The 72,089-nt window shown below is 41.8% G+C and overlaps 2 protein-coding genes across 3 annotated transcripts; one reads left to right on the top strand and one right to left on the bottom strand.

The window, feature by feature from the left end:
• Positions 1-28,391: 28,391 nt before the first annotated feature.
• On the top strand, positions 28,392-54,883 carry gad3 (glutamate decarboxylase 3). Of its 2 annotated transcripts, none has more exons than XM_071906553.2 (16): positions 28,392-28,634; positions 33,772-33,891; positions 38,729-38,835; positions 39,093-39,228; positions 39,989-40,079; positions 40,548-40,660; positions 42,893-43,008; positions 43,489-43,568; positions 44,119-44,173; positions 45,408-45,524; positions 46,684-46,748; positions 51,145-51,223; positions 51,652-51,801; positions 52,856-52,963; positions 53,828-53,917; positions 54,529-54,883. In XM_071906553.2, the coding sequence occupies exons 1-16, from the start codon at positions 28,613-28,615 to the stop codon at positions 54,700-54,702; spliced, it is 1,623 nt and encodes a 540-aa protein (XP_071762654.1). In that variant the 5' UTR covers positions 28,392-28,612; the 3' UTR covers positions 54,703-54,883. The 2 variants fall into 2 exon arrangements, with proteins under 2 accessions (XP_071762654.1, XP_071762656.1); XM_071906555.2 differs by lacking the exon at positions 54,529-54,883 and adding an exon at positions 54,221-54,346.
• A 4,599-nt stretch (positions 54,884-59,482) lies between these two features.
• Positions 59,483-64,361, bottom strand: LOC139917438 (uncharacterized). Its single transcript, XM_071906563.2, has 2 exons — positions 64,279-64,361; positions 59,483-62,382 (listed from the first exon to the last, which is right to left on the bottom strand). Exon 2 carries the CDS (start codon positions 61,550-61,552, stop codon positions 60,413-60,415), a length of 1,140 nt encoding a protein of 379 aa, XP_071762664.1. The 5' UTR covers positions 61,553-62,382; positions 64,279-64,361; the 3' UTR covers positions 59,483-60,412.
• Positions 64,362-72,089: the final 7,728 nt, after the last annotated feature.

The following is a 72,089-nucleotide window of genomic DNA, read 5'->3' as shown; positions in this document are numbered from 1 at the left end:
ACAGGCAGTGACACAGATAGGTTGAAGTTGTTGAACAACAGATTAATCTAACATTCTGACTGATTTCTTCATAACTAAAATTTAAGTTAATAAAGACTAATTATGGATGTTTCACTCACCAATTGTTGTCCCTGCTCAGCCTGCTGTAGTTTAGTGTAGTCCATTTGTGTAACATCCTCCATAGAACAAAATAATCCGAACAGGTTAACAAACTCATCCACAACTTCTTCTGGCTTGGAGATGTCTTCTGAGTAGAAACGTGCGAGCTCCAGCATTTTTTCTTCAGCATCAGGGCACTCAAAGCACTTTGGGTTGAGTACCGTGAACAGTTTGGCCATTACTTTGAAGTCGGAAAATCGATTACAAGTAGTAGTAGCAGTACAAGTAGTAATTACAAAAACACTGTCGACACGTGCTTTATGACGTATGCCGATCGGCTGGTCTCACACAGCCAGCGGCTGGCTCACAGCTCCAAAAACAACATGACACATTCACGGACACACGTAAATTAGGCTATAATAAAAAAAGTAGCTCAGTAGGGGGGCCCCTACTGAGCGTGGGCCCTGGGGCAGTCGCCCCCTCTGCCCCTGTGATCACTCCGCTACTGGTGAGGGTCTCTTGACGGGGGTGCCTATGACTATAGAGCTCCACAGTGCGGGGTTGGATATAGTCGGCAATGCTGGGCTGCTGCATGTCACTGTACCTGCCACTCTTCAGGTACTCCTCGTATCTGTAAGTCAAATGAAATGTCAAACTTGTTGAGTTGCCTCTCTAAAATGGGAAAAAAGGAACACCTTTTAACAATTAAGCACAGTGTCACAGTGTCACTCACTGCAATTACTGACTGACAGTGACAATGCTAAAAACTGTCACTGTGTGTATAAAATTAAATTAATAGGTATACAATTAATATATAATATTATATATTTTATATATACATATATATATATATATATATATATATAAATTAGATTATGTTAATTAATCTAACTTTAATGCCAATCATGACAGTCTACTGTTCAAAGTGGGAGAGATCTTTAGAAGTCAAATATTTTGTTAGGGGTACTATACCAACCCCAACTCCAAATGACAATGAGTTGGACTATTCTAGCACCTTTGAAACTGTATTGTGCCAGGGAAATTAAATTGACAGCCTTGATGTGGTACCATGGAGCGAGCTCTTTGAATGGAGCACTAAGTGCCTATTTTACCTACCGCTCCGGGTGGCTTTTTTTCAGGTGTCGAACGAAATTCGACGTGGTAGAAACCACGTCCGACACCCTGGTGTTATAGTATTTGCAAGCTGTAAACCGCTTGTCACTCTCTATCTTAAAGTCTTTATATGCAAACACTACAACACGGGGCATTGCTGCTGCCATTTTGGTGAACGCTGTTGCAAGCGTACTACTAATATATTAAACTACAATCATTCAAACACGCAAGACCCCTGGTCCCAGTACAAAGCTGCTATATGTCTTTATTTTTATGCGTTGTATCTTGTTTTATTTTAATGTGTGTAAAATCCAGTTTATACTAGGGCTGGGGCGACTATTCGACGTAATCGATGTAATCGATTACGAAAATACGTCGATTTCCATAACGTGCGTCGGCGCGTCGCAATGAAGTAAGATGGCTGCGCCCGGTCAAAGCATGGATTCCCCCGCAGAACAAGTTGCAGCTAAAAACCTCGCCCACGATCATCTAAAGTGTGGGAGTATTTTAGACAGAGACCCAACAATGTGGTGCTCTGTAAACTCTGCAAATTGGAAATGGCTTATCACAGCAGTACAACTGCTATGCACGAACACTTGAAGCGAAAGCATCCTGGAGCGCTTTGTCAAGACGGCAGCAAGACAGCACCGTAAGTCCTGTTTACTTTTTGTCCCCACCCAAGCATGATATATTAGGATTATCAACACGCGGAACGTGTTTCTGTTAGTAGTAGTCACTTAAAATTGATTTTCTAAATGTTTCTTCATCGCCCCCATGTTAAAAGTAATTTCTGCACCGCTGCTAACGTAACGTTACACCATGCGTCATCTAACGTTGTTATTCGGCCGTTTTATATTTTCAGTTTACTTTAACGGCCATGTATGAGTGAGAAAATGGCTTAAACTAACGTTACAGACCGTTGTTACAGTCTGTGGCTGTTGTTACAGTCTGTAAATCGTTTCAATTATTTTCCTTCCCCCACACTGATGCAAAAATACATTTGCCAGTGATTATCTTAACTGCATATTACTCCAGCGATGAAATAAATCCATGTCATAACCATTTTCAGTTTTAAGTCAAGTACTTAAGTAAAAATGCTGATTTCTCCAGTTCAGGGAAAGGGTTGACATACAGTCATTAAATTAATCTTTGTGTCAGAGCAATCCTTTTGAATTTGAGGTCCAGTATTTTTATGATCAGGCATCTGACAAATAGGGTCTATTATTATTATTATTATCATTATTATTATTAATATCATAACACAGCAGTGATGTGGAAATTAGACTCATTTTAAAATATGCCACTATTATCATTATTCTAATGTGCTTTATGTGTCTCTTTTTCAGGATGAGGCAAAGCAGTGTGGAGGACTTTTTCCACAAAAGGAACCCAAATCCATGCACACCCCAGATGGCTGCTGAGCTTTCTGACAGCATCTTACAGATGATCATCAAGGACATGAGACCCCTTGCTGTTGTGGAGGGTCAAGGCTTCCGTGAGATGATCAACGCATTTCACACAGGGTATACACTTCCCTCCAGGCGCCACTTTACGGATTTGATGGAGAAAAAATATGAGGCTACTCTTGAGACAGTGAAAGCCGAACTCAAAAATGTTACATCAAAAATCACACTCACCACAGATGCTTGGACAAGTATTGCCACCGAGGCATACTTAGGAGTCACCTGCCACTTTATTAATCAGGATTGGGAGCTGACTTCATACAGTCTGACCACGATGCCGCTTGAGGAGCGCCACACAGCGGAAAATATTGCTGGCTGGGTGGAAAAGGCAGCAGAGAAGTTTGGTTTCTCTCTTAGTGATGTACTGGCTGTTGTACATGATAATGCTGCCAATGTTGTGGCAGCTCTCAGGATCTTGGAAGAGAAGCATGGAGTTGCTTCACATCGATGTGCTGGCCATACACTTCAGTTGGTGGTCAACCACGCCCTGAAGAAGGATCCCCAGATAAGCAAGACACTTGGGGCTGCAAGGTGCCTTGTAGAACATTTCAGGAGGAGTGAGCTGGCCAGCAGCAAGCTCAAAAACAAACAAAAGCAATGGGGCACAACTGAGCATAAATTGATCCAGGATGTATCCGTAAGATGGAACAGTTCTTACTACATGGTGAGTCGCCTCTTGGAGCAGCGGTGGCCGGTGACTGCAACCCTTTCAGACCCAGAGGTCACACAGCGAGGAAAGCACTACCTGGATCTGAAAAGTGGCCAGTGGACCCTACTGGAGGAACTGGAGCAAGTTCTCAAGCCCTTTGAGCAAGCCACTGTCTTCCTGAGTGGAGAGGCTTATGTTACTGTCTCTGCTCTACCTCCACTGGTAAAGGGCCTCCAGAAGTCCACACAGAAAACATCCTTTGAGTCTGCTCCTGTCAACTCTTTCCAAACAGCTGCAGCACAGGAGATAGCTTCAAGGTGGGAGGGCGAGACCACATTCAGAGAAGATGGTCAAAATGTGTGTGTCATTGCTGCTGCCCTTGGCCCCAGGTTCCGCAAGCTAAAGTTCCTGTCATCAGATGATATCCTAAAAGTGCAAGTCAAACTTCAGACTCTTGCATTTCAAGCCAAAAGAAGTGAGAAGGAACAGCTTCAACAGGCAAGTGTGGACCAGGATGACTCAGCCAGTGCCCAGCCACAAGTTTCAAAGACGAGGCCAATGTCTGTGCTGGACGCATTGCTGGGCTCAGACTCAGAGGGGTACAGCAATGAGGAAGACAATGGCCAGGATGAAGATAGTGTTGACAATGAAATGGTGAGGAATGAGGTACTCATGTATTTTGGTGAACAAGGCATTGCAAGGGATAAGAGCCCACTCCAATGGTGGAAGGAAAATGCAGCAAGGTTCCCCACCCTGGCTATTCTGGCCAAATCATACCTGTCTGTCCCCGCAACATCAACTCCATCTGAACGCCTCTTTTCAGCTGCTGGGAACATTGTGACAAAAAAAAGAGCAAGCCTGACCTCAGCGCATGTAGACATGCTCACATTCCTCCACTGTAATGCCTAACTTTATTCTTACAGTCTCCCCAACTCAGGACACATGGAGACCCATGGCCTAAGAGAGAGAGAAGGAGGGGGAGAGGGAGAGAGAGAAGGAGAGGTGGAGGGGGGAGGAGGAGAGAGAGAGAAGGAGGGAGGGAGGGGGAGAGAGAAGAGGAGGGAGGAGGAGAGAGAGAAGGAGGGAGGGAGGGAGGGGAGAGAGAGAAGGAGAGGGGGAGAGAGATTGCTTGGGTGTGTGTTAGTGTTACTGAGATTTGATTCAGATTGCACTAGTTTTAGTTATTCCTGTTAGAAAAAAGTTAACTGTTGCTCGAATTGCACTAATTTTACTATAAGATGAGGGGGAGGGAGAGAGAGAGAGAAGGAGAGGTAGAGGGAGGGGAGAGAAAGAAGGAGAGGGGGAGAGAGATTGCTTGGGTGTGTGTTAGTGTTACTGAGAGTTGATTAAGAATGCACAAGTTTTAGTTATTCCTGTTAGAAAAATGTTTAAGTGTTACTCAAATTGCACTAATTTTACTGCAAGATGATTTTATGTTGGACTGCTAAACTCGAGGTTGCACAATGTTTTGGTATTCCTCCTGAAAGTGACTTGAATTTTACATTGTTTCATTTATTTTGTTGTTGGATTGCTAAATATTGCACTATTCCTTTTACTTGAATTGAACAAGCTCTTGCTTTAATTTTATTTTGGAGAGATTTTATGTTGGACTGTTTTTAAGAGAAGATGATTGAATAAAATATTGAAATATTAATGAGTAATACGTTTTTGATGTTTATTTTGGGTAAATTAATTGTTATATTAATCAAGTAATAAAAAAATAATCTTTAGAATAATCGATAAATTAGTCGTTAGATTAATCGACTAATCGAAAAAATAATCGTTAGATTAATCGATAAAAAAATAATCGTTAGGTGCAGCCCTAGTTTATACCAATAAATAAGTTTGCATTTCATGATTTGACCGCCTAGCGCAGGTTGTAGATAAGTTATCACATAACATAATAAAAACATAGCACAGCTCAAGTAAATGTTCCACATTGTCACAACGTAACTGGTATGAGCATTTTAAGGTTGTCACAACCTACCAATAACGTAGCAAGTATACATTTGGTAACTTATTAAATGTTCTCTATTGGTAGTATGTGTGTTGTGTAGATAACGTTGTGTATAACGTTGTGACAACCAGAAAAAGTATTTCATTTAGACTTGTGTGCAATGTTGCAGCAACGTTGTCATAGCCAAATCAAAACGTTGTAACAACCTACCTGAAACGTAACTGTGTTTATTGGGTATTTCTGAATTGCACTTTTACACCAAACTGGACTTATAATTAGGAATTCTGTTCAGACTAAACAAGCCTTTGAAATCTCTCTGTATTCACACAAGACAGAGAGATTCAAATGACCAAATAAATCAGTCAGACCCATAGACTGTTAAAGATGGACATAGTGAGTGTGACGTCACCCACTGACTTCTGAAGGGCCGTTTTGAAGCCTGGAGATTGGGTTTACAGTCGCCGCCATGTTTAAGTTTTTTGGAGCCAGAGCCGCCAAAGCGAGGCAAATGGTGAAATTTGGGTTGTCTGCAGAGCCGCAGCTCCGCCTACTATTGGCGTAATCGGCGACCTATCGATCACTGGACAGGTGACCTGTCAATCACTAGGAAAAAACAACCCAGTTTTATATCCATTATATCCCGTTAATGACACAATTATTTTGAAAATCGCCATAAGGACACACATTAGAAGAAGTGAAATTAGCTACTGAGGCAATAACCTCTTGTGGAAAAAATGTATTGACTTTATAATTTTAGTGAGAATTTGGGTTGTGGTCCCAACCTGCATGGAGTTGAGCGGTTTGGAGCCTTTTTGGAGCCAGCCCCTAGAGGACAATAGAGGAATTGCCACCTGCCGCCATTTCAGTATTGGCTTCAAAATTCACCTATGGTTTTGGCCACTTGGTCAGACCGCATCTTTGTTGACCACAACTTGAAACCACCTTTATATTAAGAGTATAATTAATCACATTGCATTTACAAATGTTTTATTCAGTGTTGATTATTACCCACTATTGGCAAAAGCAGAAGTCTTTGTAAATGCTGTAATGCATTGAAAATAGCAGGCTTCCTCTTTTTCAGCAGGCCTCTTTGCCTTTTCTTTATCATTTGACTCATTCGTGTTTTAATATTACTTTAAAAACCACCATTAATCATTCTTTCTAAAGCTAACAATGTGAGATGGTTCCATAGAAAGAAAGCCACTCTTTATCTTTGAAAAGATCTTTCAAAAAACCTCACCCATCTTTTTGAATGGATCAAAGTCAGAGAACAAAAGGGACGGAAACTAAGTGCATGGTCATCTCCACTCAGTCTGAGAGATTATGTAACCGTGTGCGTGTGTGTCTGTGTGAGAGAGTGTGGGTGGGTGCATACGTCTGTGTGTTTGAAGTTGCCATGACATGTTGGAGGTATTCATTACTGTGAATATGCACAAGAATTTTTCTACTAAAGGTCTGCCAATTATAATTAAACAGACAAATCAATCTTATTTTTTTGATAATTCTAAATCTGATATTTACAAGGAATAACAAAAGTGGGTAATTCGTTTTTTGTGGAAAATGTCGCACCATTGCACTACCTGCCTAAGATAAAATCTCACTTTTCTCAATTTCCCAAAAACTCACTGTATCCCTTTAATACTAATAGAAAGGTAGGGTTATTAGCCATTGGCTGTAGAGTTTTAAAAATTGTGCTCTGGCATTGCGAATGTAATATTCTCTTCCTTGCACCAATTTTCCCAGGCATTTGAGTTTTAAATCCCATTAGCTTTAGACTTTTAAAAAATCCACCTGTCCGACTGTTTCTGCAGTTTTATCCACACAAAACTAATTAGCGGGAGACAATATGGCCCTCAGTGTAAGTGGAAGAATTTTGTTGCTTAAACTTGAAAGCGTTCTTTACACTTGGGTTTTGCTCGGGCGGGGGGCCTACTTTTCATCCAAGTCAGTCATCTGCAGCGGCGGGCGTGGGGTCTACTTCTCATCCAAGTCATCTGCGAGTGGGCGTATTTACACATTTTCTGTCGCGTCGTGAATCAACTTCACTCTGTGTTGATAGTCACATTTATGCGCAAGCAAACATCAGCTTCCTGACTGCTCTCTCGGCTCAACTCCGCTGCTGCATAGACCGTCTCGTGGTGCAACTTTTCCACAACTTTTAAAGACTTTCAGCTAGAGCCTGGAACACACGTTTGAGGTAAGCAACCTGTTTTCAAAGTAATGCTGCACTGATGAAAAATGCTTGTGACGTTAGGCGGGTCATTATTAGGGAATTATGCGGGATGTCAGGCGGGTCATTATTAGGCATTATGCGGGATGTCAACTTAGGTTTCTTGTAGCTTGCTAACGTAGCCAAGATTGCTAGCGAGCTAGTAGCTATAACTCTAGAGCCCCGCAGTGGTCGTCGAGGAAATTAAAAATCTAGGGTATATCGTGGCCACGTTTAATTATTTCGTGGCAACGTTTTATTATTTCGTTCCCACGTTTTATTATTTCATTACCATGATTTGTTCACAAGCTGCATGACAAGCAGCTTGGAGTGGTCATCAATTTCATGGCGTGCTTCGTCAAGGCTGAGCATCTTCACACAAGAATCTCATGAAGATGGACTTTAAGGACAAAATGCTGCCTCTTGTGGAGCTGTATGTTGGACTGGTGGCTGAGAAAGTGAAGGCAGAAAATCCACGTCATCCGGTTAGTAAATGTATTGAAAACAGCAAATCAAACAATCAATTTCTCTAGCTAATTTACAATTTTTTTATTTTGTAAATGTTTTCCAGAGTGTGCTGCAGTTTGTCGACACAGTAAAGACTGCGTACGTGCTTACAGCAGCCTACATGCAGAAAAAGCTGCCACTGAACAGGACACTACAATAATAATAACAATAATAAAGTTTATTTGTATAGCACCTTTCTCAGATACAGAATCACAAAGTGCTTTACAATATTAAAATAGCAATAACAACAGACAAAACAGGTAGAGACCCATATACGAGTACAGATTGAAGGACAAGACTACCAAACAATTAAAAGGAAATAAAATCAATAAGAGCTATCGTGAAAAAGCAAATCAAATAAGAGAGTAATAAAGACCAGCTTTCATCAGAATATTAATGTGACAGGTGTCACATTAATACACAAGTTCAAGTTCGAAGGCACACTCCAGACCCCCACCGCACCCACCCTCTCACCCCCTTCTCCTCCCCCTCCGGCTCACCGCATTTAAGGCCCTCCGTTTCATGAGAGGCAAAGTGGCAAAGAGGCAAAATGGCAAAGAGCACTAACACGGGGGGGTTTCATCTGCGAAGTACCTGTGACTACGTTTCAAGAATCGCCGTTGTGGTACGCTCCTAAGAAACGTGTCATGTATTTGTGTAGGACACAGGTACCTCCTTCAGAACCGCTTCGCGGGGAATGGAGCCTGGGATCGGGCGGAATTCTGGGGTATGTGTTTAATTACACCGTCAGCGAACTCTGCTTTTATCATCTGCCGAACGGGGGGGGTCTTTTGGTCCCGACACGGTAAAAACCACGTTCACATCCAACGACTGGGGAGTGATGAATCTCGTGGTGACGCAATGCCTCAAAATGAAAAACGCGGCTTCAATTTCCAGTCAGTGGGCCAGAGATGCGGAAGAAACAACGTTAGTGGTGAACGAGGAGGAAAATAAGGAAAACATTGACCCAAACTCAGCCGGCAACAACGATGAGCAAGAGGAGGAGCCCTGCAACAACGATGAGCAAGAGGAGGAGCCCGGCAACAACGATGAGCAAGAGGAGGAGCCCGGCATACAAAAAACGTTCAGAGCTGTATGGGAGACTAAGAACATACCTAAATGGTATTACCGGGTGAGCTGTCATTTGAATGCACTAGATGAGCCCGTTGGACAGTTCGTCATCGAGCGCTTTAATTCCGAATGTGGGGTGTTTCAGACCGCGCTATGTGTACCGGTCAATGCCTGGTTGATAATGTTCGAAGAAAGTGCCTCAAGGATTACGTCTCTCTTCCAACACAGCCGTTGCTGGAAAGAACAAGTGCTTGTGAAAAGATTTCTCTCCTTTTCTTAGACACGCCCCTACACCCTACACCCTACAACCCCGCCCCCTCTTAGCATTTATAACAGGGTTTTGTTGGGGCATACGAGCACAGAGAAGAAGAAAAAAACCTACAATGTCACTCCCTCCCACACCACCGCCATCCCCGCAGGCCGGGAGTTCGGATAATTGTGACTGTCTCAACCCAGGGCTGTATCATCCTTCTTCAGCAACTGAAAACTCCTCATCGTCTTCTGATTCTGATTCTGATGCACCATCACCGGTAGCAGCATCACCAGTAGCACTACGGGATCGTGACGATCCGGACGGGTTGCTGGCCTGTCTATTTCTGGACACGGTGAAAGCCGTGGTGGTTAGTTTGCTGGGAGCGGTTTTACGCAGATATAGAATAGAAATCTGCTACAGCTGTCAAATTGACCACGGGAGTCAAAAACATCACGAATGCCTGCAGGGACTACCTGAGGGATTTTACCTATCCCACTACAGCGAGTTGATAAAAAGACTCTGGACGAAGCGTTTTATCCCCTCCATCCAGCGACTACTCAAATCACACAGCATCAACGTAACAGAATCCAGAGTCCGAGGCGTTACAGAGACATTTCTTCACGAACTAAAAACAGAGGTCTGTTTAGAAGACAGACTTAATGAGATTTACAATTCACATATCGGAGAAGACAAAAACAAGCTTGAAAAACTGGAAGAAGCTTTCGAGTTTTGGCAAGGACTCGAATCATCATCTTCTCAGAGAGATGGGTAGCCATATTACAAGAGTGGTAGAGGAGTATTTTTTAATTTCAGAGTTACAGGGTCTTATAGTTCGAGTCGTTGAAAACAAGGTAAATGGTAGGCCTAGCAAAAACGTTAAAGTAACTAGACTAGAAGAGATTACGGAAATTGTTCGGTCACAGTCTCAGTACACACCGTGGGAACTGCTTGTACAAACAACATCACGTTTATGTGAAAAGTCGGTATCTGAGAGGTTTTGTAAAAGTGTTGAAAACATGCTCCTACATTCCTTGAAAATGAATGTGTTCCATCTATTTACTATTTACGCGTTGTTTATCGACGCTGTGTGTTACCGCTTAAAAAACAAGCAGCCTGTGAACACGAATTGCAAATGAATTGCAAATATTGCATAGTCATTCGCTGTAAATTCGGATCCGCAGTTTTGACTCATGCTTTAAAGGTGATCAAACATACATAACCTGATGACCGCATGTTATGTTTGATGTGTATGTATTGCTTGTAATGTTTGATAAACATGTATTGCTTGATGTTTCTGATTGATTTGATTTTTAAAACATGTAGAGTTTGACTTTTATTGTTTGATGTTTCTGATTTGATTTTTTAAAACATGTAGCGTTTGACTTTTATTGTTTGATGTTTCTGATTGATTTAATTTTTAAAACGTAGCATTTGACTTTTATTGTTTGATGTTTCTGATTGATTTAATTTTTAAAACATGTAGCGTTTGTAATGCTTGATGAAGACGTAGTGTGTAATGATTCAATAAAATAAAATAAAACACTGAAAAACTGTAAACTTGTCATTTCCAAGAAAGGCGTCCTGAAGGAGAGATGGATTTGGGGAGAGAAATGAAAAATATGTATTATGACCCTGCCCATCCAGGTAGTTTCGGGGGAGTGGATCGGCTCCACAGAGTCGTACGAGATGAAACGGGGGTCAAAGTAAACGTTGAGAGGGTGAAAGATTTTCTATCTGAACAGGACGCTTATACTCTGCATAAGCCCGCCAGGATACATTTTCCCAGAAACAGAGTTTTTGTGCCGCGACCTCTAAATCAGTTTCAGGCAGATCTCTGTGATATGCAGGCCATGGTCGAGCATAATGACGGGTTTAATTATTTATTAACGGTCATCGATGTATTTTCAAAAAAGGCTTACGCGAGACCCTTAAAGAAAAAAACAGGATCCGAGGTCTCCAAGGCCTTTGCCTCTATTTTAAAAGAGAGCGGGACGCCTGAAAAGTTACAAACTGATGCGGGAAAAGAATTCTTTAACAAAAGTTTTGAGGCCTTGCTGAAGAAACACAGCATTAATCATTTTGCTACAGCCAGCGACCTGAAAGCATCCGTGGTCGAAAGATTTAATCGTACTTTGAAAACTCGAATGTGGAGGTATTTTACGGCTAAAAACACCAGACGGTACCTAGACGTGTTACAGGATTTGCTTGAAAGCTACAATAGCAGTCATCATAAAAGCATAAAAATGCCTCCTAATCAGGTGACATCGGAGAACACCCCTCAAGTTTTTCAAAACCTGTACGGTAGTGTAGGGAATTTGGCGCTTAGGGGTAGTACTACAAAGTTCAAGGAGGGAGATCTGGTGAGAATATCCAAACTGAGAGGAGTGTTTGATAAAAAATATGAACAGAGTTTTACGGATGAGTTGTTTACAGTGGTCGAACGCATACCTCGTCTCCCCCGTGTACAAACTGAGAGATTACGACGGTGAACCTATCGAAGGGTCGTTTTATGAAGCAGAGTTACAGAAAGTGAAGGTTGCTAAAGACAAAACATATCAAGTAGAAGAAATTCTGGGAGAACGTAAACAAAAAGGTGAAAAGTATGTCTTGGTGCGCTGGAAAAATTGGCCGGAGAAATTCAACAGCTGGGTCAGGGCTCGTGACCTTGAAAATGTATAAAACAGTAAATAACCCTCTCCGGGTTTCATACTCTTTTAGGAAGGATAGCAAATAGGATATAAAGTCATAGTCATGGATCAATTGTCTGGCGATGGGTTTTATGTGACCCTACCATCCAACGCCAGCCACGAGGTTTTTAAAAATAATACAAGTTCTAGTTTCCGGGTGGATTTAGCGCAGCATATCGACTTAGAGGGTCCGTGGCAGGTTGCCTTGACTGAGATTTCATACCCGCACACCTGGTTTAACATCCCCGCAGATTTGGCCTACTTTGAATGGAGGCCAAAGCCTGTCAAGCCCGACTCAGAGAGCGTGGGCCAACGTCAAAGGTTTAGAGGAGGTTATTACAACAGCCCGAGTCAACTCAAGGTGGAGCTGGAGGCCCATCTTAGAAAAGCTGGAACCGATATTTATTTAAACTTTAGCGGCATTCAAAAGAGATTTGAATTTCAGGCAGGAGATCAATATCATCTACGCTTTTTTCCGCCCGTGGCTTACATGCTGGGCATGAAACCGGGAGAATGGTTCAAGTTTGACGAAAGGATGGCTCCCTACCCCACAGATATAAAGTCCGGGTTCTATCAACTGTACTGTTATAGCGACGTGGTTCGTCATCAGATGGTAGGAGACGCTTACGCGCCGCTCTTGAAAACGGTCGAAATACGAGGGACGTACGGCGACATAGTCACACAGTGTTTTAACCCCGCCGACTATCTGCCCGTGGCGAGGAAACACATTGAAAACATTCACATTGAGATCAAAACGGATCAAAACATTCCTGTAAACTTTACCTACGGGAAGTGTATTGTGAAACTGCATTTTAGACCCTCGTCTAAGATATAGAGATATAAAAAAAAAAAAATGATTCTGAATGATCCTCAACGTTTTGTGAGCTATTATGAAAATCAAGTCGGGGGAGGTCTCGAGGGTTTTTATGGAGCCCCTGTAATGTACGGGAGAGGAATAGGATCTATATTTTCAAAATTATTTCGTTTTGTATCACCCCTGATGAAAAAAGGTTTTGCCCTCGCAAAACCTCATCTTAAATCTGCCGCCCGAAACATTGCTTCGGACGTATTTGGCCGAGTCGTTAGTAAATTCGGTCGAAAGACAGAAGGTCAAGAAGGTCAAGAAGGAGCGGGTGTTATGATTCTGGCTAGAAGAGCGAGGAAGAGACCGCCGGGGCGCCGTGTAAAAAGAGGGAAATCAAAAAAAAGAAAATCAGTCGAAAGACGCGTGCCTAAAGGAAGGAACTCGGTAGGGAGGTCCGGAGATATATTTTAAAAAATGGCTCTTTTACACGAAAAATCACCCGAATGCTCCATGACGGAGTTGGATTTATTCTCAGCGCCCATGACGCAGCTGTCTATCGAAGAAAAACACTACACAGAAGTTATGCCTATAGCGGCCATTACTGATAGAGGTCCTATTGAATTCTTTATTCCCGGAGACGGTGAAAAATACCTAGATCTCAACGATACTTTGCTACATCTCCGCCTGAAAATTACCAACGCCGACAGGACAGACCTGGCTCAGGACACCGCCGTGAGCGTCATTAATTATCCTCTGAATACCATTTTTTTACAATGCGACGTAATTCTCGGGGACAGACTGATATCTCAGGCCAGCGCCACTCACCCGTACAGAGCTATGATCGAGACCCTGCTAAACTTTTCAGAAGATACGCTAAAAAGTCAATTCAGCGCAGGGTTATTTTACAAAGACACGGCAGGCGCTATGGACTCTGTAGTGATTAATAACGGGCCTAATAAAGGGGCGGTTCAGAGAGGTCGATTCAGCGCGGACTCTAGAGAGTTTCACTTGCTGGGTCACTCCGACATATTTTTCTGCGAGAGGTTACTTTTGAACTCTGTGGATTTGAGAATTAAGCTGACCCGGGGAAACGACGCCTTCTGTCTCATGGCAGCCGCCAACGCCGATTACCGTTTAAAAGTACTCGGGGCTTCCCTGTTTGTCAAGAAAGCCACAGTCTCCCCCGCCGTGCGGTTAGGTCATTCGGCGGCCTTGCTGAAAGGTAACGCACTCTACCCGTTATCACGTATTAATGTGAAAACATACTCCATCCCCCAGAATTCGAGAATATGTAATCAAGAGAATCTATTTCTCGGGACCATGCCCAAGTACCTAGTACTCGGAATGGTTAACCACGAAGCCTTTACGGGGAGAAGTGACTTGTCACCTTTCAATTTTGTCCACAACGATGTGGAATACTTGGCCCTCTGTAAGGACGGCAGACAGGTCCCCGCCAAAGCTTTCCAGCCACAATTTAACAACAACCAGTCGGTCAGAGAGTTTTACAACATGTTTACAGCCACGGGGAGACATCTTAAAGATTTACCTCTCTCTATCGACCGAGAGGATTTTCAACGGGGATACGCCTTATTTGTTTTTAATCTAAACCCGGAAGAAGACAGCAACGCCTTATCACCCGTTTCCAACGGAAATTTAAGACTGGAAATGAGATTCAGAGTTCCCTTGCCGCATACGACCACTCTTATTGTTTACGCCTGTTACGATTCTATTTTGGAGATAGACTCCAAACGACAAGTGTTGGTGGATTATTATTAAATTTTATTTTTACTAAAATAATAAGACAAATTCAAAATAACCCTACCCCCAATATGAATAATCATCAATTGGAAGGTCTCTTGCGTCATTTACTGGGAGATATATTCTGCGGCGTATGGGCCTCCGACGAATTACCGTTACTGCAGAAGCCTCCGGCCTATTTTATTGTAAACACGGACCCCCGTCATCGGCCCGGACAGCACTGGCTCACCCTAACTCTGGAGGAAGACGGAAAGGCTGCCTTTTTTGACTCTTTTGGATTTCCCCCTGATTATTCCTATTACCCTAAAAGCATCTTACAATTTTTGGAATCCGGTTCAAAAAATTCAATTTTCTACCACAAGAGAGAGCTTCAACACCCGCTATCCGTGGTATGTGGGGAACACTGCGTTTATTATTTATGCCACAGGGCCAGCGGCCTATCCTACGAACGTGTGCTATCTTTGTATCAAGATGATTCGATGAAAAATGATGTCGTGGTATCAGATTTTGTGAAAAGATATAGACGTTGTGTAAGGAATCAGCGTGCAGGGTCCTTTAACCACGTCTCCTGTTCTTTAAAAATGTTTAACAAGTGTCAGAATTTTTGAAAAAGTTTTGAGCGTCACAATTACATAATAATGGTGTTTTACTAAAAATGTAGTCTTGTGTTTTACTAAAAATGTAATTGAAACAATGTTGGAAAAATGAAAATGCAGACATTTGTCTTTTAAATAAAAACATGTTCTTTATTGAACAAAAAAACCCCCCAAAACATTTGTTGAAACTTATTTATGAAACGTGTAGCCAATGCAGGTAAAGTACAATTTTCCTCTTTTTCTTCTTCTTTTTCGGTCCGACGTCAGAGGCAGATTCAGACCGATCTAGGTCCGAATCTTCCGAGAGGTCTTTGAGCTTTAGAATATGTTGACGCGCTTGAGTATTAGTCATGGTTGAAAGAGGTATTTTCAGATCAGACAGCGCCCTCAAAAACACATCCCAACCTATCGGATGAGTTTTACGGGCGGATGTTTTAAGGGTGGATGTTAAATGTTTCATTAAATCCATCATGTGCGATCCTCTGACGGGGATATCTCTGTAGATAAACTCACCGTCCTTGTTCCATCCGGTCGCTCCTTTTGACTCTAATATTTTACGCATAATATAGTCCGTATTCTTCTGAAAACGAGGATTAACATTCCCGAATACTTCGTTAAAGATATCTTTGTGGGAACTTTCTGAAGGCGTTTCAGTCTCCTTGGGAAGACTAAGAGTAATTTCTCTAGTTTCACCTTCCTTTTGTTTCTGGAGAATAAGATATCTTTGTAGGAGCATGTTGTATTTTTTAATTTTCTCGTCGGGTAATAATCCTTTTTGATTCAGAATCTCTCTCATTTTATTATCCAGCTCATTTTCGGCCTTTTGTCTGATATTTTCAGGGCTCTTTTGCGTTTCTTGTAGACGGTTTAGATGCTCGGGAGAGATCATATACATTTTCTGCATTTTCCTTTTAGGATCTAGGAATGAGCCCGCTGACGAGTTGACCCACAAATGGTAAAACAGAAGTGAGTAGAGGCATCAAAAATCCTCCTTTTTGAGTCATTATTTTTCGTTTCTTGCTTAGGCCGGTATTTTTATTAGCCAACAGTCTGATGTGTTTCTTGTGTCGTTTTAGTTTTTTGTATTTACAACCGGTGAGGGGGATGTTTCCTTTCAAAAGATTATGGCTGATTTCACTTAAAGCCTGTATGAGATCAGCGTGGCATCCTTCTATCGTGGCTTTGCGTCGACTCGGAGAACTGTTTGCCAGCTTTCTCAGCAGCGGGAGGTTTCTCTTCAAACGTACAGACATCTTATTATTTCTTCTTCTTAGGCAGATACACGCAGGATGGTTCTCCGGGTAGTAGCCCCGATCTTAGTCTAAACTGTTCTGGACAGGTAGGAGTCAAGTCTAGCATTAAATAACCGTGAGGGTTTTTGGTTGCATCGTCATAACTTTCCATAAAAAAGGCTTTTTGTTGGGGGTATATCTGATGAGCCAAGATATTCATCTGTAACTTGTCACGAGGATTTTTAAACAAGATGAGATAATTACTGTTTAAGCTGATGGTACAGCTGTATTTACCTTGGTGAAAAATATTCTGCGTCAAAAACATGACGCTCATATTTTTGTGATGTCTATACTGTGTAAAGATTTTTACAATTTCAGGATGATCAGCCGCTTGAAAAATAACATCGTCCAAAATAACCAGGTGTGTTTTCGCAGAAGGAAAAAGTTGTTCATCTTCAAAAGAATCGGGTAGTCCGTGAACAAAGGTTATCTTTTTATTCAGCTTTTGTAATTCAGCGTACATGGGTTGAAAAGATGTATAAATCCAAACAATGTTTTCAGGTACAGAATCCATCACATATTCACAGTTTTCCACTACATTTTTTACAAAATAAGTTTTCCCACTACCGCTGGGGCCCACAATCAGACATGAAAAAGGCAACCGCAGCCTATGATCAAAATCAATTTCCTGTATTACACCAAGGTGCGACATTTTTTTTACATTTACAGGGTTAGTAACCAAAAATTAGTAACCAAAGGGTACAGTTCGACCGTGGGATAAGAGGCGCCTTTTGTCATACACCACTCTGAACTTTTTGTGAACTGTCGAATTTTTTAGATGAAACCCTTTTTTATTGCGCACAATGTTGTGCTGTGGGGCTGATAGCACGTTTTCTTCTTTAGAGTTTTCAATGTAACCTTCTACCAACTCTTTGATACTGTCAAAGTTGATCCGTTCGCTACATTCGCGCGTCTGAGTGATGCCCTTAGCTCGCAACACTACTCTTTTGTTTACAGTTTGATAAGCATAACTTTTGGGTCCCGCCGCCACAAATTCCTGTATGCTGTCACCTTCTAACTCATCCGTCAGATCCCCCATATAATTACCCAGTTCAAGCGGCGTCTGCCCCTCTTTTGTGACATAGACCAGGCTATCTGTATCGTAGTACAGAACCCTGTCTTGCAAAGGCTCCATAAAACTACAGCTTGAGACGCCCGTAGGCGGTGGTGAAAGCCGCTATAAACACGTTGTTCGCCTTGCTCGGGGGCGCGATACACCGATCACCGTGACACCACTGAAGCAGGGCCGTTCTGTCGTTGAGGAAGGAGAAGTACTTGACTTCGTATTGTTCTGAAAACATAAACTTGAAAAATTCTTCAGGCTCGGTGATCAGTACAGTTTGGGTCAGATTACTTCTCTGCGCAAACTTTCCCCAGAAGCTGTTGAGACAGAGTTTAGCCACTTGTCTTTTGGCAGGGTTTAATATGATTTTAGAAGCGTCTAACAAAATGCCCTGATTTGCCTGATAGTCCCTTATGTATTTTTCTCTGCTTTTTTCATCTACCAGCGCCTCGTGGGGGTAGCCTGAAGCTTCCTGCTTTCCCTTGAGAAAAGTGTGAATGTATTCGACAAATATAGATTGGCTATATCTCTCAAAGTGCCACACCTCTGTGATCTCTGCGACCCTATATCCCATCTCTAAGGCCTTGTTAAATTCAGGAGTGACCCAGACCCCCGTCAACGCTCTGGCCTCATCATTATGTGCACAAGGACCCTCTTGAAAATTCAATTCGGCGCACGTACGACAGAGAGTAAACACTAGTTTACCTTTTTCCGTTTTGTAAGGTAACACGGGGAAAAATAAGCCTCTAGGAGGGTAGACAACTGCCCTGATCAACCCGTAGTAAGCCTGAGGCTCTTTGAAATCTTTGTAGATTATTTCGGGGTGTCCTAGAGGGTAAGGATAGTTACAGTTTACATAGGGATAGAGGGAAGTCACGTCTACGTACTGTATAGTTTCATCAGAAGCGGCCGTGTACCTGAGCCGTACCGCGCACGTCCTACCTCCGTACAAAGCGGCTCGGGCTGAGAGAGGCTGAGGAGCATTGTATTATTTTAGAAAATCCTGCAATCCCCGATCTGATTTTTTCATCTCTGTCCAGTCGTGTTCTCTCATCACTACCACTTTTACACCGTGCACAGATTGTAGCTTTTGTAATTTATCCTCACACGCCTCGTGCAAATCTTGATAGCTACTATGTGTCAGAGGACTGCTGTCAAGAGGTGAAAAACAGGACGGACAACCGTGGTAAAAACATCCCAGAAACTCCCAGGCCCATTTTTCACCGTCAATTTCTACAAAAAACCTCCCCAGCTGTTTTTCTCCTATATTCAGAGCGTGTTGAATAGGAATGTTCTCTGTGAACCTGACCCACTCTAACCACTGGATGCCGGCGCTTGAATATGTTTTAAACTGTTGTCTCTAGTCGTCGGGCGATGGTATGGCGAGGGTATTAGGAAGTAAGAAATTTGTGGCAAAAACCTTCATGCACGCTGAGGCGATTGTGGCGCAGCTGAAGGGGTCAACTTTTGTTTCTTTCATGTACTCTTCTCTAAATATGACGCAGGCCGACATGAGGATGTCTGTCATTTTCGCAGTAAACTTTAGCTTCCTTCTGAAAATCAAAAGTCCCGTGAAGAGCGACAGTATCGTACCAGGTATCAAATTCCTGTTTTTGCTTTTCTGACATTCGGTCTACTCCGTACAGTTCGCGAGGGGGGTAGGGGCCCACGTACTTTAAATTGGCCTCTGAACTAAAGCGGTAGGGGAAAAACCCTTTGACTTTGCTGCTAAAGCCTAAGGCCTTTGGCATAGCAGCTAGTGACATGAATAAAAATGACAGCGAGTCTATGTATTTTTGTCGCTAGTCGCTATCGCTGAAGCAAATGACTTTGCTACCTTGCATAATTAAGCTGGGCTTTACACCCAACTCGACCATGGCGTTAAGAACAAGATGTCAAAACCTTTAGAATTGTGCGCTATAAAGACAGATTTCGCGTATTTGGGCTCCCTGAAATGCAGAACAAAGTCTTTGGCGCATTGGAGCCCTTCAGAGCACCACGTCTCTCCCTCGAGCGTTTTTGTAGTCACTAAAAAGGGGACGTGAACGCCGTTTTCGTCCGGAAACGTTTCAAAGTCATAGAATATTAAGTTCTGGTTATAATCTTTCTCGGGGAGCAAACACTGTATGTAACATTCGTGTTTGTCGTCAGACTCTGACAGCAGTTTCTCCCCGCAGATTTTACATTTCTGCAACGGACACACGTGCGGTTCGGTTTTCTTAGTCAAAGCTACGTAGTATATCAGGCCGCAATTTTCACATTTTTTATGCATTTCGCAATCGCTGGCATATACTTTGGCATTTGGTCGCCATTTAGGCTTTTTGTGCGCTTCCATACAGTAAAGGGAACGACACGTCCTGTTGCATTCGTTACATGTTGTAGGTTTTAGCTCATGCTGTGTACAGTCAGAGTCAAAGCATACTTTACAGTATTTGTAGCAGTGGTGATTCAAAACATTGTTGTATCCTGTGTAACAATGCTCGCACACGTTCTTTACTCCTAGAAAGGCTTTGAGATTTCTAATGCCGTAGTAGTGATTTAGGAAGAGAAATAAAAACAGTGTAGGCCCTTTAGACTGCTTTTGAAAAGACGTCTGGAATTTAGAGAGTGTTTTTGAATCATCGGTTCTGTAAAACACTACAATTTTGCGGTTCAAAATCTGTTCAAATTTACAGACGTCGTTAAAAGTCACAGCCATCTGTGCAGTCAACCCCGCTTTATCCTGAATCTTACTGCCGAGCGCAGCGGCGTCCCTATCACAGAGATTAGGCCTCATAAGATGAGCCAAATTGATGGCAAAACAGAGTTGATTACTGGGGTTTTCTACTACGTACAAACAGCGAGCCTTTTTTTTAAGGATTTCACACTCTAATGTTTTTTCCAACAATCTTCTTTTACCGCCGCCTCGTGGGTTGTGAATTACTTGGGCGACTAATTCTAGAGTATCGTCCGTTGCTACGGACTGGTTTGATTGCACGAGTCTATCCAATTGGTTCTGAAAAACGTTTCTATCCGTTTCTTCGTCAAAGGTTAACATGTGGGATACGTTATTCTGTAACATTTGACCTCTCAACTCCATCTGGATGACGTCTCCGTGCATGGCGTGTGAAAACGCTCTTGCCGTCATATTGTTTATCTGGCCCGCGACATTATTATAGAATGCAACGAAATCTACCTCGGCATCACCCTCAGAGTGAGGAAAATTCAGAAGCTGTCTTATTTCTACATTATTAAATGTACTGCGCGTTACCACCCGCGGCTCTGCGCGCTCAGCTATGTGAGGATCTGTGCGAGGCTCAGGCGTCTCTTGTTGCGAGTTGTTTACATCATTTACATCATTTATATTTTCACCCCCTTGCTGTATCTGGTATTCTGCGAGAGCGTCGTTTATTTCGTTCAAACAATCTGTTTCTGTTTCTAGGGCGACAGTTTGTGAGTGGCCGGTGCATCGAGGCTTGCAATAGCGTTGTTGAGGGACCTAAATAGGTCAAAAAGATCGTCTACTCCTTCCTGATTTAGTTCGCCTATTGCATTTAGTAACGGGACAGGCAGTTCTTGTAGCGGGTCAGGCGCATCAACTTGATTAATTCTGAAAGATTCTGTTAAAGCCCTTAACTGTCTAAGGTTTGGTTCTGTATCTTCATTTTCACCCATGATCAAATGATTAAAAATGTCACACCTTGGCTTACAACATTTTACGGTTTAGAGGCCACATACAGGAGCTTACTTATATCACAGAAAAAGTAGCTCATACTACCGAAAACATCGCTCGTACTGCTGAAAATATTGCTCACGGCCAGCAGACAGTCCTGCTTAAAGGTCCTCCTCCGGGGCCTCCTCCTCTCTCTTGTTGTCCTCTTTGCTCTTCTCAGTCTCGCTTTTGCCCCGCTCTCTGTATCTGCGTGTGTGTGTGAGGGGGAGGGGTCATGGGGTGTCAGGGGAGAGAGAGAGAGAGACAGAGAGAGAGAGTTTTTCAGTTCACATTTCAGTTCACATTTCAGTTAACACTTTTTGGAATTTCCCTCCGCAAAATAAAACCTACCGCTTCTGTATGATCTTCCACCGGAAGAAGCTCTGGAGATGGAGGATGACGAAGAATTTTCACACGGCTCTGGTTTTGAAATCTGCGGTTTTTCAGGATTCGCATGTGGTGCTGGTGGTTCTTCAGGAATCACCGGCACTGGTGGTTCTTCAGGAATCACCGGCACTTGTTCTGAAATCTGCGGTCCTTCAGGAATCAGAACCGGATCCTTAACGCCCTCCTCAACGGGTTGCAAGGAATCCCATGGTGTGAGACAGTCGATATCACTCAGCTCTATGCGTGATGAAACAGAATATGATAAACATGAATATACTATAATAATAATAATATTAATAAAATATTACTTACCATATTCGCTTTGACAAAGTTGAGAGAATCCGCGGAGATTCGGGACAAAGGGATTTGTGTCTGAAAGGTTAAAAAAGGTTTAAATAACTTTGACTTTTTTATCTTGACTATAACTTGACTTTTAAAAGAATAACCTACCCTCTAAGCCCTCAGCATCATGGTTTGTTCTTGATGTTTGAGATCTGTCCCAAGGTCCTGAAACTGCGAAAAATAAAATATTTACATAAAAAAAATAAATAAATACATGTAGAATAACATTAATACAACAACTAAAATAAGTTTCTACCGGGTGCCATGGTTTTCTCTGTCTGTCTCTCTGTCAGTCAGCCTTCTTACTGCCAGCTAACTAACATTTCGAATTTATAGGCCTCCAGACAAAAAGCCTAGGAGGGAAAAAAGAAAGAAGCCAAACAATAAGTTTGTGGAATAAAAAATAATTCATCTGGCCTCTTTCTTTTTGTCTTGCGTGCACAATTGCTTGTTTCAAAATGTTTAGTTTCTCTGGGAATATAGCCTGGGAATAAAATGATGGTCCGTCTTACGTTCCTATTCTGACCTCAAAGGTCATTTTGATTTTGTAGTCATGCGCAGCCAGTCAAAAGTTAAAGGAAAAGAAACCCATGGGGGTTAAGAAAAGGAATGACTCTTACCTCATTCTTTTGTCTTGCGCTCAAAAATGTCCTATTGATCTCTCGTATCTGTAGGTCTGCTGATTCAACATTCCGTGAATGTTTAGTTTCTCTAGGAATATAGCCTGTGAATAAATTGTCGGTCCGTCTTACATTCCTATTCCGACCTCAAAGGTCATTTTGATTTTGTAGTCATGCACATCCAGTCAAAAGTTAAAGGAAAAGAAAACCTAGGGCTTATGAAAAATTAATCTTACCTCATTCTTTCGTCTTGTGTGCAAAATTGTTTGTTTCAAAATGTTTAGTTTGCCTGGGAATAAGAAATTGTGCTTTGTCTTACGTTCGAATACTCATACTTTACCCCTACTACTACATACTTTAATCATATAGGACTGCTGTTTGAAAATTCTGCTAATGATCTTCGCGTATCATTAGGAGACGTCTGGGAACTAGTCCGCATCACACGCATTCATATGAGAGAGAGAGAGAGGGAGGGGTCATGGAGGAGCGGTGCTTGAGGTTTACACCTCAAATGCTGAGGTGTTTATTAAAGGAGTTTATTTCACAGCGTTTGGCCTGAGTGTACGTGGTCGGCTAAAGTCATGCGTTTGATTACGGAGCAAATGACAGACCTATGGAGTAGGAGAGGGTGAGAGGGTGGGTGCGGTGGGGGTCTGGAGTGTCTGGTACCTTGAACTTGTGTGTGTGTGTGTGTGTGTGGGGAGGGGTCATGGGGTGTCAGGGGGGAGAGAGAGAGACAGAGAGAGGGAGGGGTCATGGAGGAGCGGTGCTTGAGGTTTACACCTCAAATGCTGAGGTGTTTATTAAAGGAGTTTATTTCACAGCGTTTGGCCTGAGTGTACGTGGTCGGCTAAAGTCATGCGTTTGATTACGGAGCAAATGACAGACCTATGGAGTAGGAGAGGGTGAGAGGGTGGGTGCGGTGGGGGTTTGGAGTGTCTGGTACCTTGAACTTGTGTGTGTGTGTGTGTGTGTGGGGGGGGGGGGTCTGTCTGGTGGGTGTCTGGACTGTGTCTGGTAGCCTTGACCTTTTGACCGGGGAGGGCGGCGGGGGTTCGCGAACGTTCGCACGCCGGAGGGGGGCGTGTCCCCTGACCTTTGACCTACACCTGTCACATTAATATTCTGATGAAAGCTGGTCTTTATTACTCTCTCAAATAGAACAAAAGACCGCAGGCTAACCAAAAGCCTGTCTGAATAAAAAAGTTATCAGCTGCTTTTTAAAGATGACAAAAGAGTCTAAGGATCGCAACGATAAGGGGAGGGCATTCCACAAATTGGGTGCAACAGCTTGAAAAGCACGGTCACCTCAGGTTTTTAAACGGGTTCGAGGGACGTCCAGTAATTTTTGGTCGGAAGACCTGAGAGCCCGACTGGTCGTGTAAGGGAGGAGAAGATCAGCAATATACTAGGGTGCTTGACCATGCAAGGCTCTAAAGGTTAGCACCAGTACTTTAAAATGGATACGGAAATTTATTGGAAGCCAGTGCAGAGAGGATAAAATTGGTGTAATATGCAATATCTTATTGTTTCTAGTTAAAACCGAGCAGCTGCATTTTAGACAGTTTGAAGACGGTCCAAAGAAGTTTTATTCAAACAGGTAAAAAAGTGCGTTACAATAATCTAAACGGGAAGAAATAAAAGCATGAATAATCATCTCCATTTCAACCTTGGACACAACAGATCTTAATTTAGCAATGCTCCTCAGTTGGAAAAAACATGAGCGTGTAAACTGGCTGACATGATTGTCGAAAGACAGGGATTGGTCAAAGGTGACACCTAAATTTCGTAGTTTATGTTGAACACAAACGCTTAACGACCGAGTACACTGCCTGATGCTTGGGATTGAGTTTTCAGGAGCAATGATAAGAGCTTCTGTCTTATCTGCATTTAACTGAAGGAAATTATCAGCCATCCATTTCTTGATGGCATCCAAACATTCATTGAAAACAGACAGTTTGTTACTCTCATCAGGTTTAAAAGAACAATACAACTGGATATCATCAGCATAAAAATTATAAGAGATGTCATTAAAACGGCTAATAATCTGTCCAAGAGGAAGCATATGATCATCATACTATAAAGCAAGGAATCTCAGTCTGTATGTGTGTCCTTCACATATCTCGAGAACCGTTCGTTCAATCACACTTGGCGGGTGTATTGCTGGGGACCCAAGGACGTGCAGTGTCGGATTTGGTGCAATTTGGACATGCGACACGTTCAATATTAATAAACTTTGAATAAACCTCTGTGCAGCAGCGGGGCGAACGGGCACTGCACTAGTATAAAGAAAACAGCATAGGTCCCAAAACAGAACCCTGTGGGACACCGCATGACAGAGGCGCAGTGTCTGACATGAACTGACCCACAGAGACGGAAAAACTCCTATCAGCAAGATATGATGAGAACCAATCTAAGGCAGACCCGGAAATACCCACCAACTGGTTTAGCCTATTTAATAGGATACCATGATCGACCGTATCAAATGCTGAGCTAAGGTCCAGTAAAACCAACAATGAGCATTTTCCATCATCTGCAGCCATCACAATGTCATTTGTGACCTTAAGAAAAGCCGTTTCTGTTGAATGCAGTTTAGACAAGAGAGGCAGCTTAGATACAGGCCTGTAATTCTTTGGGAGGGAGGGGTCCAGATTTGGTTTCTTCAGCAAAGGCTGAACTATAGCATGTTTAAACTGGCTGGGGACAAAGCCAGTTGAAAGGGAGAGATTTATCATGGACACAGTAGAAGAGCCAGTTGAATTAAAAACATTTACAAACAGAGATGAAGGAAGAACGTCAAGGGGGCTTGATGAAGGCTTCATTTTGCGCAAAAAAGGAGACAGGAGAAAAGGAGTCCAAGATTGAGGAGCGGGAAAAACCACTGGTAGGATGGCTGGATGAAGGGGAGATGTTTGCTCTAACATCTTCGACTTTATCCACAAAAAAATTTAAGAAAGTTATTACAATCAATGTTAGAGAAGACAGGCACATATGGAGAGGCAGGAGAGACAATGGTATTTATAGTCACAAAGAGAACTTTTGAATTTCTTTTGCTAGATGAAATGAGGTTGGCAAAATAAGCAGTCCTAGCATCCCTCACCATTTCATTAAAACTGAATGAAAGCTCTTTGAGATGCATCCGGTGGACTTTGAGTTTAGTGGCTTTCCATAAGCACTCAGTCTTCTACATTTACGCCTGCGGATTGACTCATTGATCCAAGGGGAAGATTTTACAGAGGACATTTGTCTTGATTTAAAGGGAGCCACTATATCCAACACAGAGGAGCACTGTTCATTAAATAACTAGACAAAAGTCTCCACCTCATTACAATTTGACACTAAATCAGGGTCAAATAAAGCTGAGACATTTTCAACTGTGCTCTGGTTAATGATGCGCCTACGAGACATTTGTTTATGGGGCAGCAGATCCAAATTAAAAGAGACATCAAATAGAACACACCTATGGTCGCTGACAAGAAAATCCATCAATAGTTAGACCGTGTGAAAAAACTAAGTCCAGAGTATGCCCCGCCCTGTGTGTGGGACCAGAAACATGTTGCATAAAGTTCAAAGACTCAGTAATATTAAGAAATTCAGAAGCAACCTTGCAGGTAACATCATCAACGTGGAAGTTAAAATCGCCAATGATTAAAACTTTGTCCAGTTTTATAACAGATGATAAACACTCAGACAGCAAACTCAGACAGGAAAGGGCCAGGTGGGCCAGGAGGTTGGTAAATTAAATTACAATAGAACGGCTTCAACCGACCAACTTCAGACATTTGTACAATAGTTCAAACAAGGGGAAAGTCTCAGTGCTTACCGACCGGCATCCAAACCAATCTCTGAAGACCACGGCAAGTCCTCCACCATGGCCTGACAGCCGCGGCGTACTGATAGAACTGTAGTCCACAGGGCAGAGTTCATTAAGGTAGGTATATTCCATATTCCTCTGCCAAGTTTCAGTCAGGAACAGAAAGTCCATATTCTCCCCGGTAAATAAGTCGTTGAGGAGAAATGACTTGTTGGCAACAGAGCGAGCGTTGAGCAGAACCATCCTGACAGGAGAAAACTCGCCAGGAGCGGCTCCAGCGGAGGCGAGAGACAGCGGTGGCAGGTGCTCACTCCACGGCGACACCTGACTTCAGTCATCCGCGGCCGGGGAATACAATCAGGCCTCCAGGGACGTCGGAAAGGACGCGTCTCAGGCTATTGGAACCACTCCAATGTCTCTGTATGTGGTAGGAACTATGTGTCCTGTTGTTCCAGATGACGGGGATGGGGAGAGTGGAAGACCAGCAGGGGGAGTTCACTGCACATGCAACAAATGGGACAGGTTGGAAGGCTGGGACGGCAGTTTTGAGTGAGCTAGGGGGCATGTAAGCAGGAGGATGTGGGTCGATTGGGGTATTCTCCTGCACATCAAAAACAGGGAAGTCGGTTACGTTATCCATACCTACACTATCAGAAGTATGGCGTCAGTCTGCATAGATGAAAGACTGGATAGATGGCAGGAGAAGTTAGCTGATAAAGATCTTTCCTAGTCCAAAATGAAGTGGCTAATATAGCCGTATCCACATGCTGAGCAACAGTGACGTAACCATAAGTCAGTACTGTGAAGACGGCTAAAAATTTCAGAACTCCGTTGGAGGGTGGGGATTGGACCCGGAAATATGCACATTTTGCCGAGGAGTTCGTAGACGTTCCGGTGTTTGATTGATTGTCTACACCTGACGTCGTTTGTACCAACATGCACAATCACTGTATGGGCAGACGGGTGATGCTCAGTGATGGCCGGGATATATTTGAGTAAATAAAGGACTTTTGCTCCTGAGAATGAATATGTAATGCCATTAGGGATAGCGATGGATCTAACAATGGAATCACCCATGAGGATAAGTTCTGGAGGTGGAATAAGGAGGCTGCTTGCAGCCGGACCAGGAATGCTGCAAGCATTAGCTGAGCTAGCCACACTAGCAAGGGGGAGGAGAGGGGGACAGGGAGAGATGGAACAATCGCTCTCTGCTCTGGACCCATTGGTGGAAGGCCTCTCAGAGACTGGCATATACTTGAAGCGGCTGGCAGGGATGATGGGCCACTTGGTGCCACCGCAGCGTGACGTGCCACTAGAAGTGGTAAAGTTCAATGTTGATTCCACCCTTCCCCTGTACACTGATGGTGACAACATGGTGAACTGGTGGGCAAATGTGATGGACACTGGTAGGTACCCAGGCCTAAGCCAGCAAAGCAGGAAGACTGAAGTGGAGGAGTATTCTTGGAATACGATTAATCGTGCAGCCCTACGTCATGATGGCAAAACTAGGAAAATAAGGCCCAGGTTGAAAATAACTGGAACCTTAACCATAACCTTGACCATAACATTAACCAAAGTTGTTTACTTGCCTAAACTTAACCATTAACTAATCTTTTCATGTGATGAACAGGTAAAATGGCATGTCCAATTTGTGCTATTTTCACATAATCCAATTTGTGGTGTAGGAACATAATGTTCACATAACTCATGTCCATAGTACGTAACCTGCGTTTGAGAGTTCATACTCATTACACAAAATTTGATAAGAGTATGTTGTATTGTTACATTAACACTGCTATCATCTGATAGTGAAATAGTAATAGCACCTTCCTTTGGCATTTTTTGGCATAATGTTACTTAATGAAAGCATCATGCAGGTATTGTACTTTGGTTTCTGTTCATGGATGACTGACAACCAGCTAAACACACTAGCCCACCAAACACCACACCTTTGTTTACCTGCTGCTATTTAAATCCAGCAGCTTGACACCGCTGTCTCTGTGCCTCAGGCTACGTGGATTATTAACACTGAGAGACTTCCAACCAAGTTAGTCAGCTGAGAGATTTATCCGCATATTTCTAGTAAAACAGAATTAAATAGAATTTAGAATTTTTTTATCCCTAAACTTTAGGGATATTTCAGTTACCGGCTATATAAAAACAGTTGCAGTGGGATTGAACTGAATTGCACTGAAAAATCTTTGGTGACCTTGAACTGAAATTTGCTGGTGTTGACATGGATTTCTTACAGTTGCCAGGTAAGAGTATTTTGATAATTCCTTCTATGACATACATCGTTATAGTACATTTTAAGTGTGGATATAATAGACTATAGACGTGATTATAATGTACCAAGTAATTATAACCAAAGTAGTAAATAAATCTGTCAAACTGTCAGTCCACGTGCATGTGTGTGTGACCAGATCATGATTTATAAGCATCAAAAATCTGTTAATCTGTCAATCCAAGTGTGCATGCATCTGGCATGCATGTGACAAGATCATGCCTGGCCATGCCTGGACAAGCCCACCATACAGTAGGGAGACGGTACAAGACTTTGAGAGTCCATGATGTTGATGGCTGTTGTTTGTTAAAATGAGGTTTGCTGCACAATCATAGCCTTGATATAAAATCTAGGTAACACATTATTTGGTTAGTCCAGCGTTGATCTAGTCACCTAGATCTAGTTGATCTTGGTGACGAATAGTATCTATGTTCAACAAAGTGTCACTTGCCTATTTGCTGACTCTCACAGACTATGTAACCCTAACCCTGACCCCATTTTTAAACCTAAACCCAACCCTAACCTGACCCTATTTCTAACATTAACCTCAACCCTAAGATTAACCCTAGCGCAGACACTGAATAACTATAAAGAATTTCTCACATAATTGTGAGTATCACCTGAAACTCTGTAGACTTTGTAGTGACATATTATAGTCACTGTATAGGAAAATTGAGTATCAACATTTGGACTATGCAAATAAAGTGTGACCGAAATATATCTTTATTTAAGCAAAGTTGGTGTGCAGCAACCCCCGTTTTCAGGTACAGTGGGGAACCACAATAAAATGGCTTGCCATACATGTTTCACCCGGTAGACATGCGCATTCAGTATTTATGTTACGCCTCAGATATATTAATTGGAAAATTGTGACTGACTTGATTTGATCAAATGGTCTTAATAAATCCAATGGTAAACTGGAGAAAGCTGCGTCCATTAAGGTTTTGTGCACAGAAGTAATTAGTGCGCCTTTTAATAAATGTGGCTCGAAATGGGATGTTCTATAACAATATTGAGATGTGAGTGAATTTTATTCACTAGCCAGCGATCATGGACATTATCATCAAGTACTTTTCAATCAGGACAGTTAACACATAAGCTAAGGCTGTATGGGACTGTATTACAGCTGATAGACTGTACAGAAACTAAAGAGTGTATAGACTCCTTGAATGAATACTGTATATTGAAACTTTGGCATGTGAATGATAAAATAATGGAATTATGACTTGTATTTACTGGTAATGAGCTTTAATACTTTTACTTCAAAGAGAGATCATTAAAGGCTTATATACTGCTTTTAAAACATAATATTCAGCCCCACCTTTACTGCCGCTGCACACTTGCATGTGCACACCTGCCAACCCCAGTGAATCAGGGCTCCTCTACATTAGAAATTCAAATTTAACCCCTGCCCCCATTGCTGATGAGTGACCTGGATCATACTTTCTTTTCCTTCAACCAACAGCATGGGCTGTAGCAAAGTAGTCACAGCACTGAATCTGCCTTAATGAATTATTATTATTTCTTTTTCTTTTTCTTTTGAAATTCAAAACAAGATGTGGAAAAATATATTGGTAGAAATAAGGTAGAGGGTGAGATGCCCATCCATTGCTGTCTTTGCTGCAGGTCTTCCTCAAAGACTTCTACAGGTGGAGGAGTCTCATCTCTCCTCTTGCCTTTTGAGTTTCTGAGCCATTGCTCTTGTCACCCTCTGGGTTATCTGCCAGCTGGAGGAGTCTGGGATGGTTGGAGCGAAACAGCTGGAGCTTTGCACTCTTGCAGCTGCGATCTTCCTCGCGATCCTCCAAGCTTACATCCTGGCAGCGTTTGGTTTTGGTAGTTGGTGCACTACAACTGTCTTGAAGGAAGGTGAGGCCCTTGCAGGCTGCTGATTAGGATGGAAGATGATGCTAGACTGGGGCTCCTCAGGATTCTTCATTCGAGTCACCGTCTCCATCACTTCTTCCTCATCACCGACATGACGGTGCCTTGTGGGGTTCTTGTTACTGTAGCCCCACCTCACCTGAGGATGTGGCCTTAGCCCCGGGGGAGGCCAGGTTGTATGCATTCATGATGGCAGAATACACAGCCCTGCAATCCTCCAGTGGTTTGTAAGGTCTTTCAATAGGGCTTTTTAGACGTGCCATGTGTGCAGCTTGAATTGAGACTCTCTGTTCAGTCCCTGACTGGAGTTGCTGCTGTTGACTGGTGCACTGTTGGCTGCCTGGTTTGACCAGCTGGTCATTTTGAAATGAGGGCTGTGGGCATCTTGCAACAGTGCTGTTGATGTCTACAACTGACCATGTGGACTGTGTGGTTACATTTGGACCATTCATCTTGCTGGAAATACGTGAGCTCAATAGGCCACCTCAGTGCTCTCATCCTCGCAGTTAAGTTCTTCAAATGTATGGTCTATCCACAGCTGGAGATCCTTTTTTTTTTCGAACAGCTTGTCTCCTGGTGTACACAGGAATGGAATTGTTGTCCCTTTGGACATCCTTGTCGCATGTTAAGGAACTGTACGGATTACACGCTAGTTCATTTCCAGAGCGTTCACACAGCTTCTGGAGACATTCACCAGTCTGTGGGTTCCACAGAGCACTGTGGCATGCTGTGTATTGTAGGTACTCAATTTCCTCTGGAGTGAGCTTTGGTTTATAAGCTGTTTTTTCATTGTCCAAACAGAGGGAAGCAGCTGGGTTGTAGTTCCAGAGGTTCACAGGAGTGAAACCATCTATTGGGTCACAGTAAGAAAACATAGTAAATTAGAAAAGAGGATGGAGATATATTTGAAATAAGGGGCACACTGTGGCAAAGCAGACCAAGACACAAAATATACTCATACTGCTATGAGCTTGAGTATAACTACCTGTGTTGCATGTAAGTAACTCTTTCTCTCCCATCGCCATAATACATCAAAATCACGGATATACATAATTAAAAACAAATTTAGTGGGTGGCACTTTTGCACAAGAACCATGACCCACTGAACAAAATCTAAAATAGGCACAACAGCAGCTGATTAATCTAAAAAGGAGATAGGCAATACATGCAGCTACATGTCCACAAATTCCAGGAGTAGTATAAGGCATAGCTATTGTACTCCAAAGTTTTACCTTTACACCAATACAGGACATACCTCCTGGAATTCCTAGACTGTGAGGTGATTGCTCTATGCAGTTTCTTCACTCCAGCCTACAAACAGTCGTCAGGTTATATAGTGGCAATTGAAATCACACAAAGAGTAATTTACCACATACCAAGTCACTCCCATAAGTAGTGCCAGACAAACCATATTTTAACCATTTCCCAAAGGGGACCCAGAGAGTTGAGGGACAAGGACAGTACAACACAACCAAGCATTACAAAATGCCCAGTATTTATTGATGGGGCACCTATCCATAGATAATGAGAAGCAACTTTGGTCTGCAATGGGTGTTAGCTACTCTAGGGGAGGGCAGTTTTAAAGTGGACTTGCCCTCTAAGAAAGCCTGGCTACAAAGTGGACCAGCCCCCTAAGAAAGCCTAACTACATAAGACAAAGTTCTTACCACCAAACACGCTAGCTCTGACGTAATGAGGGTGCGTATGTTAACCAGCACAAAACATATTCAAATCTCTCCATTCAGTGGCTTGAGTTTTTAGCAAACAAGCATGGCATGGTTTATGGAAACCCACAAGGCTTAACCCGCGAGATGCTGTATTTGGCGGTTGAACGAAAACACCTTTAAGCTTTACCACAAAACAGAACATGGTGAAAAAATCACTATGACTGCGCAAGTAACTGTGATCGAGAGTCACAAAAAGCTAACTGGCTAACCAAGGCTAATGCTAATTTCTGTACTGTTAGCATTTTGTGACCCTCGATCACTTTTTTTAATACTTGCACAGTCGTCTGACAACAGAAACAGAAAGATATGTCAGTGACAACACTTGTATTGTGTTATACATTATGTTGAAACACAAAATAAATGATCACAGACTGAGTTATGGGTGACAGGAAGTTCGCTTTTTAACATTGCTGGCAATGGTGATACCGAAGCAGCCATGTTTGTGAAAAGGGCCTGTTAAAGAATATTTCAAACGCTGTTATAAGGAGTATAATTCCAGCTTTATGTCAAGTCACGTGTATATAATAATGTCAATTATATTTACCAACGGTATAACGTCTGGACAAAAAATAATCTCTGAAAGGTGCAGATTGGAGTTTTAGTTCTACAAACATCACTCAGAGGCAGAGTTGCTCTGGAGGCAGTAATAATCTCATTGGTTGAGTTAAACCTCATTGGGCAGAGCTACACACATCACACAATAGACATTTCTTCAATATCACAAAAAGTTTTTACACTCGCTTGAAGCAGAAAATTGTTTTGTTAATTAAGAATTATGTGATAGTGACAGAAACACATTTGTCAAATAAATAATGACATAGGCTTGGCATTATCGACCTGATGAATGGTTCAGTTCCCTTGTCCAACAGTTCAAAAGTGGCTTTGGACTTTCTGAAACACTGACTGTAAACTATCTGTCCACCACAACCTCCAGAAATGTCACATTGTTTCTACCATGTATAAGTCTCTTTCATGGTTATATGACCATTGCTTGGTACATGAAAATATTATACATGTTGTATATACTAAAAAGTCCAAGGCAGAGGATGTATTGTTCTATAGAGACATAGAAACATTTATGTGAACTTATCTAAATTAAAAAGGGATTTCTTTGTACTACAGAAATGTTGATTTGCATTTGTCACCAGCATTTGTACTTGATTAAAACATTGCACTTCTATCCATTTGAATAAGATGCAAAATGTTTAGGTCCATATTTCCTGACCACTAATGCCCTCGATGTGTACTTGATGGACAAACACAGAGAGGAAGAAAGAGAGCCGTAGCAACCTTCCTTTGATATGCATCTGTATGCTTTGTGTACACATAATACACATTCATTAGAGTTTTGGGGAGTAAACTAACTTTAAATGAACATATCATGTTGGACATTTTTGTTATTGAGCTTACTATGATTTTATCTGAGTAAAAGTGCTTCATTAATTTTCACCCAGTATGTGAAACCTACATCAACAAAATCATCCATTGCTTTTTCGCCAGAGAGAATCATCGACAACAGCACCACAACATCAGCTGGAAAGGGCAAACAGCAGGACGGCTCACCGGCAGCCGAGGAGAAAACCCAGACACCTACTGACTTCAACAGCATCTACAGCAAAGGTGAGAAATGACTTAAGCTGGGGACACACCCCAGTATTTCAAAACCTTCTATCTAGATCAGAATTATCCGGATAGGATTAAATCTCAAAATTGGGTATTTCAAAACCAGGGCCCAGGGCCCAGTTGTTAAAAAAGTTTAATCTGGATCAGAATGATCCAGATTTGGAAATCCCATGTTTTGCTATCCAGGATCAGGTAATCCTTACTTTTTTCTTACTTTTGTGCCGGTTTTTCAAAGCAACATTGGATTGGATCACCCTGATCCAGATACAAACCTTTCAAGATTACCAAATCCGGATTACCAGTGCTCTAAATGGGACTCATTTCCAAAGGATGACCAGATTGCCCAGACCAAGCGCAAGTTTTTTCTTTTGGGGAACATGCCCAATACTATTGGGGTTATCGACTGCACTCATGTGCATATACAAGCACCTCATGAGAGGGAGTGGGAGTACGTCAACCGAAAGGGGAGGCACAGCATCAACATCCAATTTGTGGACGACACTGACCTCATCATCACAAACTGCGTCGTGAAGTGGCCTGGGTCTGCCCATGATGCGCGTATCCTGAGGGAGAGCGCTCTATACAGAGAGCTCCAAACCAACTGACCGGATGGCATAATATTAGGAGACAGCGCCTATCCACTCCTACCATGGCTGATGACCCCTTTTCTTGCAGCAAACACACCTGAGCAGGCATGCTTCAACACTGCTCATTGCAAAACAAGAATTGAACGTTTATGGAGTTCTGAAGAGGCACTTTGCATGCCTAAAACTTGCGAGTGGAACCACAGGGAGCGTGCAACATAATACTTGCCTGTATTGTCCTGCACAACATCGCTACCAGGCACAATGTCCCTCTCTGTGATGACGTTTATGATGCACCTGAGCCTGCTGAAGACCCGGACCAACCTCCGGCGTTCTCTCAGAATGAGGGACTGACTGGACGTGCAATAAGGGATGCAACTGTTAGAAACTACTTTTGACTGGTTCATCTCTGATGATTGTGTCATTGTAATTAATATACAGTGCTAAATGACAGTTAAAATGAAATATATTATTTTTGTTTGATATTGACAGCTGTTTGGGGGATTATTTTATGGGGACAAAATCCTTTTTTTTTTTTTTACCGTACTGAAAGGCTTAATAGGTAGCCTAATGTCTACTTTATCTACTTTATCACTGTAACGGTTAAACAAATCAACAACTTCTGAACAACTGGAGATGTGATCCTGATCCTACAAAATTGGGATACGGATTTGGTAATCCAATCCTACCCAGAATCCAGATCAAATGTTGATTTTGGGTATTTCAAAACTCTAAGGTGGAGATTAGGATAGGTTTGATGCTAAAAATCAGGATTATCCTGATCCCACTGGAAGGGTGGATCCAGCATGGATTCAAGGTGGATGTAGAGACATGTAGGACACATGGCACATATTTAATCATTCTTTTATTCAATGCTTGCATATTAAAGTAACACAGACCATGCCAAAACAATACCCCATGAGAGGGAATGGGAGTTTGTGAACAGGAAAGGGTGGCACAGCATCAATATGCAACTTGTGGTAAATGCAGACCTCATCATTACTAACTGTGTTGTGAAATGGCCAGGATCAATCCATGATGCAAGGCTCTTGAGGGAGAGCCATATTTTTAGACACCTCCAACAAAATCCCCCAGATGGCATGGGTGACAGCACATACCAACTCTTACCATGGCTAATGACACCTTTTGCCATGGTAAACAATGATGCAGAGGAGAGATTTAACTGCGCTCATCGAAGAACTAGGAGCACAATTGAACGCTTAAATGGGGTGTTGAAAAGGCGCTTTGCATGCCTGAACTACCTACGTGTAGACCCACAGCGAGCATGCAACATAATTCTCGCCTGCATCGTGCTTCATAATACCGCTGAAGAACGCAAGGTTCCTCACTGTGATGGAAGGGGTGATCATTCACAGCCCCAAGTAGATGGCCCTGACCTACCACTGGCAGCACTGTAACTAGATGGAGCAGCTGGACGGTCAATGAGAGACGCTCTAGTGAACCATTATTTTACTTAGGGTCTTTTGATCAATAAAAACATTAGTATGCTGACAAAACAGTTTTGTGTTTGACTTTTTTTTAATCCAGTGAGACATTTAATATACATATTGTGTTAATGAAATGTTGTATTACTTTGAGCAACAGATGGCGGCCTATCCAAAGACTGCAAATCTAGATTCTGTAATCCTGATCTTGTGGTATCTGGATCAGAATGATCCTATCTGAAAAGTCTTTGAAAAACCAGGACAAAACCTACAAGATCAATTTTATCTGGGATAGCAAAAAAAGGGATTACAAAATCAGGATAATTCTGATCTAGATTAAAGGTTTTGAAATACTGGGCCCGAGGATTATGTGGCCGATTTCCTCCAGATCGGGAGGAACAATCTGAAGGAAAATCCTGATCAGAAGCTTGGTCAGGACTGATGGTCGGCAGAAATTATCTGGTAGTGTGAGGGGTTTACAAATTCAATCTTGACCACCCCAATCAATATCAATGTTTGATATTTACGATCCAAAATCAAGACAGGTCCTGAGCACTTCTTGTATTGTGTCGGGATCACAGAGGGCCAATAGCCAATGAGAGCCCAGTTTACAGTGAGGTGAGTGGAGACTGCCAGCAGCCAATGAGAGACCAGTTTTCAGTGAAGTGAGTGTGATGTTTTGATTGGTTGGAGATTAGAGGTGGTGACATCAGCGGCTGGAAAATCCTAGTTATATGGTTCAGTGTGTGATTAAGTCCATCTAGTGTGAGCAGATTTATCACTTAGAGACTAAAAATCTGTGAAATTCGATGCAGTGCCCTTTCAAAATTGGTTAGGATTTTAAAAGTCTTCTAGTGTGTCCCCAGCCTAATTTGAATGACTTCTTTAACTCTATTACACTCACCATCCTGAACAGCTAAAGAGCTGTACGCTACCATGTGATTCTGTTCATGGCACCAATGTTACAGATGTCATTGATGCAGAACAGTAGCAGTAGGACTCGCATTTCCTCTCAGCGTAGGGCTCTAGCAATTCTCTACCCAGTCTTCAACCCACAAGTCCTGAGTTTTTCAGATGATGCGTGACCATGCTAACAATCAGGCTAATTCAAGTAGGTAAGCTCTGAAAAACACAGTGGATAATTTCTACCAGACAAGCTTCAGCTACATTCAGGGTTGCCAGTGCTGTTGTTTGATAAGGCTATCACATGGAACCAGGTATTGACACAGTATTGTCAGGTATATCACAAACATGAATTGAATGTGCAACTTCAGGCGGGCAAAGTTAGCTAACTTAGCTAGCATGTTATGAGCCACAGTTAACTTCTTTATTTGGGTTTGCTTTGTTGACAACCGTATCTCTGTCAAGCACGAAATGTGTATGGAGTGAACGCCTGAAAAAGATTTTTAAAAAAACTGCAGAGATAGAGTTATTTTACAGGAGCATAATGTACCATATTTCCTGAATTTCCCTTAAGGAATCAAAGTGCTATCTTATCTTACCTTATCTTATCTAATTGATGTAAAATTGGCCAATTAAGATGACTAAAATGTGAAGTTATCATGTCTTTGAGGAAATGTAGACCAAAAAACATGTTCTGATTTTCTTTTAAAATGACTTGTACTGTTATTTCAAAGTTACCCCACCTCTCCCTGTTAGGCAACAGCGGTATGATGATGTTATGATAATGATGGGATGTCTGTGTGTCAGGGTTTCAGCGGGTCCTTAAAAAGTCTTAAAAAGTCTAAAATCCAGTAATCTGAATTTTAGGCCTTAAAATGTCTTAAAATGTCTTAAATACGATTTTGACAGGTCTTAAAAATTGATTGGATTATGAAGTTAACGTTACTTTTATAAAGTTGCATTAACTTCAGTCTCGCTTTTAAATGTGTTTTGGGGAAAAATGTATATTGATCACGCTGTAACAAAACTACAAAACGAAACCAACATGGAACCAATAACGACTAATGCAAACTGTGCAGCCCGGTCAGAGCACACCCAGCTAGTGTGTCGCGATGTGGTGTGTGGGCTAACGTTACTTTCATCTAAAATGGGCAAGTGCAAGTTCAACGAGATCTGGCTCGAGAACAGCCAATTTAGTGCTTGGTTGAAGCCGGTTGAAAACACATTTGAAGCCCGCTGCACCTTGTGCAAGAAAACGCTGAAATTAGGAACGTTGGGTATAAAGGCATTAGAGTCGCATGGGAAGTCTGAAAAACATAAAGCCGCCATAAAAAGCCAGCAGCAAACGCCTGCCATCACCCAATATTCTGGTTTCACATCGGGAGCATCAAAGTCCCCAGCGCGACCCATGCAACTCCTGCAACTCCGGTAAGCGACCTCCGGACAGCGTTTGGATCTACGCCAACATTAAAAGCGGAGGTGCTCTGGACTTTACACACGGATCTATAATATCCTATAATGCAATAAACAATAAATATAATAAATAACTGTATGTGTGTGTGAGCTGCTAGGGATTGACTTGCTCACGGTCACTTTGGTTTTTTGCTGACATGGGGCACAAATCATCTGGTTTAAGGATGGTGTCTTTAATCCTGCTGCCCCAATATTTATTGTTATTTATTTATTGTTAAAAATGCTCATATCCTTCGTACTTTTTTTTTGCCAGTATGGACGTGAAATAGGTCTTAAATTGCATTCATAATGGTCTTAAAAAGGTCTTAAAAAGTCTTAAATTTAACTTGTTGAAACCTGCAGAAACCCTGGTGTGTGTGTGTGCGTGCGTGTGTGTGTGCGTGCGTGTGTGTGCATGTGTGTGTGTGTGTGTGTGTGTGTGTGTTACAGACCTGCTCCCAGCATTCAGTGGCGAGGAGGTGACCAGAGGATTTTTGCAGGAGCTGGTTAACATCCTGTTGGGTTACATTTGCAAGTCAAGTCAGAGGAGCTCCAAGGTAGTGAACAGATTCTAGTAAAACTACAGGTCATCCTGGTGAATCGACATGTTGTCATAGGTTTATCCAGTTCAAGATCTTTGTGCCCCCCCCCCCCCATCTTTCAAATCTTTCCCATCTCTTTCTACTGCGCATTATCTAATAAAGCATAATAAGTACTTACTGATTTTATGCTTTTCATACATACAGAAGAGGATTAGGGCCACGTGAAAAAAGTATTTGAGTTCTGTGTTCTGTGGCTCTTCCCTGTGTTTCAGGTCCTGGACTTCCACCATCCTCATCAGCTGAAGGAGGGACTGGAGGGTTTCAGTCTGGACCTGTCTGACCAACCAGAGACTCTAGAGCAGATACTGGTCGATTGTAGGGACACACTCAAGTATGGTGTCAAAACAGGTGTGTGTGTGCAAGCGTGTGCGTTTATTATCATTGGATATTCAAGATCGTGACCCTTGTGACCCTTCTAAAGCTCCGCCCTGCCCCCATGTGGGGCGCAATCACATGTTTGCTGCTCTTTTAAAACACTAATATCTGGGTGGTCCTCCAAGAAGGATGCTATTGGTGTGTTGCCAGTAGCTGCTAAGCTAGGTGTTCAGATCACGATCATGGAAATGAGCTAACGGTTGCAGTGAGGAGGTTGAGGATATTGCTGCAGAAAAAACAAATATATAGTCTTTGTAGGTGAAATATCCCTTTAACTCATCAAAATGATGTTAATGTTATGAAAGGCAATACCAAAACCACCGAAAAATACATCATTTGACTGTTCAAAACTTGTAGCTGCAGAGCAACCCATCATCCAACTTACTTATTAAAGTGTGAACAAGCAGGAGGGCTCTATAGTGACTCTATGTACAAATTAGGACAGTGAAATTAGTACAGTACAATTCACCTGCATTCTAACTGTATAATTTATGATAAAATTATGCTTACCCGTTCCCCCTTAACTTTGACCAATTGCCCATTAACCTTTTAACAGGAAACTGGGGATTTCATAGGAAAGTGGGTGGAAACCAGAATTTAATTTCCTACCATCCTCCTCGTTATTCTCTGTGCTCTGCTATGGTTTTATGATAGTTATTACTTCATCTTCATTGGTTTCTAATGTGGTCTCGCAACTAATTGCCCACTGGTGTGTTTTTCTTGCCTTCTCCAGGCCATCCTTGCTTCTTCAACCAGCTATCTTCAGGTCTGGATGTGATTGGCTTAGCCGGCGAGTGGTTGACCTCTACAGCCAATACTAACATGTAAGATTTCACCACTATTATTAAAACAAATTAATGTTGGTCTTCTGAATATTGGTCTTCATGGGGAGAATTCAAACTCAGAGACAATGTTATGGAAATGTGGCTGTAAAGTGATGCAGGTTTACTTTACAGACATCTTCAAAATTCATGTTTTCAGTGTCCCATGAAAGTCTCACCAAGAAGTCTGCGTTTTAGGAACTGGGAAAAACTGGCCTGTTTTCCCACTGATGCTCATGACTGTTTGACACATTATAATACATTATCCACGGTTTGGATTGGGTCCAGGGTCATGGATTTGATCTCTGTGTCTTTATACATTAAGGACACACTATGTCAAATATGAGATGCCAAATAGCCAAATATGAGATGTTTGCAAGATACCAGGGTAGTTATAAAGTGATATTTTTCTTTACAGTAATTTTCAAGAATCATATGCATTATGTAGACTTATCAAAGCAATTTTACCAGGTTTACATATGAAGTGTCTCCCGTCTTCATTCTCATGGAGGAGGCTCTACTGAGGAAGATGCAAAACATTGTGGGATGGTCTGATGATGAGGGAGATGGCATCTTCTGTCCAGGTAACGAATGAATGAATGGATGGATGGATGACGTCTTGTAGGAAATAAAATAGGATATTGTGTGTTTGTCCTATATATCTTACAATGGAGTATTCAGTAAAGAAGGTCCTGCTTAGATGAAGAAGTCATGCAGCCGTTGTGTGCATCATATGACTTCTGCAGGATATCAGGAGTTTAGCCCTCAGACTAGTGTTCATTGTTAAGGCCCTGACACACCAGGCCGACGGTCGGCCGTCGGGCAATGTCGGGCCGTCGGTAAGCGTCGGTGTCCCTAGTTTTTGCGGTGTGTCCCGCACCGTCGGCACTAGTCGGACCCTGTCGGCGTCTTTTCGGCCGATTGAGCATGTTGAATCGGCGTCGGAGCCGTCGGTGAGAGAGATCACTCTGATTGGTAGTTCGTGTTTTGCCTCTGGATGATTGGACTGATAAATTCCTTCAACATGTGGAACTGAACAGGAAAGAGCCGAGCGAAATTTTTAAAATCGGAGGTTTCATTTATCTCCAGCTCTCGAGACAGGTTCAGGAAAGCCCCTTGAGCCTGTCGCTGGAGTAACTTTATTCATGATTTCACCCATTTAGTGCGGTTTCTCCTTATTTTTCGCCTCCGCCTCTTCCTTTCTTCTTCGACGCAACAGTCGGCCTTCGTCGCCGCTGGTTCTTTGAAGTCGGTTTGGTGTGTCAGGGCCTTTAGAGACAATCATGTAAAGGCCCTGACACACCAAACCGACTTCAAAGAACCAGCGGCGACGAAGGCCGACTGTTGCGTCGCCTCACGTCGCCTGCGTCTGGTCCAAAAAGTTGCACTTGAACACACCGCAAAGACTACACCCGACGGCCAACTAGCACGTACGTTCTGCGCCTGCGTGAGGGGAAATAACTCTCCATACCTTATGTCTGATAAGAAGTTGCAAATGGCACTGGCGTTGTCAGCGCTTGGTCTTTTGGTTGTGGAAGAAGAAAGGAAGAGGCGGAGGCGAAAAATAAGGAGAAACCGCACTAAATGGGTGAAATCATGAATAACGTTACTCCAGCGACAGGCTCAAGGGGCTTTCCCGAACCAGTCTCGAGAGCTGGAGATAAATGAAACCTCCGATTTTAAAAATTTCGCTCGGCTCTTTCCTGTTCAGTTCCACATGTTGAAGGAATTTATCAGTCCAATCATCCAGAGGCAAAACACGAACTACCAATCAGAGTGATCTCTCTCACCGACGGCTCCGACGCCGATTCAACATGCTCAATCGGCCGAAAAGACGCCGACAGGGTCCGACTAGTGCCGACGGTGCGGGACACACCGCAAAAACTAGGGACACCAACGCTTACCGACAGCCCGACGGCCCGACATTGCCCGACGGCCGACCGTCGGCCTGGTGTGTCAGGGCCTTAAGAATAGAACTACATGTTAGTATGTATTGTAGAACTGGTTTTGATTAGTTTGAAGCGTGCTTATGACATCGGCCATACATTGATTTCTTAGAAAAGGACAAACAAAGCAACTATACATACTGAAGTGTATAAGAAACTGATATTTCTACCCTTTGGTCAGACAATATCCCACAGCCTACTTCAGTGTATTTGATTGTAGGATTTTCTCTCCATGCATGTTTGAATAAAGAATCCACAGAAGACTTCTGAAACTTTGCTCATTTAATTTGACCCACAAGGGTGAAGCTCATTTTTCCCCTACAGTCTTAGTCTCTGAGAATACTTGTCTTGTAAAATTAACACTGGACACCTGTAAGTATCCATAGTTCACAGAGTTACTGTTTAAATCCAGAGATTGTTAAGTTTAAAGGACCATCATTTCTAATTTATAACCTGCAATTAGAATAATTTCAATATCTTCTTCAGCAAACATTATCAGCCATTATTCTAAGATGTGTGAAATGATACCTTTGAAATGAGAAATGAAATTTGTGTTCTTTGACATCATATTTCTGAGTAGTTTAGTCCAACTAAATTATTTTTTACAATATATGATATTTGATCATGCTTTTATCATGGTACTAAACCATGAAGTGAGCATCAATCCAGTGTGGATTGATGGAATTATTTTTATTTTTCATAGAGCTGGCATTAGTAATCCTGCTCAAGGGTTTGGGCGTGCATACACTACCAGGTTGTTGACTTGTTATTGCTAATATAACAGTAACATTAGATGTCTGTATTAATAAGATTCATGTACTGATGTTCTCGGTAGATTTTGCCCTAAATTGTGTATTGTGTTTTCCCAAGGAGGCACAATATCTAACCTGTATAGCATCCTGGTGGCCAGATATCACTTCTACCCAGAGGTGAAGACCAAAGGGATGGGCGCTCTGCCTCAGCTGGCCCTCTTCACTTCAGAACATGTAATCACTGGCACCTCACATCCTGTTATAATATTTTGGATGACTTTAGGAGTGCATGGTTTTAGCCTTAATTGGTTATAGCCATGGTGTTTGTCAATTAATAACTGCTTCCACAGTTTAGGCAGTTACTCAATGGCAACTGGGGACACAAGAGAGGATTATGGAGCTACTTTCCACTAGATTTGTCCATCCTGACAATCACTGGGGAAGTCCTGATCGGAGGCTTGATCAGGAGTGATGGTTGGCAAAGATTATCTGATAGTGTGAGGAGTTTACAGATTCAGTCTGAACAGACTGACCTAACAATAAAAGATACTTTAGGTATCCTTGGTTTAGCTTGTCATGTGCACCTGAGAATTCAGACTTCATAACTAAGTAATGCAGTCATTGTTTGTTCCTAAAAAGTATACCTATAGCTTTTAGTGCCACCAAAGCGAAACAAACAACTGAAGATGAATGATCGTCTTTTCTCCTATTCAGGGCCACTATTCAGTGAAGAAATCTGCAGCGGTGCTGGGGATGGGCAGTGAGAATGTGGTGGTGGTGAAATGTGATGAAAGGTGGGTACAGTTAGACAGACAGTCACTGAAAAAAGAGTGCACTTATCTTTGTCAATGGTGAATGTTATAGAACAAAAGAAATGTTTGCTCACCTGTTTGAGCTTTAAGCTTTGTGTGTGTGTGTGTGTGTGTGTGTGTGTGTGTGTGTGTCTTTGAGAACGTGTACATGCATGCTTGGATGCATGTATTTTCATGTACATGGACATCTGTGCTAAAGATAAAACCAGCAACAACCAGATAGACAATTCTTTATATAATTTACCACAACAAAAGCTGAAGCATTTTGGTCTAGCAGTAATGTGACACGATTCAATGCATGTTCATATAACTTTTGTCATGTTTTAATAGAAATCTTCACAAGATCATAATCCTTAGTTTGATGTACAGTATATTGTTCATACTGTATTGATTTTCTTTTAGAGTGCGGGTACCACACAGACTATTGTCTGTTGGATCTGCCTTATCTATGCACCCACCATAAAGACAAACAAAAAAACGGTACAGTGAGTCACTCTTAAATCAAAACCTTGTCAACTTTTGCCCCTTCAAGAGGGAAGATGATTCCTGCTGAACTTGAGTCTTCTATCATCGCAGCTAAAGCAAAGGTAAGGATGAGATATAAGAATGTGAGATGACACAGAAAAGAGTAATCTGCTTTTAACTCCGCTTTATTGTCACCATGGGTACAAACATCATTACCTGGGATAGAAATGTCATCTCCGTGCAAAGAAACGTCATCATCGCAGGGGTGCAAATGTTGTCACTGCGACTAGAAATGTCATCATCGCAGGGGTGCAAATGTTGTCACTGCGACTAGAAATGTCATCAGCAAGAATTGTCATCGCTGCTAGTAGAAATGTCATCGCTGCAGGTAGAATTGTCATCACTGCCAGTAGAAATGTCATCACTGCAAGTAGAAACATCATCAGCACAGGTAGAAACGTTGTCACCGTGGGTAGAAACATTATCACCGCAGGTAGCCGGCAGTAGAAACGTCATCACAGGGCATTCTGGTGGCTCAAACAACTGAAGGTACGTATCACATAAATGTGACGTCCTGGGTGGAAACGTCATCACAGCAAGTAGAAATGTCATCACCGTGGGTAGAAACGTCATTGCCCCAGGTAGAAACATCATCGCCACAGGTAGAATTGTCATCACCGCAGAAAGAAACATAATCACCGCGGAAGAAACATTGTCACCGTGGTTAGAAACATCATCACGATGGATAGAAATGACATCACTGCAGGTAGAAATATCATAATTTCTGGTAGAAACATCATCACTGCAGGTAGAAACATCATCACCATGGGTAGAAACATCATTACCGCAGGCGGAAACATCATCACTGCAGGCAGAAACATCATCACTGCAGGTAGAAACATCATCACCATGGGTAGAAACATCATTACCGCAGGCGGAAACATCATCACTGCAGGCAGAAACATCATCACTGCAGGTAGAAACATCATCACCATGGGTAGAAACATCATCACTGAAGGTAGAAACGTCTTCACCATGGGTAGAAACGTCATCACCATGGGTAGAAAGTCATCACCATGGGTAGAAACATCATCACTGAAGGTAGAAATGTCTTCGCCATAGGTAGGAACATCATCACCATGAGTATAAACATCAGCACTTAAGGTAGAAATGTCTTCACAGTGCCTCCCACTGGTAGAATACCAGTCGCCTACTACTACTACTACTCGCCTGCTTTGCCAAAAATGAGATTCAATCACAATGTGGACAGAATGCAGACAACCAGAATTCATATAAATACCAGATTTAAATGAGGACAAAAATGTGTTAAAACTCCCAGTTGTCCTTGTCTTGCAGGGTTTGGTTCCATTTTATGTGAATGCAACAGCGGGCACCACAGTGTATGGAGCCTTCGATCCTCTCATTGCCATCGAAGACATCTGCCATAGACACGCACTCTGGATGCATGTTGATGTAAGGCCAATGTCACACACACACACACACACACACGCACAGGCACACACACATAGTCCCTCCAGGAATTAGCAATTGCAATAAATAATGCAAATTAAACCAATCCCTAAATTTTTTGTGAGAACAATTTTTCAAAATTAACACAATTTCTCTGCATGAAACGGTGAAATCAACAATATCTTGTAATTTTGTCCAATCATCACACTTTTTGGTATACAATGGTCCAATCAAAATAACAAACTATGCCTTTGAAAGCTTTGCCTTTGAAAAAGCATTGCCTGGAGAAGTGATTCTTTCCATTGCAGTTACTGCATCACTTACCATAAACTGAACATTGCTGGGGATTATGTTGACATCCACATCGTTTACATCGTTTACAGAATGTTCCTTCATCTGCCTGCTTTGTGTTCTCAGGTTGATTGATTTTCATTCTTTTGTTAGACACTACATTGACTGCTGCACCATCATTGACTGTTGCACTACAAATGCACTACTGTCAAATACCTGACTGTATTTTCCTTTTGTTGAAACTTTGAGCACAGGATGTTTTCTGTTCAGAAACAAAAGGATGAGTACTAAAGTATTAAGTTAGTAGTTTCTGTGATATGCAGTATGCTTATTATTAAGTGATTGTACAACACTCTTAATGAGAGGTAGATATAAAACTCCCACTTTGGTATCTCTTTAGTTCCACTTAAGTATAATTTTCCTTGACCTGTGATTTTTACCAATGCTCTATTTTTACTTCAAATAAATATCTAAAACTCCTCAAATTGCATTGCTATTTTTAAGAAAACCTGCAACTAAATCAAGTACCTTTTTCACAGATAAATTTAGCCAAGTCTGGAGGGACTGATATACACACACAGCCACCGCATCTCAATTAATCTACCTTTACACTTGTTGAAGACACACTGTGTATGCTGATTTAACATACACACACCTGCTAAGATAATGGTGCCACACATGTATGCACACTCACGCTGTGACACACCCAGAATTGGAGCATAATGTGCAGCTGTATAGCCATTCCTATCATACACACTGATGTCAGTTCAACACACAGTACAAAATCTCTTTCTCTCTTTCATGAATTTAAATTAATTGGTATGTTTTGTCAATACAGAGCATTTTTTTCATTTGAATTCTCTCCCTCCAGGCGGCTTGGGGTGGAGGCTTGCTGATGTCAGAGAGACACAGGATGAAACTGCAGGGCATTGAACGGTAACTGCATGACCGCACAATCTATCACCTCAGATAACCAACCAGAGCTGAACTCAAGACAGGTCATAAACATGGAAGAGTGGGCTGGCAGCACTCTGTGCTGAATATTTATCATCCTTCTTCCATTCCTTTCTTTCTTTGTAAATGTTTTAACAATTGAGATCAAGTCCAATCATTTCCTCGTATTTTTTTGTAGCAATGGTTAATAATTTTGGTTTCAGTCTGAGATAAATCCACATTTTAATTTGGTTTTAGTTATGCTGCTGGTTGTAGTGTTCTTATTTGGATCCCTGATTGTGTTAAAATCCTTAATTCCAAACCTTTCCACTATCCTAGTTTTTTCATTTTGCAGAGGCCGATATTTTCTAGTTGTGGTGGGTCAACTACTGAATATATATAAGATGAACACGGATGTTGCTTGTCCCAGTCCAGATGTTCATTTTTCGTATATAAATTATTGGACAGACCTTGCCTTAAGCGCTGTACAGTGGTGTTAAAGATGGTTTTTAGACTCCACCCCATTCTGCTGACTTAACTTGTGCATCCAAAACCCTGCAATATCTCTAGCACCCCCATCGATTTCATGATGTAACATCTTCATAGTAATAAACACCAAAGACATCAAATAGGATATGATTTGTTGAGTCACTAAAACTTGAAGGAAATTAGACTGTGTAATTGGTTTCTGAACAATTGGAATTGTATTTAAAGCAATTTGATGACTCCACAACTAAGCAATCAAGATGTGTCCTGCCATTTTATGTGGTCCAAAGGCCAGGCTTTAGAACACCATTTATAGGCATCAGGCCACTGCAGCCTTACAGACTAAATGTCATGAAATCATATGGCATATAATTGCATGTGCAAAAGACGGCAAAACACAGTCCATTATGATTAAAATTAACTAAATGTTGAAAAAAACACTAAAAAACACTAAATCTTTAACTGAATGCTTGGAATGCACTTTTACGCACAGACTTCTCCCTTTCCACACTCACGCACACATACACAGTTTCATGTCACACAAGTCGGTTGAATTTTTAAGGGGTCATCATGAAATCCTCTCTGACCAAGGCCAAGTGTCCGCGAAATGAAAGAACTACAAAAAGCTCTCTCAGCCATGGAGCCATAAATACAAGAGGACCTAAAATCCTGTTAGATTGAGTTCAAATTCAGTGCTACTCCGGATGCTTCACACTTTGGCGGTGACTGGGAGCATTGGATCCACTTTGGTAAAGCAGCACTGCAAGGACTTGTCAGCTCAGAAGACCTCCTGTTGACCCTCCTCATATAGATGGAGGGCATTTTCAATTTCAGTCCCTTGTATTACAAATTATCAATGAAGCAGATCCAGATCTCGTAACCACCAATGGGCTCCCTGTGCGGTAGCATCATTACCCTAAACTAACTAGACTTTCACCATGCAACACTGGCACCGCTGCCAGGAGGTAGCAGACTATTTTTGGACCAAGTTTGTTCATTGGACCTCCATACCTTGCAGGAGTGCTGTAAGTGGAAGAGACATGTCCAAGATTTAGCACAGAACTCAGTGATTTTCAAGTGTTGACCCTCAGCTCCTTTGGTGATGGATTTCTGAGATGACTCCAAGTGCAGACATGCACATTGTAATCAAAGTGAAGGACAAAACCTGTCTGAGGCCTGTGGCCTGGCTGATCACTTTGCCTGCCATCCTGTAAAATGACTGCTCTTCTCTTTCCCTACTGGTTTGCCTGTACTCCACCTATAAAGGGCATCCATATGGGCAATCACAACGTACATACATGAATGAATTATAAAACGTAGGAAAATTTTCTAGCAAGGTTAGCTAACCATCAGTAATGGCGTAATGGTGTTGTTTAAGCCACTTATTGTTGCTATTGTTCGAAGGCTAACTAGTCAAGATAGCTGCACATCTTGCGGAGGACTGAGTGCGAGCCATTGCATTTGAGGCTGATTTTGCAGACACCATGATAGTACTCAGAGATTTTTCCGATGTACTGATAAGCTACTTTTCAGTAAACTGCTTTTATGGAAACTATTACATTTTGTGAGACTGTGTTGGGAACATTGTGTTGGCTGCATTTAGAATCTCTAGAATGTTAATCACTTGATTATTTCCTGCCTTTCTTCATAACTTCTCTGATGATTGACATCAAAGACAGCATCAAAAACAACCATGAATACATAATGATTAAAAAAAACAAACTTGGAGTGTATCACAATTTAGATGCCCTTGACATGGGGCCTAGATGCATTCCCAAGGTGACAGGTGAAAGTGCACTAAAACTTAACATGGTAGAGAGAAACACGGGACACATGAAGGGTGTTACCTTTCTTGTTCACCCTCTACACCTCAGACCTCAAATTCAACTCCGGGTCATGCCACCTCCAGAAGTTCTCTGATGACTTCTCTATTGTGGGATGTATCAGTGAGGTCAATGAAGAGGAGTACAAGAGAGCTTCGTTGGGAGGTGCAAGGAAAATCATCTGCAACTCAACACCAGTAAGACCAAGGAGCTGGTAGTCGATTTCGAGTCCTGTTAAGAAAAAAAAATGTTTGCACACCTAAAGGTCTTTGTGTGACAGGTGCGTAGGACAAGAACCAAAAAGGTAGATGATGAAGAAGGAATAGAATCCCGCACACTGTCTATACTTGCAAAGAGATTTAATGCAACGTTTCGGTCATCGGACCTTCATCAGGCAAACACTGAGTCTTACTGAGTCCTGTTACCATCTAGGATGAGGAGGTGGAGATGGTTCAGTCCTACCAGTACCAGGGGTTACACATGAACAACAAACTGCAGTGGACTGATAACATGGAACGACTGGACAAGAGAGGGCAGAGTAGACTGTTCTTCTTGAGGAGGCTCAGGTCTGTCAGTGTAACAGTGTGACTACTCAACATGTTCTACCAATCAGTGGTGGCCAGTGCTCACTGTTCTTTGTGGTGGAGTGATGGGGAGGAAACATCAAGACTGGGGATGCAGGTTGGACAAACTGCTTAATAGGCTGACTCTAGGTTAAGTTGACAAGTGTTCGTTTGTGCCAACCACCATCACCTACACAATACCTCCTGCCACAACAGCCCCAACTTCAGCCAAAGAGGAGGATACTGAAGATGGGTTCACTTTACTTCACATGGCCTGGACATATTTCTGTACATTTCTGTGTCCGTGAGCCGGCACATAACACATTATGGACACATTTCTGTTACTTTCATCAGTTAACCTGATAATGTGAATAGCTAATGATGCGCATTTACACTTCTGCACACATTTCTGTACATGTTAGTTTCCATTCATAAATCCAAGTAATGTCAGTAGCTCAGTGTTCTTTCTTTTTCTCTTCTTTCTCTCCCTCTCGCCTCGACCGGGTGTCGCCACTTCCTGTATCCATCGTTTCAAATTAAAATGCCCTCTGCAGAGTCGTGTAATTGCGACTTCATGACGTTTTATAAAACGTTATACATATTCAATGAATAGCTGAATGTGCAAATCTGCTCTGTAAATCTGATATTGTGAATATTCTATGATGCACATTTGCACTTATGGTCTTGTACTGGACCATAGAGCAATTTTTTAATTTGTAAACTGAAAACATGCAAGTCTGTGAATGGTCAACAACAGTCTAGCCAATAGGAACTCAGTATGATGAAGAAATGATATCCTTAATCCTCAATATTTCTCATCTATTGTATTGCTATCTACATTCTATTCTTTGCTGCAATGACCCAATATCCCTTCAAGGATCGATAAAGTTAATCTTATCTTTTCTTATCTTATGAACTCTGGTTTCATAACAGCTAAAAGGCACATTCATAAAAACTAGCAGTGAAATTGTGTGTCAGTTTATTGGGTGAACTTTTTGAGCAAAAGTCTCCCTGGAAATAGCCTTTTTTTCAGAATCAACAGAAAAAAACATTGTGTGGGGGGCTTTGTGTTGTGAAACTGATATTGTATGCCATTTATTATTTGCAGCAAACTCTACTCATCTTCTCTGGACATGCTTAAAATCCAAGTTCAACTGATCAGTTACTCTTATGTGACAATACTGTGTCAGAGAGTTTCATTGCAAAATTAGTCATTCACTATGTTAAAACTGACACCTATCATTAAATAATAATGGCTGCAGTGAAAATAAAACCCATTGAATATTAAAGGTTTTTAGAAGCATGGTGTTTAGAGCATTTTTTTTAGAATGCAGCCCCCTGTGTCTTTGAAATACTGAATAAATATAAGGGATTTTTTTTTTATAAATATATAGAACACAGAACGTGGTCATTATAATGTTTAATGTCTTGCAGTCATTACATTATTTATGCTACATTTAGTGTAAATCCAACAAACATGGCATCTTTAAACTCATTAAATATTGTTTTTAATTTGATCCTCCACAGAGCCTGGTCTGTAACATGGAATCCTCATAAGATGATGGCCGTCCCCCTGCAGTGCTCTGTCATTCTGGTCAAGAAGAGAGTAAGAAATGATCCTCTTCCTAATTTGTTAATCTCTCTAACCCTTCCCACATTATTTCTCTCTCTTTCTATGTATACTTGGCTCGTTCTGTTTGCTGCTGTAGCAGGAAAAGCTTCTAAATCCATTTTTACTTGAATTTAAGTGTACATTTTCACATCATTCTTTCTCTATGCATATAAAGGCCACAATACACGATTCTGAGGCAATGGCCTTTAGATGCACAATTTTGCCTACAACCTTTTGTTCATTCAACTTTTGTTCCATAAAACTCCCCAGATTGACTAAACCTCCATACTGATTTTGTCCCATTTGCCAGTCCATTAAACCATATCTTTGCTGAAGACATAATTGCCTCAACAGGTCATCCATGTATCATGTACAGCCTTCACTTGTATTACTATTCCACTGCATTCCTCTCCTCCCTGCAGGGCCTCTTGCAGGAGTGCAACCAGTTAGGTGCTGAGTACCTTTTCCAGATGGACAAACCCTATGACGTGTCCTACGATACGGGAGATAAGAGCATCCAGTGTGGCCGACACGTAGATGCCTTCAAACTTTGGCTCATGTGGAAGGCAAAGGTGTCTTTTTTTTGCATTCTCTGTATTAATGTATATACATATACAATATACATTTTGATAAGCTATTTGGCCACAAAAAAGAAACAAATTAGGCAATATGTTTGATATGTAGTGATAGAAGTGAAAATCACGTCACACTATAAGGACTGCTATTGGCTGGTCTTTGATGCCAGGTGATGTCACCCTCTATAGAGTACAACAGGTGGTGACATCACCTGGCACCAAAGACCAGCCAATAGCAGATGGCCAGTTCAGTACCCTACTTTTCACCATTAGGTGTCTGCTCCACTACAGATTTGGTTGGGGTTTAGTTACTTTTTAAAGATACAATTTCGAATAAATTTTTTGGTGGGGGAGACAGGATTCATATTTTACTGCTGTCAGATGAAAACCTTGTATCTTTCAAAAGTATTTTTTTTTAGGAATTATGAAAAACAACTGTATTTGCAGACTGTCCACTATAGATAGTTTTTTAATCAAGTTTCAGGGTCCCTGACATGAAAGTTGCGTAACCCATAAAAGGATGATGTAAACGTTTTGTTCAAGTAAACACATAAAAATCACAAAAATCGTTTTCCCATGACAGCAGCAATACATTCTTTTGACAAGAAGATTGAAAATATTTTTTTTGATTGTTTTTTTGTCATCATAACTTCAAAATACAGCTCTTTTTTACCGCAGTGGTTACAAACAGAAAGAAAACAATTTACTGTAAAACCCATGTTTGCCATCACATATTGTCAATCTTTGTATCAAAAACTCAGACAGTAAATTACAAAGTGGAAAATTGCCTTCAATCCAATATATCCCTCTGTACACACAGCCAGTAGTAGAAATGACTGAAATGACAGATTGAGGCTCTTAACAGTGGCAGCCTGAGCACTAGAGAATAAGGATTTACAAGCTTTATTAATCTAAAAGAATTCAGCTCCTTGTCTTCATATATGATAACTTGAGGTCTCTCTTATGACTCCTTCCCCTCCCCATTCATATTCCACTGTTTTCCCATTTCTCAATATCTCTCTGTCTTTGTCTCTGTCTCTCACTCCCCCAGGGTTCAGAGGGCTTTGGATCCCAGGTCAACAAGTGCTTAGAGAATGCTGAGTATCTGTACAATCAACTGCAGAGGAGGAAAGACTTTGAACTGGTCTTCACAAGCAAAGTAAGACTGCTTGTCTTTGTCCAGGGCCAGGGGCTTCATTTATAAAATGTACTTGAATTTTGACTTCATCTCAAAATCATGGAACTGTTTGTTTGCCAGATTGATAAAAACACACTATCACTAAATAAAGCTTCACATCCAGCAAATAAGTGGCTGAGGAATTTTGAAATTGACAACACAGTGTGCTGTGTTCAAATTACTGTTGGCTCTTTATCTTAAAGGAAAATGCTCCATTAATCTGCTGCCCCTAAAGAAAACCCACTTCCTGAATAGACTGAATTTCAAGTGAATTGAATGTAGCGCTAGTTTATGTACAGTATTATTTAATTCCCATTTTATTTTCTCCATCCCTCCATCCCATTAGCCTGAACACAGTAATCTGTGATGTTGGTACATATGTACTACACTGCAAAAAATGGAAAGCTATCAAGTGATTTTAACTTGTTTCTAGACCTATCAAGTTTATTTTGTGATAATTTCAGTCAAATTATCTCACTGCACTGGCAGATAATCTTGCTGGTTTCAGTAAATTTCAATTGATACATGCCAAAATTACTTATTTCAAGAAATCATTATAAAACATTGAAGAAAATCTTGAAACTTTCTCCAAGACAATTTCACTTTTACCAAGTAAATGTCCCGAAAAAGGTAACATTATCCTGAAAAAAAAAAGTCAAATTTATCAAAGTTATCTGCCAGTGCAGTAAGATGATTTCACACAAAAAAATGCTAAAAATAAGCTTGATAAGTCTGGATACAAGATACAATAACTTAACAAGTCTGTCAGTTTTTGCAATGTACATACAGTATTTTCCCTCAATATTTGATGTAATTTCTTTCTTCTCTTCTTCTACACTCCCCCAGCCGGAGCACAGTAATGTGTGTTTCTGGTACATCCCACCCAGTCTGAGAAACCTGCCGCCTGGCCCTGACAGAAATGCAAGACTCCATCAGGTCAGTGCAGAACATACCAGCAACAACACTGCCATCACTGCTAGAGACTATGGGAAAATGTGTTCAGGAATGTTCCCTAAAAAAACAAACAAGGACAGGGCCAGTATTTAAAAAAAGAAAAAAAATCAGAATACAAGTGGTCCAAGCACAGTATGCTAATTTGTCCAAAGATGAGAAGACATTATGATTAGCTGACCATACTATTAATGCTATTATTATGAGCTTGCAGAGAATAGTGCCCTCATGTGACCAAGTCTCTCTCTCTCTCTCTCTCTCTCTCTCTCTCTCTCTCTCTCCTCAAAGCGCCACAAATTACTTGCTTGTTTAAACATGCGTGAGATCACTTTTCGCAAGAAAAAGGTAGTGGGACAAAGAGGATAGAAGAGAGGAAGGAGAATGAGAAGCAGAGGCAGAAAGGACAAGCCCAGACGGAAAGAGAAAATAAGAGAGAAAGAGACTGAGAAAGTAAGAGACACAGAAAGCATCTACAGAGTGGCAGTAACAAAGACAAAGAGCGAGAGAAAGACAGAGGGAGAGAGACAGAGTGAGACAGAGACCAACTGTGGAAGAGAGAGCTTCACACTGTAGAATGACCCATTTCTTCTCCCCAGGTGGCTCCTCAGATTAAAGCCAGAATGATGGAGAAGGGAACCGTTCTGATTGGCTACCAGCCTTTGGGATCGAAGGTCAATTTCTTCAGATGTGTGTTCTCCAATCCTGCCACGCAACAAGAGGACATTGACTTCTTATTGGAGGAGATCGTTCGGCTTGGCAATGACCTATGACCTAATAACTATAGTGACTTGTAAAGGGAGGAGGGGTCCGTTCTCAAAGAAATGGGTACATCTGACCATAAGGCCATTGTTTTTAATGTGCTGTTGTCTTATCCTGCTCCCAGCCACTGTGCGCCAGTCCACTCCTGCATCTTTAACTCTGCTTCTGCCAGCAGTTTTGACAACTACTACTTCCAGTACCACTCTAGTGACTGTGCCCAACACCGAGGAGCTTCTTGAGCGTTCTTGACGCTGTTGCCTCCTTTAAGAACAAAATCTCGAGAAAAATCTCCCAGCCATGGGTAGATGATATCACTCTGGCTGTGAAGAGATAATGTTGAAAAGCCGCAGAAGAAGGCTGGTGACCTGCAAGTGTCCTACAATATAATGGACTTCATTCTGAAGTATCAGAAAGTGGTTAAGGATGCAAGAGTGGCTTATTTCTCTCATTGTAGTTCAATCATGCGTCATAACTCAAGGGTGTTTTTCAGTGTCATTGACTCAGTTGTTAGCACCTCTCGCTGTGACTGTATTGAAGCCTCCCCTGAAAAGTGTGAAGAATTTTGAATGTTCTTTACCAAAAAGGTAGAGGATATAAGAGTGGAGATCCTCCTTACTTTAAACATGCAGTGGTTCAACCTTTTTTCAAGAAACCTCAACTCCTGCAAACTACAGGCCCATCTCCAAACTGCCCTTTTTATCCAAGGTTATAAGTTGTTTCAACCCAATTAATCTTTTATGAGTCAAAATGATGGTATTAGAGCACTTCACAGCACAGATACCACTCTCCTCAGAGTGACCAATGACCTTTTGGCAGCAGATCCCAAGGAATGTTCCATTTGAATTCTTTTAGATCTTAGTGTGCCTTACGATACTGGAGACCATACCATTTTATCAGATTAGAAATTGGGTTGGTTTTAGGGACAAAGCTCTTCACTGGTTCAACTCCTTTCTTTCCAACAGAACATTTTCAGTCAACATAGGCAACTCATCCTCATCCTCAGCAGTCATGTGGGGTGGGGTCCTGCAGGGATCGATGTCACACCCCACTTCTATGTCATGACCTTTTATTAATTGTTCTCCCTCCCTTTTTATGTTTCACTTGTTACATATTCTTGCTTCGCTTATGTTGCTATTTTGTTGTGCTGTTGATGTGCTGGCAGGATGGCAGAAGACTAGTCTGGTGTTTAGAGGGATGGTCTGGTATTCAGAAGACTGGTCTAGTATTCAGACTAGCCTTGTGTTCCTGAGACTAGTCTGGTGTTTGGAAGAGTAGTTTCCCTGCCATCCGCCCAATACATGCTGGAGTAGGCTCACTCCCCATGACCCAGAATAGGAATCAGCGGGTAAAGACAGAATGACTGAATTAATTAATTAATTAATTAATGATAATATCATACAGAATACCCACCACTTCATTCTCGGCTCCATAACTGACTGAAATCAGATTTTTATGGAAGCAGCCATTTGGCTCATGCCGACATTCACCAACAGTAAAACGTTGTTGGATAGCTTTATTCTATCCATTCTGCCTTTATAATAAACTCTATTTACCACTAAACCAATATGTTTTTCTGTGTCTCTGGACACCACACATCATCACTGTTAACATTCCATTAGTCCTTCTGTCTGTCATTACATTGTATTTGTTGGGCTTTGATAGGGGCAGGTTTGGTTATTAGCAATTAATAATTAATAATCATGAAATTATTAATATTCATAAAATTATTGACGGGAGTCAATATTAACGGAGCACCACCCTGGAATCAGGGACCAATAACCGAACCTTCAATACAGTCTCAGAATGGCTGTTCACCCCCAAATGACAGTGTTTAAGGACCACTGTACATTTATGAGTGAACAGTGAAGGGTGAATTCGTACACCGGCCCTCACAACCAGCAGTTATTACAACACATATGCACAAGGAATCACAGACAACTTCACTTTAAAAGCATAATGGAGTTTATTTAACTTTCGCAATATCAATCAATAATCAATAACACTGCAGTTAATCAACAACTATTATACAACTATAACTATAAGTCTAACTAGCAAGCATAAAGGCACAAACAGCATATGGCACGTATGGATGCGTGCGTGTGTGTGTGTGTGTGTGTGAGAGAGAGAGAGATGAGAGAGAGAGAGAGAGAGGGCAAGATGGCGGACGTGACCACGTGAGTGGGATGTCTCGCGAGAGTTCAAGATGGCGGCTGTGACCGCGCAGTTTGAACAAAGGGGTTTGGAACCAAGATGGAGTTGGAGTTAGGCAGCTAAACCAACACCATCTAATTCTTAGGTAGCAATGAATGTGTAATGAGATGTGTGTGTGTGTGTGTGTGTGTGTGTGTGTGTGTGTGGGTTAGTAAGAGAGAGAGAGAGAGAGTAAGGGGGAAGCACTCAGGGTAAACCTACTCGCCATCTAGAGACACAACAATAGCCTTTTACCACACAGGAACTCGGGGTACGACTTGGAAATAGTACGCCGGGTTACTGGTCTTTGAACTGGTAAAATGCAGTATATTGGCTCTTATACAGTGGCTACTAACATGGATGCAAGCTCAGCGGCATGCAATTGAACACAAATCAGCTTTACATTAACACAATCAAATTAAGCAGCAAGCATAATGATTGAGGTATTATTCATACAGCATAATATGGACGTGGCGGTCCGATGCGCTTCCCAACACGCACAAATACAGCTTCTGATCAGTAAGCTTATTTAACACACCTATTCTAGTCTCTGCCCAGAACCAAAGCCTCTTACTTGGGAATCACTCTCGAGTGATTGGTGTGTGTTTGAGTCCGTCTTATCGATCCGGGGTTTTCCCAGGCGAATCTGCGGGACCATTATCTCTCCGTGCACGGAACAACGGCCAGCTGGCTTTCCTCGTAGGCAGCGAAGATGTCGGCCAGGAGTCGACTTGGTTGAAGAAACGTATCCTTACGTTGTCTTCTTGGAGGGAAGGAGTGTCCTTAGCTGTATTCTCTTCCAGTCCACTTCTGCAGGTCTGCTACACATGGCAGTGCGTGTAAGGAGTTAGATGCACAAACAGCTAATCTAATCCTTCTGGATCCAACAGTGTTATGGCTAACACTAAACAGTCTGGTCTCGTCCCGCGAGTTGAAGACTGCGCCTCGGCTAAACAAAAGAATAGTTCGAACGTTTCAGGTACCACCTTGTTTAGCAACGGGGTAGCAATAAGGGGCGATGAGGAAAGGTATCTCTGGAATTTATACTCTTGGTGACGTCACGGGGACATCCCGGGGTTCTCCCGAGTCTCGTCCAATGAGAGACCAGAGGTTGGGTTTCAGCCAGTTCGCACCTAGGTGTGAACTTCAGGGCCTGTTGGAATTTTGGCGCTGCTTTCCTTTGTTTAAGGTCCCAGCCCAGCGGGTGGGCTAGAGTTCAGGTTTCTGATTCCCTTGTTAGGCCGGTGTTTTAGGCTTTCAATCTTACATGTAGGCCTTTCCTTTGTTTGACCACATGGCCTGGCCCAACATATTGTAATGATTTAAATCAGCAGTATGATGTTATCATATAGTATAGTCCCTTGTATCCCTTGTAGCCCTTTCTTTTTCAGTTACAAAGTGCATATTATAGAGTTATAGAGTTAGGTTCCCTACTTTGAAATAATTAAATAGTTGAAATAGAAGGGCCTCTTTAGAAATCTGTATAGTAAGCACAAATGCACATCAATTATACTTATAAGATTTAAACCTAAGGTCAAAAAGCTTCCTGCTTACTTCATGAGTTCTGGGCGAACATTTTTAATACATTATCAAAGGTTTTAAAGGTAACAATGCAGCCATTCCCACATGTGGCAATATTTGGGGTGCCATCTACTGACCATCTACCATGCAAGTCTAGCGATACTGATGTCATCGCTTTCTCTACACTTCTGGCCCGGCGAAGAATATTATTAGCTTGGAAATCTCCAAAACCCCCCTTGTTTTCTGCATGGCTAAAAGATGTGATGTTTTTCTTAAGTTTAGAAAAAATCTAATTTGTCCTCAGAGGCACCAGCAACAGTTTTTCCAAGGTATGGCAACCATTTGTTGATTATTTTGATAATCTACCTAATATTCCCCCAGAGTGAGTACTCTGATAAACAGGCCTGCTCCCTACATCTAGTTTTAGATAACCTGGTACCTTCTATGCCTATTCAGATCTGTCTCGTCAAAGAATACTCTATAACCCACTGGCTTAGACTAAAGAAGAGTTCTCCCCCACCCTAATTATGGATTTTCATTTCATTGATTTTTTTTTATTTTAATTCATTAATTTGTTTCCTTTTGTTTTGGTTGATATATCTAGGGATGTGAAGATGGGTGTGTAATAAGAAAAGTGGTGTTAACACTGTCAGAAACTATGAATTGAATTGTATCAGTTCTGTTTTCACCAATAAAGAGATTGGTCAAAAAAAAAGCTCCCAGCTTTACACCAGCCCAGGTTCTCAAGCAGCCTATACATGATAAAAAACCCTATATGCTGCATACTACATGGCCAATGATAATGACAATGAGGCCTACACTTAAAGTCATGTTAGGCACATTATCTGACAAACTGTAAATGTTTCTTTTAGGAGTCAAATTGGGAGCCAACAGGTGATTCCCTGAACCACTGTTGATGGCATGTGTTATCAAAGGGGTCACAAACGTCTGCTCAATTGCACTGCAAATTCACAGTCTTCTCACAGTATCCTACAAATAATGCATTTTTTATATGTTTTTTAATATATAAAATTGGATGTTAGTCATGGAAAAAGAGAGACTCTACTATAAAAACATTTCCCTCCCCTAGCAAGAATAACTTTATTTTGCTTGAGCCCAAATTCAGTTATATACAATGAAGACAAACTATGTTCTAAAAATATTATTTTACAAAAAAGCCAAAAAAAAATGTGATGACTTTTTGATAAAGCATTGTTTCTAGTATAATGAAAAAAAAGTATCCTACTTATATAGAAATATTTGTACAAATGTGACATGTAGTAATATTATTTGTGTTCTTTTATTGTATCTTACCAAATCATCCAATAAATATCAAAGATCTCTCTGAGTCAATTTGTATCTGTGATCATCTTCATGGTATTTTTTCATTGGCTCATGTGTGCAATCAATGGAATTTCTATTAAAAAGGTCACCAATAATCTGTGAATACTTGGACAGCTTTGATGGGCCAATACTTACACCCTGAGTTAACTTTTCTTTATGCTATAAAATAAAGACTTTACCCTTTCAAAGACTGTTTAATTTTCAACACATTGCTTTTAAGAGTGTGTGATACAGATAGACAGATACAGATAGATAGGGAGATAGGGTTGTTTTGGTCCACCTCTTTTGAGCTCCTGTTTACCTCACCTGTTTTTGATTTTAATTATGCGATAGCACCATCTAGTTGTCAAGTAAAAACAGGGATGACCGCATTCACAGAAAATGTGGTCTATAAAACTCAGCAAGCACACAGATTATCCAGACGGTGTCTTATAACAACTTTTATGAATCAACTTTCATGAAAAACATTTGTATATAATTGACAACATGACAACCAAATGTGTATTGTACATCATACATTAGTTACAGTAAATTAAGAGAGGACTGGAAAGGAGGAGAAAGGATACAGCACTAATAATACTGATACTTTCTCTCCTGCTTCAATCTCTTTCTGATGTATTACTTTACAGAGGCAGAGACAGATGGCCAGAGACAGAACATGTCCCATCAACCACAGGTGATCATGGTAAAAGGCTTGGATGGACAGGTCAGGCTATGCAGAACGATGCACATCAGAAAGAAAATACCTAGGCCCAAAACGATCACCGCACAAACTCTGGTCCGCATTTTCGTGCACCTCTTCTCCCCCTCTTCCCTTCCTCCTTCATCCCACTCCTCCTCTCTCCTCCTGTCCCTGCACACTTCCATCTCGCCGTCCATCCATCCCCCCTCACCCTGTACTCCCCACATCCTTGAGTCTCTGTCCAGAGGCAAAGAACGTAGGTTAGAGATGGGCAGGGTTACAGCTCCTCTCGCTCTGTCTCTATGACTGCGTCCATCTACATCGATGTACCATGGCGGCACGTAGTGGGAGCTAGCGCTGGGTACCAATCTTATGAATACAGGCGTGAAGTCTGGGATTAACAGTGGTGCTGTTGTCGTCAGAACAACAGCGGCCATTTTGTCATCATCAGGGAGATTGTTAACGGACATGCCAGCGGCAAGTGCAGTGACGCATCGACACCAGGGGCAGAGGATAATTCTCTGATTGGTTACATTACAGTTTGGACCCACCCAAATCTGATGCGAACTAGTCTGCCCCTCGATTTGATTGGTGCTGATCCCGGTCGTCTCGCTCTGGCCCATTCTTGGCGCGCTAAAGTTCATCGATATGTCTGCTTGGTTGACGCTGACCTCATTTTGATCAATTTCTCTTTGATTGGTCAAGATTTGAACATGTCCCCTGGTCATCTCCACTGTTTCCTCTCTCTCCATATTGTTCATATTCACCTCCACAGAGTTATTTCTGACTGGAGCTTCTCTCTGGTGGCAGCCAAACTCAGGCTCACTGCGTCCCATATGTCCAAGTCCGTTTTCTATACCGTTATTTCCGTAACTCTCGTTTTGTTCTGTGCTCTCTTCTCCAGTGACTGTCACATGTTGGACTGTCATCTGGATCTGGGGATCATTGTCCATGCTGGGTCGGTTCATCTGGTCTCTGTCCACATCATCGTGCCGAACGGTGACCAGGCGACTCAGGCAGGCAGAGCAGCAGGTATGTTGGCAGGCCAGCCGCTTGGCCCTGCGCTTCCAGCTGTACTCATTCAGACAGATCTGACATTCCAAGTTACTGTTAATCCCCTCCATTGAAAATTATATCAATATATATCTATGTGTAATTTCTCCTGTAATTTGTTGGCCTTTTATGTAGCCAGGCTCAGTTATGCTGTCTCTCAGTGATGGTGAATATTAGAATCTCCAGTAGAGACATGGCAGTTGTGTCACACATCTCCTATTAATGTCTGTCTCCATCATGGAGGTTCACTGGAGAATTGGCTGTTAGTTAAAAACTTCCAAATATGTAACAACCAGGTTAGAAAAAGAGAGACACCTCAAAAGATTGTTGTGGTGTGGGTGTAGGTCAATTCAGTAACATAAGTAAAAGTTAATAGTCTGATAAGGTGGATTTGTTTCCAAATGTAGGTGACTGTGACACAGTAAACTGTCTTGTCTTTAGCCCTAGTCTCTACTCCAAAACACTCTGAGTTGTAGCTTGAGAAGAGTCAGCTCAGTTAACCTGAACAAACTGTTGGTTTTTGGCTTTGTTAGCTACTTTGTTAGCATGCAACTACTAGCCATTACTAATGCTAGCTTCTACTAGATAATTAGCTAGCATCAAATCAGATGTGTTAACAAGACAAGTTGTAAGTTAACAAGTTGTAAGTTTAGAAAGGCAGTCAACTGTTCTCAGCCACTGTTGCCCAAGGAGCTCCAATATGGCCACCAGAGGGTGAGTTATGTCATCTGAAAGCCCTCTGTTGTAGTTTGGCCTCCTCACTCAAAATACAGGGTAGGAGCTGTCCAGAGATTAATTGATTGCCCTGGAGTGATATCTTCCTCTTCATTCCTTTTCAAGTTGTTGATGAAGAGCTATTGATTGCATAATTTATTGTTATCCATTCCAGGCTCTGATGACCCTGCAAGAGAGAAGAAAGCTATTAGTCAAGACCAAGTGGAACTGAGTAGCTTAATCCCAGATTTATTCTCTGGTCTGTAAACAGTGTGCATGACATAAGTGTAGTAGTGAGTTTCCAACACTTTGTCCAGGACTGTCACACAGTAATGTAAGACGAAGAACAGGCCTCTGGATCACATACTCTGAAGTGATATGTGTAGTCAACTTCTTAAAGGCCCAAAGCACAGCTGTGGTATTTTGCCCCCTATTGAGCAACTGTTTAATGTTTAATTTATTGGATTGATGTCTTATCACTCTCAAATTGATTGACTGAGCTTCTGATTCAAGCACAGTATGTAACAGGTAAACATGAGTTTTAAATGTTTTTGATTGGTATAGTAACAAGACATCCATAAGAGCAAATGTTGAATTTTAAAAACTATTCATAACATCCATTGTTTTTTTTTAGTTATATGGTTAAGTGTGTAATCCTGTTTCTTGCAGTTTCAGTGCTGCCTGAGTAAGAGCACTGAGCTCGAAACGCGTTGCAGATTCTGCATGTTTATAGCCAATATACTGTATGTTCACCTGCTCCTTATGCGCTGTTTACTGATGCGCTTCTGAAGCTTTAATAAATCGTTGACGTTGCACATGTAAGATGCTTCCAATCCTTCTATTTTGATTCATTTAGTTCATATTTTAACACATACACTATCAACCAAACATTATCTTCCTGTGTTGTGGGAGTAAAGCTGCAGAACAGCACCCCTGGAGCCAGGAGGGATTCAAGGACACTTCAGCAGGGCGGATGCTTGAACCCACGTCTTCCAGCTGAAGGGTGATCTCCCTTCTTACTGCACTGCCTTGCTGCTCAATAAAGCAATGGCAATCAAAACAATGAGCAAGTATGTGTGCTGAAGCTTGTACTAGAGCAAAGACTGCTAGAGCTCACGGCTCAAGTCACACTCATGAAACAATTACAACTTACTGTACGTGGACCCAGACTACTGTCCAATTCAAGAAATGGGCTTTAAAAAGAAAATGAGAAAATGTATTGTGCAAACTCTACAGCTACCTGTAGGCATGCGTGCAATGTCAAGGCAACTTGGAAATATTTGTCAGGTTTTTGCATGTACCTCAGAACCAACCAAACCTGTTTGTCAGACAAGTTGCTGTCTTGGCTGCATTGATACATTGACCATATACAATGTTCAGTGCTTTCTATTGAAAACAGCTGGTGCGATTTGTCAGATAAACAAGTTCTCAAATGATTTTGATCCAAACTGGCATGAAGTCCGAGAGCTCAGATTCAACATGCTGTGATGCTATAATCAGATTTGACAATTTATAATCACAGAGTTCCAGCTGTATTTAAAAAAAAAAAAAAAGCATTCAAGTGCAAAATGATCCTTACAAAAACGTTACATTTGGAAATGATGTATTCAAAGACAATAGGTATTACAGTTAGTAAGTAAAACAGTTTTAAGGATGCATTTCTGCAACTACAAATTTCAAAACAAAAGTCTGGTTTTCATTAAAAACTGTGAAAACATGCCTCCAATAACCACTGCTGTTTTAGGCAATCAAATGAAACAATATTTGCCTGAGCTCAGGCTTCACTGAAAATAAGTGAATGTGAACTAAGGAATCAGTAAGAACAAAGTCCTTAGGCTGCTTAGCATAATACTTTACTGGGCACAGTCTGAAATGGTTGTTTAACCAAACCTCCACCTATATAGAGTAGCCCATAAAGTTAACATGCACATTATTCTGTTAGGTATACTGACTTGAATTGTAGTTTTACTCTAGAAATTACACCTCATATTGGTCAAGAGAAGCAAATAACATACTCTATTGGCTTCAGTACAACAAGCAGTCTATTCTATCCCAGTCAGTGAATACAATATTGCACTCTTACCTTCCTATATGGCATGTGTCCTCTAGCTGTTAACGCCAAAACCTTCCAAAGCTTTATTTTAACCAGGAGTTGGAGGACGTCCAGAGGCAGATGCAGCGAACAGGTTTTGTCCCAGCCTGTCTGGTCTGCCTCACCCTAAATAATAAGCACTTGGGGGAGTTTCCATTCCAAAGGTACTGTAGGTATGATAAGCAGAACTCCGACTGGCTGAATCTTAAGTGGAGTTGCATTCTAAACAATCGTGATCAAAAAGGATTTATTTATTTTAAACAAATCCTAGCAGTTCTCAGAGAAAAACTACTTAATATTAAGAGTAACCAAACAAAACTTTGAGGCCACAAAATGATCACATACACACAATACATTTATTGAAAACAGTATTTATTACATTTAAATTTTAAGTTCATTCTTTAAAATCAAGTGCTGTCTTGCATGTAGAGTCTGGTCAGTATCTTTGGTTCCTTCCATTTCCACCTGCAAGAAGCCCACATAGACTGGGTTAAAATCTGATAAAGCCCGGGCAAAAGCATGAAAGCCAACTTTATCTCTTGCAGTGTCGCTCACTGATAAGTAAATTATGCCGTCTCTATTCCTGATGCTGGAAGTTAACAGCTCCTGTTTCAAAGTACATGTCAATGAATTTACAACAGGCTAAAACCTGCTGACAATTTCCGCAACTGATTATGTGTGTGAGTGTGTGTGTGTGTGTGTGTGTATGTGTGTATGTGTGTTTAACCCTCCATTCCTCAAAGATCTAGCAATACTAGATAGCACTGGTTCCAGCCTGGCCCTATTAAGTTTTCCATTTCAAATCAGGGTCCTATAATGGTGCTGTGACCAAATCGACAGAGGCTTTTCTAGGGTTAAATGTTTTTGGGCCAGGAAAATGACAACTCTTTAGGGTGAAAACTGTCAGCTGTCCAAAACTGCATGGAATTTGGATTAGGCCCAAGTCCATTTCCTTGGAGAGTAGACATCTCTTTGACCCCAAAGAGTTGTGGTTTACCTGGCCCATAAACATTTAACATTTGAAATGTCTCTAAATATGCTTACAGCCCCATTACAGGCTCCCGGTTTCAGATTGAAAAACTTATTGAGCCAGACTGGAACCAATACCATCTAGCAGTGTTTGAGTCTGTCTCTATAAAGACACTGTCATATTTGTCTTCTCATAACTGAATGGCTTCCAGAGGCATTGGCACCAACGCCATTTGATCAAAGTTTTTCCATCAACTGGCCATAGAGGCTAGCAGAGTCAGAATTTCATCACTCAGTTAATTTTGTACCATAGTTAGTAAGTACTGTTGTTTTTAGAATAGAATTATCAAACACTGCCTGCCAAAGTGGCTAGTAGTCAGGATAGACTTACTAGCCACAGCCAAAACACTGCAACTCTTAATCCAACTAATTTCTTGTAATTTTTTTAAAACATTACTAAATCCACTGTGTGATCAACGTTTACTTGTAATGCCTTTAATTGGACGCATTAGCAAGAAAATATCAATGACTATGCATGACTCAGTAGCGGACTGGCCATCGGGAGGACCGGTGGGCCGCTGGCTTCATGGGCCAGCGGCGAGAGAGAGAGAGACTTTGTAGGGAATGTCCTCCTACCCATGTGGGTAATATTAATGTAAGGAATATGGGTCTTTTCACAGTGGCACTCATTATGAAGAGTTATCAATTTTCATAAAGTGGCACAAATTGTAAGATAAATATTCCTACAATGTCTAAAAATCAGTCTCATATCAGTCTCATAAAGTTAACTATCAATTGGAAATATTAACTAACAATTGAATAATTATTATTGAAATTTCAATATTAATAGTTCATCTCAATTAAAATACAATATTATACCTTTGGTTAACACTAAATTAACAATATTGATCATCATACTGTATATACTTATAAGTAGTGAAACTAAGTCTTGCTGTATTCATGTATGCGTCACTGGGGTGGAATATTCGCAGGCTGGATGTGGGCCGGTCTGGGTCAAAAAGTCCAGGGCCATTTTCTTGTCCCAGTCCGTCCCTGGCATGACTGACTACAGACTAGATAGATCAGGGGGAGACAATTGATCCATGGAGTGCTGAGAGTCTGCAGGTTTTCATTCCAACCAAAAAGTACACTAGTTCCTCCCATCTGGTTGAGCGTGTACTAATCACCTGGTGTAGTCTTTGGTCAGAATGAAAACCTGCACACTCGCACTCCATGGCACATGGTTGCCTATCCCTGAGATAGATGAACCACTCAGTAAAGGATGTAGTTGTGATGCTCACCTCTTGTTTTCCCAGGTTTGTTGTAGGATCCATTCCAGGCCTCCTCCTGACCATGAGTGAAGGCTTTGTTGGATGGGTTGATCCGAGTCTGTTGTCCGTCTAAAAAGAGAAAGATATTGACGTAAAACTCAGCTAACAGTGGTCTTTATATAGAAAGTAATTTCTGTCAAAAATTATGGTACTATGAAATTAGCAATGAAAATAGATTTCATTACTGCATTTTCATAACAACCCCATCTCTATATTCATTATAAAAGGACAGCCTTTATGCCCCCTCAATTGAATATTAACAACTTTTTCAAAATGTCATTGTCAGTCAAAATATGCTTGCTTGAGTTTGGCATTAATACATTTCATTTGCAGAGTTTTAGGTTTTTGTCAAGTTTGGTTCATGAAAACCCATTACTCTTCAGGCAGTGTGAGAGTTTTCAGGCTTTACAATTTTCAAGCCCTATTCAAGCAAGGCTCTGCTACTTTCTATAGACACAAATAATGCCTTGGAATCGAAACAAGAAGCAATCAAAACATCAGACTGAAGAATACATACAAGACTATTCTTAAAAGCATAATTTTATGGATTTGAAACATCTTTTTTATTCAATGTTATTTATTTCCTTTTGGTGAGGATTTACTTTACATAGCACTCTAGGTTCAATGATGTATGATTGATATATAAAATGGCCAGTTTCACAAGCAAATCTTCTCTTATCTTTCTACTGTGTAAAAGTCATTGTTGCATAATTTTATGTTTATGATTTGGTATTGGATGACGGCGGGATCGTGCTGTACCAGCAACACGTTCATTATGTGATGCAGTAGACCAGTCTTTTTTCATATCAAGGACCCCTAATGTAGTCCACATTAGAGCCACCGACCCCCATTTGGTGAGATTTTGTGTCTTGAACCCAAATCTGAGAATATTTTTATTGTTAGATATGATTTTGTCCAGAATCCCATGACTATCTGTATTGTAGGTAGAGAGATAACAGTGAAGCTAAGATCAAAATAGCCATTCTTCTACATTTTCTAGTTGTGTTAACTTCTTTCTCAAGGACCCCTGGTGGTCCCTGGACCCCACATTGAGAACCACTGCAGTAGACTATACCTTGCAGCCTGTTCTTCCACTGTCCATGTCTCTTTTGGTTTTTCTGCATGTGTCCATTCTCACAGGCTTCCTCAGCAGTCTTGGCCTTGTTGGCTTTCTTCCAGTCTGTATGAGACAACCGCCAGTCAAAGTACTATACAAACGTAACACTTTTCTTAAAGGTAATAAGAAACTGCTGATTTTGGATATTATGGAGTAAAAGTGCAACTTACCTGGAAATTTAAATGGGCTCTTTCTGTTCACCCCCGTCTTGCCCTTGAACCCCTTGCAGAAGCAATTGGACTCCTGTAATTCAGAACACTGGACGCCACAGTCCACAAAGTGTCCCTTCGAAGGAGATACGGCAGCTATTTTCTGCTCAGCCGTCTCAGCACTCTGTTGCTCAATTCCCAGCCAATTGGCTTCTTCATGCCCACATATTGCAGCTTCCTGCTCCATTTCGACTTCCTTGTTATGGAGACACAATTGGCCAATACTTGGCCTTTTCTCCCCTGCCACGGGGTTGGAGAGAGGGGTTTCTACTTGCTCAGGAGAACAAGGGCTTTTCTGCTGCTGCTCAATTACATTAAGAGATTCCTGGTTCGGGCTTCGATTAGCCTCAGGTTCAGAAGACCCATTTTCATTGGCATCCTTCTCTTCCTTGTTTTCTACACTGGGAGTAGCTGAACTCACTTTATTCTGCAGGTGAGTTGGGGAAGCCAGGGAATCATCAACTGAAGGGTCCATACTCGGGCCTTGCTTCACTTGTCCGTCCATTTTAGAGGGGTGAATTTGACACTGCATTTCTGGCCTCTTTTGTGGGCTTACCTTCTTAACTGGAGTACTGAACACGACATCAACATTCTGCTGAGGAGACATGGGGAACCTGTTGTGGCAATTCACTTTACACTGGTCACCAAACCAACTGGCTGAGGGCACGTATACTGGGAGAGCGTCAACAGATGACATGGAGAACCTGCGACTGCGCCTTCTCTCTCTATTAGCTTTCACAATTACGTCGTCATTTTGGGCGGACAGGCCACCATTTTGCCCATCCTCTAGAATCTCTTCAATGATCACATCAGGCTCCATGATGCCATTCTGTATCAGCCACTCTTTAGACGGGATGTAGGGGGCTAATGACTCCACAGACCAGACAGACTCATTCATTTTTCTCTTGATCTGAACATAACTGAAGGACATTTGGTGGGGAACGATCTCTGTCGTCTCTTCATGTGGAATAGACTCATTGCCATTCTCTTGCTCAGGATCAGTGTCAGGGACCCTCTGGGATTCATTCAAGGAGTGGATGAATAAACGTGAACTGCTAGATTCACAGGAGGGGACGCAAGGCCCGATGGAACCAACTAGGCCCACAGGCTCATTCTCTTTTATGGATTCCGACAGCAGCTCTTGGAGGGTAAAAGGCAGTTTGAGTATCTTGCAGAGGTCCTCACTTTCCTTAGAACTGAAAATATTTTCAGCATCATCATCTTTAGCATCATTGACATCAGCTGCCACTTGACTGCTCTTTCTCTCAGTCAGACTCTGATTAACCGTTTTCTCATGCTCTGCCTCGGTTACTTCAAAGGAGGCCAGCTGGTCCTCACTCTGAGGCAACACCTTGTCTGCCATTTTGAGCATCGCCAGTGGTGGTGTGCCACCTCCCCAGCTCATCAGAATATCAGGAAAAGAGACCCGTCTCTCTTTGGCAACGACATCGTCCTCTCGGTCAGAAGAGCTACACACAGGAACCATACTATCAGTAGAACAGACTGACCACATGTCACAATGACCAAGACCCCCATGGATGCAAGGGGCACCATTTTCCTGACCAACGCTGCCTTTATGCTTCTTCTTTGTTTCTAAAGGTGTCCTGGTATGTGACTGGACAGTCTTTGGCGTGGTCGGCAAGGTTTCATAGCCATTTTTGGCTGTGCTTCTAACTGGGCTTGTCCTGTTAACCAGGAAGTCTTCTTTGGCATTGCTGCTGGGTAAGTTGTAGTTCTCCACATTGGTACAGCCCCGTTTCCCTGTGCTGGAACTTGAGGAGGACGGGGACGTGGAGTTGGTCCCATGCCCAGACTCGTAGCTGGCCAGTGGGCTTCCGTCGCCACAACAGGCTGTGGTTCTCGTCAGTGGTGGTTCTGTTTGGACCTCTGAGTTCACGGTCTCTCTGCCAACAGAAACATTGTATTGAGGGCGGAATCTACGGTTCTGGTTTTGGCTCTGGTAGGGTCCGCTGGCAGCAGGGACCTGAGGATGGAGCAAGCGTCGATATTCGACTGGTTGAAGGTGGGGGTGGGGCAGGATGTAGCCAGGAGCCTCCAGGTAGGGGTTGGGGGGGAATGGGGGCATGACCATGCTGTAGCCTGAGAGGTGAGAAAAAAAACATTGTTTCTGTCAAATGCACTGAGAAAATAATTCAACAGTAAAAAAAATAGTAATTATATTGAATCAGAAGAGAAGATAGCGGGAAAGAGTCTTAAGAGTCTGCACTCAGTAGTAAAAATTTTACCTTGGGTGTTTTGGTTGAAAAGCAATACCATGCAGCCTCAATAAGTTAGTTTATATGCTGAGGTTAATGCTAAAAAAAATATATATATATATATTCTGCCCTTGTACAAAAAAGTGAGGCCATTTTGTCTTGACTACAAGAAAGTAGAAAACTCACCCATGCCATGGAAGCCAGCGAACGGGTTATAATGGAAGGGCATGGGCCACTGATAGTGGAGGAGGGGGGGTGGAGGCGCCGCCTGGACATAGAAGAAAGGCCGGGGAGGGACTTGGGTTTGGGGATGGGGATAGGCAGATGGTCCTTGATCCTGGCTGGTGGCGTGCAGTCCTGGACCCTGCTGCCCAGGGTTTGGCACACCAGTCGCAGTATGGGCTTGAGGGTTTGGGTTCCCACCATTTTGTCTCGGATGAGAGGGGGGATGTCTGTTAGCACACCGTGCTGTTGCCATATTCAACCTAGACAGAGGAGGAAAGAGGAATATTATTTACCTTAGGCTGCAGTAGGCAAATTTGGAAGTGGGTGACTCCAAATTGCAGTGAGAGGTAACTCTGACAACTTCAGTACCCAGAAATCCTGTAAGGTGACATCAGTAAACTGCACGCTCATATTTACCAACCCTGACGGTCTGCGATCACTTTACACCAAACATACCAAAGGGACAAGAGAGGCAAAAGATACATTGTTGGCGAGTCCAGCTTTCTCTGGACGTAGTGCATCATTTCATCATCATTTCCTATGTGAAGATTATTTCCCACCACACAGACACCAGAATTTAACTTGGGCAAATAGAGTGAATCTATGGGATCTGAATTAGTGGGGATGGGACACTCTTCTCTGTTGCAGCCCAAGAAATTGTTTTAACATCTAAATCTTGCCTGGTGGTGCTTTAATACGCGGTTGAAAGTGACATGAAAGATGCAAGATGGAGAGAAGGACAAGGATTTGAACCTTTAACATTGTTACAGAGGCTGTGCTGTTCAGTGCACATACAATCCGTCCGCACATAGATATCAAACAAAGGATAGAACACATGAACAAATAAGCAAATAAATCTAGTGCTGTAAGCTATCACCATCACCTAGAAAGTGTCATCTATAGTAATATAAACAACAGAAACCAGTGTAAATTTACCTTTTTTTTACCACTTGGATATGGGTTTAAAGGACAGACCAGGAGGCAAACTGATTAAAAGTGAGGAGCTGACACACCTGACTTCAAGTAGCTGGTGATGAGAGGGGTGTGTCCCCCATCAGCTGATCTGATGGGGACACACCCCTCTCACCCCTCCCCATCAGTAGGGTTTAACACTATGCATATGTATACGTTGTCTGGTAAACCTGTCTAGGTAGCAGCTATTGCCACTCAGGACACAATCCCTCTTGAACCACATAGAAACTTCACAAAGCACTTTTTATCTGCTACATAGCTTATTGATTTTCTAAAAGAAAATTCCAGATACTCTTACACTGTAAGATATATGATCAATCAGTGATGTCCAATGCATTCCAGGAATTTGTGATGAAATGTTGTAATTTACTTTTTTGGTGTGCCCACTTTCCTGTCTCATCTACTTGTACTTCAGTTAGTAATTTCCTATGTTTCCCAGAATGCCTTTCAACAACCCCCAGGGAAGGTGGGTGAACTTGCTGAGGCTCAATACTGGACTGACGCTTTGCAATAATTTGAATGAACTCAAATTAATTAAGAATTCAACAAATAACTATATTATATAATTATATGAATAATGACTTCTGATAATTGACCTCTGCCTATTATTTTTCCAGTAAATAGTTTATAGTTTTGCAGTGCTTTCAGGAAACTTTTTTAGAAATTGACAGTATCTTATCGACTCCACCAGACTGTTTACATTTTCTGTATAACTACTACATCATTTCATGGTTCTCTCCAGGAAACTTCCTAAGAAATTAAC

Source organism: Centroberyx gerrardi, chromosome 13 (genome assembly GCF_048128805.1).
Source record: "Centroberyx gerrardi isolate f3 chromosome 13, fCenGer3.hap1.cur.20231027, whole genome shotgun sequence".
Lineage (NCBI taxonomy): Eukaryota > Metazoa > Chordata > Actinopteri > Beryciformes > Berycidae > Centroberyx > Centroberyx gerrardi.
Note: the sequence above shows the minus strand (reverse complement) of the source record. Positions and strands in the feature narration are given on the sequence as shown.

Excerpts from the sequence above, each read along its gene's own strand:
- gad3 (XM_071906553.2), top strand. The coding sequence starts at position 28,613 with ATGGATTTCTTACAGTTGCCAG. Across the intron at positions 44,174-45,407 it reads TCATCGCAGCTAAAGCAAAG|GGTTTGGTTCCATTTTATGT; the intron begins GTAAGGATGAGA and ends CTTGTCTTGCAG. Across the intron at positions 46,749-51,144 it reads AAACTGCAGGGCATTGAACG|AGCCTGGTCTGTAACATGGA; the intron begins GTAACTGCATGA and ends GATCCTCCACAG.
- LOC139917438 (XM_071906563.2), bottom strand. The coding sequence starts at position 61,552 with ATGGAGGGGATTAACAGTAACTTGGAATGTCAGATCTGTCTGAATGAG.